General features: G+C 57.8%; 1 protein-coding gene across 1 annotated transcript; it reads right to left on the bottom strand.

The window, feature by feature from the left end:
- Window positions 1-12,693: 12,693 nt before the first annotated feature.
- LOC134522586 (centrosome-associated protein CEP250-like) lies at window positions 12,694-24,728 on the bottom strand. Its single transcript, XM_063350357.1, has 3 exons — window positions 24,502-24,728; window positions 24,088-24,266; window positions 12,694-12,721 (listed from the first exon to the last, which is right to left on the bottom strand). The coding sequence occupies exons 1-3, from the start codon at window positions 24,688-24,690 to the stop codon at window positions 12,694-12,696; spliced, it is 396 nt and encodes a 131-aa protein (XP_063206427.1). The 5' UTR covers window positions 24,691-24,728.
- Window positions 24,729-69,890: the final 45,162 nt, after the last annotated feature.

The raw sequence follows: 69,890 nt of genomic DNA on the forward strand, positions 1-69,890 counted from the left end.
GCCGAGCTCAGACAAGCCCACGCTGGTAGGACCAGCCCTAGCTCCACGGTACCGGCTCTCGGGGAAGACGCACCCTCTAACGCCAGCCCCGACAAACACTTGCTCTTCGGGGAATGGAAGTCACAGGCTCCCAGAGTCACCCTGGCCTCACCTCACACTATCAACACGTTGACTTTCTCTCTGGCTCACCATTCACACGTACAACCCCGAGACATCCCATGGATATGAGAGAGAGAGGTTCCTACAGGATTAAGTCACCCAACTCCCCTTTCCAAGGGAGAGACTGGGGCTACTGCCACCTTACTGCCACAGGCTTTTTCCTCAGCAGGAGAGTTACTGGTGACACAAGGCACTGAGGAACTCTTCTGCTCTCATCTGCCTTGAAAACGTGACAGCTAGCGCGTGAAAAGGGAAAATGGGAAAGCTCAACAAGACGAGCAAGACTCAAGGGGGACGTCCTTAGACTATTCTCTATTTCCCACCCATTCCGTTTTCTGAGTTTCCTCCAATCCCTCTCCCACCCTGCCTGACACACAGGCACCAGAGACCAGACCTCGGGGAACGATGCTGTCTGGCCATGGCCAAGGGACGCGTCTGACTGGGTATTCCCACCGCCTGCCGGCCTCCCTTCCTGATGGCCAAACAAAACTCAGGCCACAGCATCGTGCAGAGCTGTGCCCATCAGCACAGCCACAGCGGCTCTGGATGAGAGCTTTCCTGCTCCTCACCCGCTCTATACTGGGGGGCTGCTGCCATCGTTCCTCCATCTGGCCAGAGCCTCCTCCCACCAAGTAAGATCCTGGTCTCACCTGCTGAGACGCCGGCATCTTGTGCTGGTCAGACTCGGAGAGAGAAGATCCGCCTGCATCTGGCAGCGCCCGACCTCTGCAATATCTCCTCAGCCTCCTCCGTTCACGTTCCACCTGCACGTTGGATAGGAGAAAGGGTCACAGAAACCTGCCACCACGGAAGGAGCAAAAGGACCTCTGGACATCCTGGCAAGGAGATGGCTGCTCAGAGACTGCGAACTGCACCGGAGAACGCTGGGGCCAAAAAGCACTCCAAGCAGCCCACGGAAGAGAGCGAGCAGGAGGAAAGAGTTCCTGACACAAGAGTGTCCAGTGGGTGTGGATGGGGACACTGGGGCAAGAAGGCTGGTACCGCAGTGAACGTGCATTTGCGAAGGCAACGGGGTGCCAGAAGAGAGAGAAAAGACAAAAGCGTGTGGCCACAGGGGACAGTGGGAGAGGGAAGGAAACAAGCCGAGGACTCCACAGTGCTGCCTCTGGAAATGCGGTGCCTTCCAGAGGACCGTGATGCTGCGCAGAGGCAGCGAAAGCCTGGTCTACCTCCTCCAGAGTCCTCCTGAGCTCAGCACTGTATTGCTTCAGCTCCGTCTTCTCCCGGTCCAGCCTTGCAACTGCTCGCTGCAGACGTTCCAGCCGCTGCGACAGGAGTCTCTTCTCCGAGAGCCAGGACAGCCGCTGCCCTTCTGCAATCGCCTGCTGGGCATTCAGAGAGCAGATGATGGGAGTGGTGCCACAGAAAGGAGAGAAGGGCCAGAGTCAACACATCGCGGAGAGTGACCATGGAGGAGAGGACAGTGCTACGTCCCTTCTCCTCCTCCTCCCGGCCCACAGCCCAAAACAACACTCTCCCTTCCCAGGGGCCCTCCTCCACATCACCTCGGAGAAATCCCTGCGCCAAAAGAACACCCTGAAAGCGCAATGAAGCCTTCAACCTCACCAGCCAACGGTACCATTTCCATTCTCTCTAATACCCTGGGAAAGCTGGACCTCAGGAGTCTCCATCTCTGAAAGCCTCCTCTAAGCACCATCAGTGTCGCTGCTGTTCAGCCATCCTTACAACATTCTACTACGTCTAGTACATTCGCTTGGTCAACTGTGCCCTTTCCAGGCCAAATCCCAACCGCCACACATTGCTTCATCTTGCCTAGATAGGAGAGAACCAACCACCCACGCACAGCTCTTGGACTCGCATTCATTTTAACGGCAAGCTGCGTAGTTCTTTCATTAGTTCTGGGCTTGACGGAAAGCGTTTGAGCAGCTGAATGGTGAATTACTAGCAAACATTTTCTTCTCGGCCCAAGCACAAACACAAACAAGAAGTCTCAGCCAAGCTCCTGAGAACAGCGTAGGCTCACAGCCTCCATTGTCACAGCTCGGCTCCCTTTTCATCAAGGAAAAGGTGCAGACGGACTGCAGGGTCAGAAAGGGACCAGACCCTCGTGCCCTCCTCACAAGACAGGCCGCGAACGCCAGTACCAGGAACAAGGGGCCTGTTCCGTCTGCTCCAACACCTCTGTCAGCCGCCAAAGGACAGAAAGGAAGGAACAAAGTTCCCCCGCCTGCAGCTGGCAGCAGCGTTAGGAGTCTACTCCATGGCGGGCGGGAGGCTGGGAAGATCCCAGCCCTTTGCTGCCGTGCTTTGGCTGGGGACCACCCAACCTTCTGTTGAACTCCTCTTACGCCCACACGCAACCCGTGCCTGCATTTACTGTCCCACCAGAGTCCTGGGGGTCTCCACGCTCCTTCCAGGACGAGCCACTGGCTCTGCTGCCTGGCCCGGCACCGTGTCGCCCGGGACAGACCATTGCTGCCATTTCCCACGCTCAGGCTGTTCTTCTCCTCAAGCCAGCCCACAAAGCTGGCTTGAAGCATTCAGAAGCATAGTGTTTCCTACCACGTCTTGCAGCAGCTTGTTTATCTCCCCTTGGTGGTCGGCCTCCCGAACTTTGAGGGTGTCCGTATGCTGCTGTTCTTTCTGCAGGAGCTCTTGCGCCATGTTTTGCCGTTCCCGCTTCAGGAGAGACCTCTCCGCTTCCAGCTCCCACTGAAGGCACTTCACTTCCCCTGCAAACACGACAAATGGCAAGAGTCAGAGTCTGCACAAACAGCGGCTCTGACTTTACTGACCTTACGCCCTTTGAGTTTCCGTGGAGGAGGGGTCTGTCTCCAGCTCCTTCACTCCTCAGAAGCACTGCGGACAGAGAGCTGCTTTCATACCACCTTCCCCAGGCACGGGGTCACCAGAAACGGGAGGCTCTCACCTTGGATCACCTCCTTGGCCTGCGCCACCGCGTGGAGCTGGGTTTCGAGATGACTTCTGCTGATCTCCAGCTCAGACAAGTGCTGCTGAGCCTCCAACAGGCTGCATTCCAGGGTCTCCTTCCCTGACCTGCAAATCGTGAATACAGAGAGAAAGGAGCTGCTTGCTCCTGACACCCACGGGGAGTTGTTCCAGGAAGAAGCGGTGCAAGATCCCTACCCCTGCCTACGGAAAAAGGCTCGCGTGGAAACTCCTACACAGAGAGCCTATTGCTGCCCTTCCAAATAGCAATGCGGGCCCCTGCCAGGGGATGGCCAGGCTTCCCTTGTCACCTGGCAGCACACAGAAAGCCCAGCCGAATTGGACTGCAATAGCCAAATCTTCACTTGCTGGGGTCTGATCCACGACACACGGGTAGCTGCGCCCACCAAGCCTGTGCCAGCAAGCAAAACTTGGATGGACAACGGAGGACATATCTTCAAGAAGGAGAACAAGCACACAGTTCCGATTACACCAGTCTCTGGCAGGCCAAAGTAACTATGTCCATTTTAACAGACATCAGTGATGGGCAGGAACCCCTGAAGGCTGGCGAGAATTCAAGAGAGGGTTCCCTGCTGCTGGTGTCACCAGCTCTAGCTCCTGCACCACACTAACACCAGTTAGCTTAGAAACAGAAGGCCCTCCACATTTTCTGCAGGAGCCTCTGGCTTCTCCCGAAGGGCAGCGTCCTGCTCACAACCTCCATAAGCAATAGCCGTCAATTCTGAAGATCCCACCTCAAACTACGTGACAAGGAAAGACCGATGTTCAAATGCACAGAACAAGAATCCAAGACCCGAGAGAAACTTCACGTTCTGGGAAACGTCTGCGTGGTTTAATTATGGCTCCGTTCAGAGCCCACTCGGCTTGCTGTGGACGTCACAGAGGAACACGTAAGGGGGCAGAAACGTGAGCCCAACGCTCAGGAGAGCTTTGCCAGCTTTAGCTGTCAGAAAAATAACCTTCAAATCAAGGTAGACTTTTTTTTTTGCTTGAAATTCTTCCATTTTCTGTCCATGGAAGCGAAAACATGTGAAAAGCACGCAGGATGCAATCAATCCCCGTGGAACCACTGTCACCTTTACCATTACAGACATTAAAGAACGTCCTGCCCAGGGTCTCCTCCCTGCCCTTACCTGGCCTCTGCCAGCTGCTCCGAAAGGCCTTGTCTCTCCCGCTCCATGGCTGCCAGTCGCACCTCCAGGGCAGCCTTCTCCCGCACCAGCAACTCCTTCTCTGCGCACACCTCGGCCAGCGCGTGCCCTTGGCGAGAGGACTCCTGGCGCAACTGCTCCAGGCCACTGCGAGACGACTCTTGCTGGCGGGAAACCTGGAAGCGGGACAAAAGGCAGTGAGAGTCCTTGCGTGCAGCCCTGGCTTTTGCCCCAGACAAAGGCTCCAGAGCTACACAGTTTGCTGCTTTTGCCACACGGGAGAACAGTAGAGTCGTGGATGCAGTCCTCTCTCTGCAACTTACCAGAAGCCAAAAAGGAGGCCAACACGCACAGCTTCACCCAGCCAAGCAGCCACATGCCCACCCAGAAGCACCAGGTCTTTGGTCTCACCTCAAGGAGTTTCTCTTGGGCTTCTTCCTTCTCCTCTGCCAGGACCCCCAGCTCTACCCGCAGCTCCTCTTGTTGCTCCTCTGCTTTCTTCAGCAGCTGCTCCAGGTGGCCTTTCTCTGCACAGAGCTCGCTCTTTGTTCTTTCACACAAGCTCAGCTTCTCCTGGGCAGAGATCTTTGCTCTCTCCATCTCATCCACTTTACACAACAGAGCCTCATTCTCTTGCTCCAGCTGCAATCACAGAAGCACAGAGGAAATCAAATACAGCAAGACTTACTCTGAAGAAGAGGAGAGCAGCAACTCCACATCCCCTGCGTCTCGCTGACATACTCCCAGGTCAGCGCTCCCAATAAGCACGTGCCCACAAACTACCCCAAGGAGCCTGCGTGGTCTCATCACCATTTCCCAAGGAGGAGAACAGCACGTTCCCTGGCCTCTACTGACACGAAAAAAGCATCTGTGCTGGTCTTGCTATCACAAGGTGGCCATACCTTCTCCAGGGCCACTCTAAGCTCACGCTTCTCTTCCTTCAGCACATCCCTCTCAAGGTGCGATTCCTCCAGCGCCTCTCTCGCAACTACCAACTCATGCTGTAACACGCAGTGTTTGTCTTCGAGTGCCACTAAGTCCTTCAGTCTGTGAGAAGGGGAAAGACAAACAAGTTGTCAATGTAAAAACATTCTCCTTTCCAAAACCAGGAGCACATACTGTGTCCCAGATATGGCAGTTGGAATGATTTCCAACGGCTTTGGACCTACACCTAAACACCACCGGCATTTCCTGACTAGAGCTGCATCGCTCTTTGTCATGGATGAAACGTTCCTCATTGAGAAAGTAAATCAAGCTTCCAGACATCACAGAACGTTTCCAAAACGTTCAGGTACTGGCAACAGCTTCCTGCCTCTTAGTTCTCTCTCTCCTCTTTCATACGTTGGATACAAGCCTTGCACAAGTTCTTCTTGGGCTAAAACAGACTTTGAAAGTCCAGACTACGACTCCCACAATTACTTTTGCCTTCTGCAGTGAATGAATCCAAGGCCCTGCAAGCTGTCTGGGGAGACGGCTATGAATGTCCAATCCAATGACCATGGGATCACAGGAGGGGCCCGGTTAATACGCTGCATGTTGCAAAATGGCCCTTCTTGCCCCAAAGGCCTTCTGCACTCAGTCTCGCAAGGAACTGTCAGCACAGAGGTGCTACAGTGCTTAGGATGGTGCTGGGCAAATTCCTGCCAACTCCTCTAGCACCGCCCCGGGGAGCAAAAGGGCTGTAGCAGAGACAGAGCTCTCTTTAGGCTGCTCTCGCTTGCTCACCAAGAACCAGTTCACAGCAAAAGCACTGGAATACGCCACCTCTTTGCCAGTCTGCTCTTACCCAGAGGAGCTTCTGGCAGTCAGACGATTTTTGCCGTCCTTTCTGTTGAAGGCAACCGTTTGACTCGGGACAGAAACAAGGCCGTGCAGAACGGGTGTGTTTGCAATGTGAACACAGCCCATCTATGAATGCAAGAGGCAGCCCCAGAAGAGAACGGTGCTAACAGCAAAGTTTAAAACACCTTTACCTCTCCTGAAGCTCCTTCTTCTCCAGCTCCCCCTTGCCTTGGAAGGACATCACGCTGCAGTTTAGACGGGAGCAGTTTGCCATTACAGACCCAGAAAGCCTCGTTTGCTCTGCCTTCAGCTCTGACAAATCTCTGCAGAAGAACAAAGGAAGAGCCAACGTTCACACCACCAGCTCTCTCAGCTGACTCGCTTCTCACGCACGTAATGGCGCAAAGAGGAAAAGCTGCCAGGAAAGATGACATCTCGGCTGGGGACAAATCATTCCCCTGACACTCTGGGGTCAGGACACACCTTGGCGAGCGACTGCTCAGAGGCTCACGACAACAGCCACATAATAAACTTTTCAGGAAGGTGGAGGAAGAATAAGCCTAAAACGGCGTAACGAAAAAGCACAAAGAACTCAAGAACCAAGGCACGCTCGACGCATTAAGGAAGGTTCATCATCCAGGAAGATAAATGGCTGACAGTAACCCAGAGTCTGAAGTCGCCTGCTGACACCAGCAGCAGACACTCTCACGGCTACGCTGCTCTTGTTTGTGTAGAAGGCAACTGTGAGAAAGGAACCTCAGAGAGGTGTGAAGGGAAGGTACATCTTTTCTGCCAGAGATCGGGCCTCAACTTCTACTCACCGGTTCGTGGCAGTCTTCATTTCCAGGAAATGACGGCGGAAGGTGACCATCTGATGCCACAGCCCGAGCAGACGGTCACGGTCACCCCTGAAGTAGTTCGCATAGAGCTACAGATGCAAAGACAAAAAGAAATGCCAGTTCAGCCTCCGCCATCACTGTACGAGCAGTAAAACACCAAGTGGACCTTGCTATAGCACCCCCTTAAAACTGTCGCGTCTGCTATCGACTTGGTCAAATCATTGGTTTATATCAATAAATATATTGCTGCTTCTCTCTTAGGAGTGAAGTCTATCGCTCCATCCGCGACAACCCCTCTCTTCTGCTCGTCAACACCAACACATCCTCAACCGAGCCACAACCTTCTCACAGCAAGTTCTCTGGGCCAGAAACAAAACGCGTTCTCATGCCACGCTGGCACCACCTCTGACATTCCCGCAGCTGAGCCTCACCTCACGTTCCTGGCGCCATTCGCGCTCCTTCGCTTCCAGCTCCTCCCGCGCCCTCATCCAATCCACCGTCAGCTTTCCAACATCTTCTTTGAGGGCTGAATTCACCTCTTTCGCTTTCTCCAGGTGCTCCCGCAGCAGACTGTTCGCTTCGGCCAGATCCTCGCACCTTGCAAAGGGAGGAACAGCCATGAGGTCACTGAACAACCCCGATCCACAAGCAGCATCCCCGGGATTTCCCGGCTCCCCCAACACTGACTTTGTTCTCAAACTGAGAGGCAGGAAAAGCGCTTTCTAGGATGAACTAAGATCTCTCGCTGATGGCCAGCTCATGTGCTTCTCCTTGCTTTAAGCCTTCAGTTTCCACCTACAGGTTGGCTTTCCCCTTCCTCTGCAACTCGGACGATGCCCACAGTTGACGGCTGCCTCCCCTTCGTGCTGCCTCATCACTGGACGCATCACCTTTCTCTAGCGTTGCCCCCAGCCCCTCACCTACTGCACCAGGGCAGCGTTTAGGCTGGAAAGGGACCCTTGGAGCTCACCCGCAGGAACGCCCCGCTCCAAACAGAAGCGGTCAGCACACACCACTATTACTGCCCCACAGAACAGGTTGTGCACCTCTCTCCTTTCCAAAGGGCTTGCCCCAACACTTCCCTTGCGGAGACTGCCTACCACTGACAGGTTTTCCCTCCCTGCCGTGAGCATCCAGGATACCGAGTAGGAGGGAACGCTTCTTCCTTGTACCTTTGCTGCTCCTCTTTCACCTCAAGCAGGGCTTTCTCCAGGGCCTCCGTGCCTTCCCACCTGCCTGGGAGGCATCCCTGAAGAACAAAGCGAATGGTTAGGCCAATTCTTCCACCTGAAGCCCAGGAATGCTCTCCTACGCTCCCGCCCTTTCTTTCCTAGCTCTGCTTTAGCCGGCAAGCAGAACGAAAAGCACAGAGCCAGCTCTGCCCGACGCCAGCATTCTCGCCTTCCAAAACACTGTCTGTCCACCCATTCTATTTCAGAGACAGCCCCAGAACAGGCAGCAAAGCCCTCTCCCGAGACCCAGGACGAAACGCTCCCCGCCAATAAAGCACTCCCGCACACAACTCCAATCCTGCATTTCTGGGACCGCTGGCTGCTCTGAGAGCGGCAACTGGGCAGAACAGGGGCGGGCAAACTCGCAGCGCTTCTTGAAACCCTCCGGGAGCACAATCTTGCTTTCCCCTGCCATGGCTCGGGGAGCTTTTTCGCTCCCGAACGCTCCGGCCGCTCTCTTCAGTTCGCGCCCTGCGCACTCACCGCTCCTGCTTCCAGCTGCTGCTCCAGCTCTCGGCAGCGGGTCCGGTACTGCAGGACCTGGGCGCAGACACGGCATGAAGATGAGCGACTGCAGCCGGGGACGGACCCGGCTCCTCCGGCACCGGCTTTTCTCTCGCTCTCTGCAGCCCGAGCTCAGCCCGCGCCACGGCGCTGCCGCTCCGACACCGAGTCCCTTCGGGACCGGGAAGCTTCGCTTCCCCCGAGCCCGGCCAAGCCCCGGCGAGCGGCTCGGGGGTGACCGCCGACGGGACGGGACGGGACGGGACGGGACGGCTCCCGGGGCCTCCCTCCCTCCCTCCCCCGAGCTCCGGGCTCGGCGCCGTCCCGCCCGCGGCAGCGCAGGGCAGGGCCCGGGCAGGACCCCGCCGGGGCCGCGCCTTCGCCCCCCGAGGGCTCCGCCGCCGAGTCCCGTCCGCGGACGGCGCGGGCACCCCGGCCCGGCCTCGGGGAGCTCCCCCCGGGCAGGCGCCCCCGCTCCTCACCTTCGCCTGCAGCTTCCGCACCAGCACCGCTTGCCGGTGCCGCGCCTCCTGCGAGCTCTGCAGCCGGCGCTGCAGGGAGGCCGGGCCCGGCGCCGCCATGCCCCCGCTCGCCGGCCGGGCTCCGCCGCCTGACGCCTGACGGGCGCCGCCGGGAGCCGCGGGGCGGGAGGGACGGGCTCGCTCGGGGCCGCTCTGCGGCGGCGCTTTCCTGCGGGCTGCGGGGCTGCCGCGGGGGAAGAGGCCGCTCCGGCCGCGGTTCGCTCCGGCCGGCTCCGCTCGGAGACCGTTACCGGCCCCGGCCGACGCTGGGGGCGGGAGCGGGGGGAAACGGTCCCCGCGAGCCGCGTGTCGGGGGGGCCCCGAGACGGCGGGCGAGAGCCGGGGCCGCGGGGACGGGCCGTCGCCCGGGGAAGGCGGCGGCAGCGCCGGAGCCTCTGCCGGAGGCTGCGGCTTCGGCCCGGGCTGCCGCGGGAGCGGGGGGCCCGGCCCGGGGCGAAACGCCGACGTGCCCGGGGGGAGCTCCCGGACCTTGTCCTCCCCGACGGGCGGCGCGAAGGGCCCGGGCCGCCAGCAGGGAACGGGGAAGCCGGGGCGGGAGGGAAAGCTTCCGAGTTCCAGGGCAAGGGACCCCGGGAATACAGCGCTATTTCGTGGGCTCAGGGGGGAAACACGACAAACGGGGCTCAGTCCCCTTTGCCCCCCGGCCTCGTCTGTCCCGGGAGTAGAGAAAGGCTGCCAAGGGACACCGCAGCGAGAGCACTATCACCACACTCCCGCGACAACGGGAGAAATCCTCGTACCTCCCCATCATTCAGCTCTTGCCTTAGTTTAGCCTTTCAGCTTCAACACCAGAAAGTTACATCCAAGTGATGCAAACCAACAAATTCCCTTTATGCTGACACACAGAATGACGCTGTCTCCCAGAAAAGGTAGTCAGGAGATCACGTTTTGGAAAGGAGAAGTCAGGACAGTATTCCTGTTAGACTGCAACACTTTGCCAGAATCCTCTCTGGTTTGTGTCGAAGAACGAGGGTGAGTCAGAACAGGTAGAAAGGGCAGAGGAGAGGGTCACGTAGCCAAGGGCCACTTCCTACAACTTGTAACCGATAAGTCAACTACAATATATTTCTCAGGTCTGCATGAACACACACAAAGTGCCTGCACTAAGGGGCAAGGTTAGGCTTAAAGGCTTGAGTCGCCGGAGCCTTCCCTGGGGAGAGGCTCTTTCCTCTAACCAGGTCATCCCATTTGTCAGCCCACTGTGATTTAAAGATACAACCAAAGCCAAGCTTGGCCAGAACAGCTGCTTCCTTTCTAGTCGTCAAAGACCATTAACTTGGGAGCTTTATTCCTGAAATGCATCCATGAGCCCTTGTCATAATGTCAGAGGGACCAGGCAAAGATTTGCCCTGCAAAAGTAGCCAGTATAAAAGCAGTCGGACTGATCTGCACGTTTCATAGACTTGCATGCCTTAAACGTGTTTAAGGTTCAACCTTAAGGTGTTTCAGTTTTAAACACCTTAAAGGTGTTTAAATGCTCGTCAGCTGTCCCTTGTTCCCGTGAAAGCCAAACCAGGCACACAGTGATGGCAGGACGACCAGAGCATCCGCCCAAGACAGGCAGAAGAGCGCCTTACCCTGTCTCTCGGCCCCTGGAGTCACGCGATTGCCACCTTTATCCCACCGCTGCTTAAACAGGTTGTGCTCTACATCCAGCTGCTGCTCTCCTGCTCCCTCCATGGCTTCGATGCTCAAATCTGAAAGCAGTGAGCAAGGGAAGTGGTCTGTAAAGGCACAGTCATTATGGCCTGTGGTGGGCTGAGGAAGCATTCAACCCGTGAAAACACAGAATCTTTCAGCCAGGGGGACAAGAATGTGCCAAAGTGAAAGGCTGTGTATGCCTGGGGCCGAGTGTCACCCAGGGAAGAAAACGCACGTTGCAGCAGCCGAAATGCCCCTTCCAAATACGGGGTTGGGTTTGGTGTACAAGAAGGACTGTTTCCAGCTGCCACAGAAAGCGTTACCCTGAAGGGTAATACACTTAAGGCCAAACAAATCCACAAACCAAGCCCCTCCAAGCCCATAACCATCTTCACAAACACCGCTTCAGGAGCACAGCTTAAAACGGGTTGAAAGCTGCCTCCTACCTCAACCCCCCCACCTTCAGCTGTCTGACCCCTTCGCAGCTGTGGTCAGGGATCCCAAAGCTGCTGTTCTGGAGGCAGAGACCCAGAAGCTCGATCGGTCTCTGAACCTTTTCTTTTTCCAATACACTCATTTCTCCAAAACCCGGGACAGGCTCTGGGCAGAAATCTCCTTGCAGTGATGTCCTGTTGCTCCTCTGCTTTCTTCAGTGGCAGCTCCAGGGGGGCTATTGGTGGTCTTCCTCCCCCTCACTGTCGAAGGGCAGGTGCGCTGCTGGCTCAGACAGTGACCCAAGGTAGGGAAGGTGGCCTCCGAAAGGCCCCAGCCGGCTTCCGCAGCCTGGCGGCAACATCTCTTTTCTCCTGCCGAGCGTTTGAGACATGAACTCTTCTGGCTTCTCAGTCTCTTACACCACCCCGTGGCTCAAACAGGCGGGTGAATCTCACTCCTGTACGGCCCGTCTTCTTCTCGGGTGGTGATCCGTCCACAGCGAGCAGAGGGTGAAAGGAGAGAGGAAGCCGAAGAGGATAAACGATTAATCATACATCGCACAAGCCAATAATCAGAAATTTAAAATCCACATAACATCGTTCGCCTGATACTCAGTAGCCACTTTCCCCACCCGGTGAGTCCCAACCCCCTCAGAATTGGCACTCCATCCGTCAAAGCAGTCCTTGAGCTGCACACTGTAGAATAGTTCCCCAGCCCGGGCAGCGATTTGCTTTGTCTTAGCGCGAGCTTCTTCCGTCGGGGGAGTGGCCTTGTGAACTGTAACACAGCCTTCTTCTTCAGTGTGATACCGCAAACTCCATGGTCTTTTAAGAACAGCAAATCCAAGGCCAGCCTAGTTTGTAATGTCCTTCTAGATACCTGTTGCAATTGAGTGTTCATTTTCCCAAAGGCGTACCGGGCCCAGGTACTTAAAATAGGCATTTTACATTTTTGTACATACATTTTTGTTCCTTGTGCTTGATTTTCTCTAATTGACTTTATGGACCAGGCCCACTGGAGTTGTGTCCTGTCCGTAAAGAGGGTCCATTCGTAGGGATTTGGAAGTTGGATGCACCACCCCGAGTCCCACTTGAAATGAGAGTCAAACACAAATTTGTGACTGGCTGTAGTGGGAGCGGGGTGTCTCTGAGGGTGCCAGGGATAATTTAGACATTTCCCAACAGCGGTTCCCGAAGATTTCCGAAGGGCAAACTTTGGCCTGCTTAGGAGCATGGTTGAGAGTGTCCCTTGGGGGACAGTCCTGAAGGGCAAAGGTGCCCAGGAAGGCTGGTCTTACTTCAAGGAGGAACTCTTAAAAGCTCAGGAGAAGGCCATCCCCAAGTCCCAGAAAACAAGCAGACAGGGAAGAAGACCAGCCTGGCTAAATAGAGAGCTTAGGCTGGCCATCAGGAGAAAAAAAGAAAGTTTATGATCCTTGAAAAAGGGGGTTGGCTACTTATGAAGAATAGCAAGGTGTAGTGAAGCTGTGCAGGGCGAAAATCAGAAGGGCCAAAGCTCAAGCAGAACTCGTCTTGGCCACCACGGTTAAAGAGAACAAGAGGTTCTTTCAGTATATCAATAGCAAAAGGAAGAGTAGGGAAAATGTAGGCCCACTAACGAATGAGATGGGCGCCCTAGTGGTGGAAGACACAGAGAAGGCAGAGCTACCGAATGCCTTCCTGGCTTCGGCCTTCACTGCTAAAGCCGACCCGCATGAATCCCAGGCCCTGGAGGCAAGGGGGAAGGTCTGGAGAGAGGAAGAGTTTTCCCCAGTAGAGGAAGATCAGGTTAGAGACCACTCGGCCAAACTGGACATCCATAAGTCCGTGGGCCCTGACCAGATGCACCCGCGAGTGCCGAGAGAGCTGGCAGATGTTATTGCTTGGCCACTCTCCATCATCTTTGAAAGGTCATGGAGAAGAGGAGAGGTGCCTGAGGACTGGAGGAAGGCCAATATCACTCCAGTCTTCAAAAAGGGCAGGAAGGAGCACCCAGGGAACTACAGACCAGTTAGTCTCACCTCCGGCCCCGGGAAGGTAATGGAGCGACTCGTTCTGGATGTCATATCCACGCGCGTTCAGGAGCAGGAAGTGATTGGAAGTGGTCAACATGGATTTCCCAAGGGTAAATCATGCTTGACCAATCTCAGAGCCCTCTATGATGTTATAACTGGTTGGCTGGATGACGGCAGAGCGGCAGATGTCACCTACCTTGGCTTCAGCAAGGCTTTTGACACTGTCTCTCATAACATCCTCCTTAGGAAACTGAGGAAGTATGGACTAGACGAGGGGACAGTGAGGTGGATTGAGAGCTGGCTGTGTGACAGGACTCAGAGGGTCGTCGTTAATGGAGCAGGGTCGAGTTGGAGGCCTGTAACCAGTGGTGTCCCCCAGGGGTCAATCCTTGGACCAGTATTGTTTAACGTATTCATCAAGGGCCTGGACGAGGGGACAGAGCGTATGCTCAGCAAGTTCGCGGTGATACCAAAGCGGGTGGGGTGGCTGACACCCCAGAGGGCCGTGCTGCCATCCAGCGTGACCCGGACAGGCTGGAGAGCTGGGCAGAGAAAAAACTAATGAGGTTCAACAAGGACAAGTGTAGGGTCCTGCACCTGGGGAGGAAGAGTGTCAGGCACCAGTAGAGGTGAGGGGTGGACCTGCTGGAAAGCAGCTCTGGAGAAAAGGATCTGGGGGTCTTGGTAGACAGTAAATTATCCATGAGCAAGGAATGTGCCCTTGTCGCCAAGGCGGACAATGGAATTCTGGGCTGCATAGGGAAGAGTGTGGCCAGCAGGTCCAGGGAGGTCATTCTCCCCCTCTACTCTGCACTGGTGAGGCCACAACTGGAATACTGTGTCCAGTTCTGGGCTCCCCAGTTCAAGAGAGACAGGGAACTGCCGGAGAGAGTCCAGCGGAGGGCAAGAAAGACGATGGAGGCATTGGAGCATCTCCCTTATGAGGGAAGGCTGAGAGAGCTGGGACTCTTTAGCCTGGAGAAGAGAAGGCTGAGGGGGCAATAAAGAGCAGGTCACAGACAACCTCCCATCGGCACGTTTGCTGGCAGAAGAAACAGTTTGCTGCCCCCCGCCCGCCTCAGCCCTGACACATGCCAGCCAGCGGGGCTGGCACCAAGGAGCGCGTCCCACAGCCTCCACCCCACCGCTGAGGGCGATGCCTTCCCCTCCCAGCCCACGGGGGGCTCGGCAGCAGCTTGGGAAGCCTGACCCACCGGGCACTCGGCCCCCGCCTTGCCCTGGCACCTTTCCTCCGAGCCAAGGCACCGGGGCTTTCCCTTCATCGCTCCCTGCAGTTCCTTGAAACTCCTTTGCGCTCCCCACAACTCACTGCCGGGCACAAAAAGATGCCCCCAGTCATCCCCGCAAACATTTCATTGCTGACTTCCCACTTGCCCCCCACCTTGCCCCTTCTGCTCGATTGCTCTTTAAGCAGACCTTTCCCCAAACCCGCCCAACACCCCCCTCCTTACCCAGCTCATCTGGGATTGTTACAGCTCTGCTGAAGTTAATGCCCTCCCAACACCATCATCTTGGGGCACTCGCTACAAACTCACCAACACCAGGGGGGAGCTCAACTCAAGCCACAAGGAGGAAAGCTCTCGCAGGAAGGGTCTCAGCATGCGGGGGGGGAGGGAGAAGGACGGCTTTGGGCAGCAGGATCCGAGTGGAGACCGGGTGCAGGCTGCTCCCTGCAGCGCCTGACCCTGGGACAGCCCGGACACCTGCGAGTCCCTGGCTGAAGCCCCTGTGTCCAGGGGAGCCTCGACAGCCGGGGGGGCACGGACAGCTCGGCTCCGCCAGCCGACACCCCCCGGACACACACACACAGCCCCGACCCAGCCACACGGAGAGAGGGGACCCCGCATCGCCCCCCGACTCCGCACCCCAGGCAGCGGCCCCTCCGCAGCCCGGCCCCCGCAGCCCGACCCCCGCCCGGGCAGCCTCCCCCAGGGACAGGAGCAGCACGGCGGGGCGCCGCCGCCCGCAACCCCCATGGCCGGCAGCGCTCCCCGACCGCCTCCGCGGGGAGGGCACCACGCCCCGGCCGCCGCTAATGAGGCGCTAATGAGGCGCGGGTAATGAGGGGGCGGGCGGGGCCGCGGCTCCCGAGCGGCCGGGGGCAGCCCCGTGCCCGCAGCCCCGGCCCCCCGCGGCTCCCCGCATCCCGCACCCCCGGCCCGCACGGCATCGCCCCCCCTCGCCACTCTGCCGGCACCCACGGCTCCCCGCACCCCGACACCCTGCGCCCACCGCACCCCTGCACCAGCTCCCTCTCCCCAAAGCCCCCCGCAGCCTGCGCTGCCCCCTCCACGGCTCGCCCCGAGTGGGGACCAGGGCCCGGGGCCGCTGCCGGCAGCAGGAATGCCGGAGGGCAAGGAGGGCTTTGCTCCGGGCTTCGGCTCTGGGCACGGCCCCGGGTAAAGCACGGCAGGACCAGAAGCAAAGACGCGAGCGTGGGGAGGTTCACACCATTAAACATCAGCCCCTGCAGCTCCAAAACCTTCTCCCCTCATCCTTGTACCAGCCATTCCCAAGGATGTCATGGCCCTCGGCTGATCAGTTTGCATTTTGCAGCTCTGCAGCCCCATCCTGGCTTGTGCCCCGTCCCTCCCTTTCCTTTCCCTCCAGCAGCAAGGCAGCAGCAGGTTTCCTGCCTGCTTTGATGGCATCATGGCAGGGGTCGGTCATGGCAGAGTCCGTGCTTGGCTGGGGACCCCTTTGCTGTTGGGGACCCCACTCCCCAGCAGCCCATGAACCCCGCTGGTGCCCAGGGACGTCCCTTTCATCAGCCACATCCCATCTGTGCACAGGGACCCCCGGGGTGGCCGTGCCACCACCCCCAGCCGCTTCCAGCGCCGCCATCCCCGAGACACTGGAACCACAACTCTGCAAAGGCCGCGGCTCCCAAGAAATGCACACAGAGCTTGGGTGTGAAAAACAGGAACACAACTCTTTATTAACAACAACACAACTACCTACAACTCTTAACAACCAGTAACAACTCTTACAACTCTTAACAACTCTGAACAACTAACAAAAATATTAACAACTAACAAAACTATTAACAAACACCAAAACTATTAACAAACTGTAGACAGCTATTTACAACACTTCCTCTTCCTTGGTCTGCTCTTGGTCTGGCCTCCGCACGCCTGCTGCCCCTGGAAGAAAAGCCAGCGGCACGGCCGTTTGGCTAACGAGCAGCGCCTCACCCAGCAGAGCTGGGGCTTCCCGAGCCGGCTCAGCGGCAGCAGCTGCTTCGGGTCGGGCTTCGCCCCGACGGGCGTTCCATGGCCACAGCCCTGGGACACGCTGGGGACAGCGGGACTCTGCCACCAGCGCTGAGCCCCGCCTGGGCTCGGGCTTACACTTGCCTGTCCCGGCCCTAAGGAATCGCTCCCGGCCCAAACCGGACGAGGGCTCAGGGCAGCGCGGTGGGGGCCGTTGTGCCGCCAGCACGAGGGCAGCGGGCGCCGTGTCCCTGCAGCGGGGACCACCCAGCCCAGCCCCAGCCCCAGCCCCATCCCGGTGGCAGGAGACCCTCCCTCCCTGCGGGCAGCGCATGGCGAGCACGTGCCTGTCCTCCTGATGGCGGGTCCACATCCATCGCCTCCTCCTCCTCCACATCCACCTCCATCTCCTCCTCCTCAGCCACATCCACCTCCATCGCCATCTCTTCCTCCGTCCCCACACTCCTGGCAGCCGCCTCTGCAGCCTCCAGCGCAGTCTGGCACATCCTAAGCCGAAAGGCAAGCAGAAAAGGGCATTGGTCCTGCCCTGGCCAGCCCAGCGGACCTGTGGGACGGGGGTCTCCGCACCCCTGCCCCTCTTGCTGCCCGGGGAGAGCCGTGGGCACATCCCCAGCAGGAACTGGCTGGACCTGAGTGGCTCCTTGGCCACCAGCACCCACCAACACTGACGCCCCAGCGCCTGCAGCTGGAGGCTCCTCTTCTTCCTCTCCTTCAGCAGCTTGGAGTGCGGCACGGTCCTGTGGATCTGGCGGAGCAGAGAGGGCAGGGGTGAGCAGCCCTGCTCCCTGCCCCACGGGGCTCTGGGCACAGTCCCCGGCCCCCCCCGCGTAGACCCCGGCCCCGCGCCTGCCCTGGCGCCCAGAAGCTCCTTACTCGGTGCAGGCGGCCTTTGGGCTCGGCGCTGCTCCGCTGGCAGGGCTCAGCTCCCACGGCTCCAGCCTGGAAAGGGGCAGCGCAGGCACCGGCTCAGGCTCCGGCCAGCACCCGCCTGCTCCCGCCGAGCATCCCTGCGGCACCAGCCCGGGGCAGCCTGGGCTGTGTGTGGGGACGTGTCCCCCCGGCGCAGGGATGCTGCATCCCAGCAGGGCATGAGCAGCCCAGAAGGGCTTCTGCCAGCCCCTGGCCTTGCAGGGGTGGGGGGAGAGGGCGAGACAAGGTCTCAGCCCCCCAGCCACTGCGGGGTGCCCACCTCCAGGGAACAGGGATGTACCTCTGCCAGCACACATGGATTCTTCTTCATCGCCTTCATTATCACTACGCTCGGGGAAAGAAATTGGGATCAGGCGGGATGGGAGGAGATGGGCTGGGTGGAGGGTAGGAGCTGTGAGGAGCAGGAGAGCAGGGCTGTGTGGGGAGCAGGAGAGAAGGGCTGTCGGGCACAGGGCAGAGGGGATGCGTTGTGCCCGTCGCCAGGGACTGGCAGTTACAGATGGAACACGGGCCATGGCAACGGGAGCGCAGTGGGGATGGGGACGAGCCCCCTTAAAGAGGGGGGCAGCTGAATACATACCTACCCCCCAAAGTTAAGAATCCCAACACATTACACTTCAGTCCTGTCTTCAGCGGCTCTTCCTGACCATCCCCTCATGCCTGACCATCCCCTCATGCCAAGCTGCTCCTCAGGTTAGTCTCAGAAGCGTGCCGGAGAAGACGTGCCCAACAGCATCCAGCCTACGCTGCTGCGGGCTACGCTGGCCGAAGAGCAGGAGCTTAAAGAGGAGGCTGAGACCGTGGTCGGGGAAGTGCTGGATGGGGGAAGGCGCTGGATCAGCCCCTCCACGTCTTCAGGAGGGCTCCCCATGGGGTCGGCGGGAGGTTGTTTGCCAGTGCCAGAGAGGCAGAGCCTTTGGACACTTCTCCTGCGGAGCGATGGGAGGAATTTGGACTGGAGGCTCGAGAGATTGTGGCGAGCGTGTTGGGGAGCTTTGGGCAGCGTTTGGTCCTGAGGAGGTGTGCGGCTCCTGGGGCACAGAGCCCCCGCGCAGCTCCACCAGGCGGACAATAAAACCTTTGCTCCCAGGGGGTGCCTTGTGCCTTCCTTCCTTCAGGCCAGGCCATACTGTGTCTGTCTGGGCATCTTCCCTGCAATGATTTCCCTCTTCTTCCTCCCTCCCACAGCCTGGGTCAGGCGAAGACCCAGCTTTTGTCTCCTTTGGGAAGCTTTGTGGCCGGGCTATCGGAGGGGCTGCTCCAGCTCTGCGGAGCCGGGGTTCTGGCGGTCCTTGTGTCGAGATCCTTTCTCCAGGGCTCTTTCTCCTCAGAGCAAGCAGCCCTGCACAAAACCCTTGTTCCCGCCGCTCTGGGGACGGACGCTGGCGTCTCCCCCTGGGGACCGCTCTGCCACCTGTCCTTTGGGTCTCCTCGCTGCGCAGGGGGGAGGCAGGTCTATTGTGGAGGCCCAGAACGGTGCAGCGGAGCAGGTTCGAGCAGCCGGTGCCAGGGCTCACCCAAAGGGAGCTGCAAGCAGGGAATGGGAAAAACCAGGGCCGGAGGAGATGGCCCTAAATCAGGGTTCTTCACCCGCTGGGCAAAAACCAATCAACACACTGAGTCGAGATATTTGGCTTTATTTCAGTTCTGCAGAATCGGGTGCCGGGCCTTTAACAACAGCCAGCACACCACGCGTTTCCGACAGTCCCAGGTTCACAGTGATGAGATACAGCCCATGGGTGAGCTACAGTTCCCTTACCAGCCCTCATCAGACACATGCATTCAAATCCAAGTTTGGAACGGTTTGGGAGATCCCCCTAATTAGGCCAATTAAGGATTAATTTCAGGAGTTCAGCTCAAGTTCCATCAAAGTTCTACTACAATTCTATACAAAGCGCTCCTGGAACTTTTTAACCATATTCTTTTGACGTCCCTACTCTAACATTTTTCTAGCCCATGAATGTACCAAGCACTCTCTTTTTCCTTCAGAAACAGTACAAAATGGCTTTTATTACAAAAAAGGTAAAAACCCCACTCCCCCTTTCCTTCAGAAACAGTACAAAATGATTTTTAGTACAAAAACATAAACCCCCACTATCACTAGCACATGCTGCAAAATCTACACAGAACAAATGCACCCCCCCTGCCCGCAGGAAAACAAACACAGTCCAGGGAAGGGCCCAAGACGGGAACCCCGCGATGCTGCAGCTGCTCCGCGGCAGGACAAGGTTCAGCGCAGCTCCCGAGTCTCTGCCACCGGAGCAGCAGCTTTGGCCTTCAAGGTCTTCAAGTTCCTGGCCGGTCTTTGCACAGCACTCAATCCAGTCCCGCTTCTATTTTCCGTCTTGCGCCAGCTGCGTCTGCGGAAGGGACACCTGAAAGAGGCCAAAGGCCGAGCTCAGACAAGCCCACGCTGGTAGGACCAGCCCTAGCTCCACGGTACCGGCTCTCGGGGAAGACGCACCCTCTAACGCCAGCCCCGACAAACACTTGCTCTTCGGGGAATGGAAGTCACAGGCTCCCAGAGTCACCCTGGCCTCACCTCACACTATCAACACGTTGACTTTCTCTCTGGCTCACCATTCACACGTACAACCCCGAGACATCCCATGGATATGAGAGAGAGAGGTTCCTACAGGATTAAGTCACCCAACTCCCCTTTCCAAGGGAGAGACTGGGGCTGCTGCCACCTTACTGCCACAGGCTTTTTCCTCAGCAGGAGAGTTACTGGTGACACAAGGCACTGAGGAACTCTTCTGCTCTCATCTGCCTTGAAAACGTGACAGCTAGCGCGTGAAAAGGGAAAATGGGAAAGCTCAACAAGACGAGCAAGACTCAAGGGGAACGTCCTTAGACTATTCTCTATTTCCCATCCATTCCGTTTTCTGAGTTTCCTCCAATCCCTCTCCCACCCTGCCTGACCCACAGGCACCACAGAGACCAGACCTCGGGGAACGATGCTGTCTGGCCATGGCCAAGGGACGCGTCTGACTGGGTATTCCCACCGCCTGCCGGCCTCCCTTCCTGATGGCCAAACAAAACTCGGGCCACAGCATCGTGCAGAGCTGTGCCCATCAGCACAGCCACAGCGGCTCTGGATGAGAGCTTTCCTGCTCCTCACCCGCTCTATACTGGGGGGCTGCTGCCATCGTTCCTCCATCTGGCCAGAGCCTCCTCCCACCAAGTAAGATCCTGGTCTCACCTGCTGAGACGCCGGCATCTTGTGCTGGTCAGACTCGGAGAGAGAAGATCCGCCTGCATCTGGCAGCGCCCGACCTCTGCAATATCTCCTCAGCCTCCTCCGTTCACGTTCCACCTGCACGTTGGATAGGAGAAAGGGTCACAGAAAGCTGCCACCACACAAGGAGCAAAAGGACCTCTGGACATCCTGGCAAGGAGATGGCTGCTCCGAGACTGTGAATTGCACCACAGAACGCTGGGGCCAAAAAGCACTCCAAGCAGCCCACGGAAGAGAGCGAGCAGGAGGAAAGAGTTCCTGACACAAGAGTGTCCAGTGGGTGTGGATGGGGACACTGGGGCAAGAAGGCTGGTACCGCAGTGAACGCGCATTTGCGAAGGCAACGGGGTGCCAGAAGAGAGAGAAAAGACAAAAGCGTGTGGCCACAGGGGACAGTGGGAGAGGGAAGGAAACAAGCCGAGGACTCCACAGTGCTGCCTCTGGAAATGCGGTGCCTTCCAGAGGACCGTGATGCTGCGCAGAGGCAGCGAAAGCCTGGTCTACCTCCTCCAGAGTCCTCCTGAGCTCAGCACTGTATTGCTTCAGCTCCATCTTCTCCCGGTCCAGCCTTGCAACTGCTCGCTGCAGACGTTCCAGCCGCTGCGACAGGAGTCTCTTCTCCGAGAGCCAGGACAGCCGCTGCCCTTCTGCAATCGCCTGCTGGGCATTCAGAGAGCAGATGATGGGAGTGGTGCCACAGAAAGGAGAGAAGGGCCAGAGTCAACACATCGCGGAGAGTGACCATGGAGGAGAGGACAGTGCTACGTCCCTTCTCCTCCTCCTCCCGGCCCACAGCCCAAAACAACACTCTCCCTTCCCAGGGGCCCTCCTCCACATCACCTCGGAGAAATCCCTGCGCCAAAAGAACACCCTGAAAGCGCAACGAAGCCTTCAACCTCACCAGCCAACGGTACCATTTCCATTCTCTCTAATACCCTGGGAAAGCTGGACCTCAGGAGTCTCCATCTCTGAAAGCCTCCTCTAAGCACCATCAGTGTCGCTGCTGTTCAGCCATCCTTACACCATTCTACTACGTTTAGTACATTCGCTTGGTCAACTGTGCCCTTTCCAGGCCAAATCCCAACCGCCACACATTGCTTCATCTTGCCTAGATAGGAGAGAACCAACCACCCACGCACAGCTCTTGGGCTCGCATTCATTTTAACGGCAAGCTGCGTAGTTCTTTCATTAGTTCTGGGCTTGACGGAAAGCGTTTGAGCAGCTGAATGGTGAATTACTAGCAAACATTTTCTTCTCGGCCCAAGCCCAAACACAAACAAGAAGTCTCAGCCAAGCTCCTCAGAACAGCGTAGGCTCACAGCCTCCATTGTCACAGCTCGGCTCCCTTTTCATCAAGGAAAAGGTGCAGACGGACTGCAGGGTCAGAAAGGGACCAGACCCTCGTGCCCTCCTCACAAGACAGGCCGCGAACGCCAGTACCAGCAACAAGGGGCCTGTTCCGTCTGCTCCAACACCTCTGTCAGCCGCCAAAGGACAGAAAGGAAGGAACAAAGTTCCCCCGCCTGCAGCTGGCAGCAGCGTTAGGAGTCTACTCCATGGCGGGCGGGAGGCTGGGAAGATCCCAGCCCTTTGCTGCCGTGCTTTGGCTGGGGACCACCCAACCTTCTGTTGAACTCCTCTTACGCCCACACGCAACCCGTGCCTGCATTTACTGTCCCACCAGAGTCCTGGGGGTCTCCACGCTCCTTCCAGGACGAGCCACTGGCTCTGCTGCCTGGCCCGGCACCGTGTCGCCCGGGACAGACCATTGCTGCCATTTCCCACGCTCAGGCTGTTCTTCTCCTCAAGCCAGCCCACAAAGCTGGCTTGAAGCATTCAGAAGCATAGTGTTTCCTACCACGTCTTGCAGCAGCTTGTTTATCTCCCCTTGGTGGTCGGCCTCCCGAACTTTGAGGGTGTCCGTATGCTGCTCTTCTTTCTGCAGGAGCTCTTGCGCCATGTTTTGCCGTTCCCGCTTCAGGAGAGACCTCTCCGCTTCCAGCTCCCACTGAAGGCACTTCACTTCCCCTGCAAACACGACAAATGGCAAGAGTCAGAGTCTGCACAAACAGCGGCTCTGACTTTACTGACCTTACGCCCTTTGAGTTTCCGTGGAGGAGGGGTCTGTCTCCAGCTCCTTCACTCCTCAGAAGCACTGCGGACAGAGAGCTGCTTTCATGCCACCTTCCCCAGGCACGGGATCACCAGAAACGGGAGGCTCTCACCTTGGATCACCTCCTTGGCCTGCGCCACCGCGTGGAGCTGGGTTTCGAGATGACTCCTGCTGATCTCCAGCTCAGACAAGTGCTGCTGAGCCTCCAACAGGCTGCATTCCAGGGTCTCCTTCCCTGACCTGCAAATCGTGAATACAGAGAGAAAGGAGCTGCTTGCTCCTGACACCCACGGGGAGTTGTTCCAGGAAGAAGCGGTGCAAGATCCCTACCCCTGCCTACGGAAAAAGGCTCGCGTGGAAACTCCTACACAGAGAGCCTATTGCTGCCCTTCCAAATAGCAATGCGGGCCCCTGCCAGGGGATGGCCAGGCTTCCCTTGTCACCTGGCAGCACACAGAAAGCCCAGCCGAATTGGACTGCAATAGCCAAATCTTCACTTGCTGGGGTCTGATCCACGACACACGGGTAGCTGCGCCCACCAAGCCTGTGCCAGCAAGCAAAACTTGGATGGACAACGGAGGACGTATCTTCAAGAAGGAGAACAAGCACACAGTTCCGATTACACCAGTCTCTGGCAGGCCAAAGTAACTATGTCCATTTTAACAGACATCAGTGATGGGCAGGAACCCCTGAAGGCTGGCGAGAATTCAAGAGAGGGTTCCCTGCTGCTGGTGTCACCAGCTCTAGCTCCTGCACCACACTAACACCAGTTAGCTTAGAAACAGAAGGCCCTCCACATTTTCTGCAGGAGCCTCTGGCTTCTCCCGAAGGGCAGCGTCCTGCTCACAACCTCCATAAGCAACAGCCGTCAATTCTGAAGATCCCACCTTAAACTACGTGACAAGGAAAGATCGATGTTCAAATGCACAGAACAAGAATCCAAGACCCGAGAGAAACTTCACGTTCTGGGAAACGTCTGCGTGGTTTAATTATGGCTCCGTTCAGAGCCCACTCGGCTTGCTGTGGACGTCACAGAGGAACACGTAAGGGGGCATAAACATGAGCCCAACGCTCAGGAGAGCTTTGCCAGCTTCAGCTGTCAGAAAAATAACCTTCAAATCAAGGTTGACTTTTTTTTTTCCTTGCAATTCTTCCATTTTCTGTCCATGGAAGCGAAAACATGTGAAAAGCACACAGGATGCAATCAATCCCCGTGGAACCACTGTCACCTTTACCATTACAGACATTAAAGAACGTCCTGCCCAGGGTCTCCTCCCTGCCCTTACCTGGCCTCTGCCAGCTGCTCCGAAAGGCCTTGTCTCTCCCGCTCCAGGGCTGCCAGTCGCACCTCCAGGGCAGCCTTCTCCCGCACCAGCAACTCCTTCTCTGCGCACACCTCGGCCAGCGCGTGCCCTTGGCGAGAGGACTCCTGGCGCAACTGCTCCAGGCCACTGCGAGACGACTCTTGCTGGCGGGAAACCTGGAAGCGGGACAAAAGGCAGTGAGAGTCCTTGCGTGCAGCCCTGGCTTTTGCCCCAGACAAAGGCTCCAGAGCTACACAGTTTGCTGCTTTTGCCACACGGGAGAACAGTAGAGTCGTGGATGCAGTCCTCTCTCTGCAACTTACCAGAAGCCAAAAAGGAGGCCAACACGCACAGCTTCACCCAGCCAAGCAGCCACATGCCCACCCAGAAGCACCAGGTCTTTGGTCTCACCTCAAGGAGTTTCTCTTGGGCTTCTTCCTTCTCCTCTGCCAGGACGCCCAGCTCTACCCGCAGCTCCTCTTGTTGCTCCTCTGCTTTCTTCAGCAGCTGCTCCAGGTGGCCTTTCTCTGCACAGAGCTCGCTCTTTGTTCTTTCACACAAGCTCAGCTTCTCCTGGGCAGAGATCTTTGCTCTCTCCATCTCATCCACTTTACACAACAGAGCCTCATTCTCTTGCTCCAGCTGCAATCACAGAAGCACAGAGGAAATCAAATACAGCAAGACTTACTCTGAAGAAGAGGAGAGCAGCAACTCCACATCCCCTGCGTCTCGCTGACATACTCCCAGGTCAGCGCTCCCAAGAAGCACGTGCCCACAAACTACCCCAAGGAGCCTGCGTGGTCTCATCACCATTTCCCAAGGAGGAGAACAGCACGTTCCCTGGCCTCTACTGACACCAAAAAAGCATCTGTGCTGGTCTTGCTATCACAAGGTGGCCATACCTTCTCCAGGGCCACTCTAAGCTCATGCTTCTCTTCCTTCAGCACATCCCTCTCAAGGTGCGATTCCTCCAGCGCCTCTCTCGCAACTACCAACTCATGCTGTAACACGCAGTGTTTGTCTTCAAGTGCCACTAAGTCCTTCAGTCTGTGAGAAGGGGAAAGACAAACGAGTTGTCAATGTAAAAACATTCTTGTTTCCAAAACCAGGAGCACATACTGTGTCCCAGATATGGCAGTTGGAATGATTTCCAACGGCTTTGGACCTACACCTAAACACCACCGGCATTTCCTTGACTAGAGCTGCATCGCTCTTTGTCATGGATGAAACGTTCCTCGTTGAGAAAGTAAATCAAGCTTCCAGACATCACAGAACGTTTCCAAAACGTTCAGGTACTGGCAACAGCTTCCTGCCTCTTAGTTCTCTCTCTCCTCTTTCATACGTTGGATACAAGCCTTGCACAAGTTCTTCTTGGGCTAAAACAGACTTTGAAAGTCCAGACTACGACTCCCACAATTACTTTTGCCTTCTGCAGTGAATGAATCCCAGGCCCTGCAAGCTGTCTGGGGAGACGGCTATGAATGTCCAATCCAATAACCATGGGATCACAGGAGGGGCCCGGTTAATACGCTGCATGTTGCAAAATGGCCCTTCTTGCCCCAAAGGCCTTCTGCACTCAGTCTCGCAAGGAACTGTCAGCACAGAGGTGCTACAGTGCTTAGGATGGTGCTGGGCAAATTCCTGCCAACTCCTCTAGCACCGCCCCGGGGAGCAAAAGGGCTGTAGCAGAGACAGAGCTCTCTTTAGGCTGCTCTCGCTTGCTCACCAAGAACCAGTTCACAGCAAAAGCACTGGAATACGCCACCTCTTTGCCAGTCTGGTCTTACCCAGAGGAGCTTCTGGCAGTCAGACGATTTTTGCCGTCCTTTCTGTTGAAGGCAACCGTTTGACTCGGGACAGAAACAAGGCCGTGCAGAACGGGTGTGTTTGCAATGTGAACACAGCCCATCTATGAATGCAAGAGGCAGCCCCAGAAGAGAACGGTGCTAACAGCAAAGTTTAAAACACCTTTACCTCTCCTGAAGCTCCTTCTTCTCCAGCTCCCCCTTGCCTTGGAAGGACATCACGCTGCAGTTTAGACGGGAGCAGTTTGCCATTACAGACCCAGAAAGCCTCGTTTGCTCTGCCTTCAGCTCTGACAAATCTCTGCAGAAGAACAAAGGAAGAGCCAACGTTCACACCACCAGCTCTCTCAGCTGACTCGCTTCTCACGCACGTAATGGCGCCAAGAGGAAAAGCTGCCAGGAAAGATGACATCTCGGCTGGGGACAAATCATTCCCCTGACACTCTGGGGTCAGGACACACCTTGGCGAGCGACTGCTCAGAGGCTCACGACAACAGCCACATAATAAACTTTTCAGGAAGGTGGAGGAAGAATAAGCCTAAAACGGCGTAACGAAAAAGCACAAAGAACACAAGAACCAAGGCACGCTCGACGCATTAAGGAAGGTTCATCATCCAGGAAGAGAAATGGCTGACAGTAACCCAGAGTCTGAAGTCGCCTGCTGACACCAGCAGCAGACACTCTCACGGCTACGCTGCTCTTGTTTGTGTAGAAGGCAACTGTGAGAAAGGAACCTCAGAGAGGTGTGAAGGGAAGGTACATCTTTTCTGCCAGAGATCGGGCCTCAACTTCTACTCACCGGTTCGTGGCAGTGTTCATTTCCAGGAAATGACGGCGGAAGGTGACCATCTGATGCCACAGCCCGAGCAGACGGTCACGGTCACCCCTGAAGTAGTTCTCATAGAGCTACAGATGCAAAGACAAAAAGAAATGCCACTTCAGCCTCCGCCATCACTGTACGAGCAGTAAAAAACCAAGTGGACCTTGCTATAGCACCCCCTTAAAATGTCGCGTCTGCTACCGACTTGGTCAAATCATTGGTTTATATCAATAAATATATTGCTGCTTCTCTCTTAGGAGTGAAGTCTATCGCTCCATCCGCGACAACCCCTCTCTTCTGCTCGTCAACACCAACACATCCTCAACCGAGCCACAACCTTCTCACAGCAAGTTCTCTGGGCCAGAAACAAAACGCGTTCTCACGCCACGCTGGCACCACCTCTGACATTCCCGCAGCTGAGCCTCACCTCACGTTCCTGGCGCCATTCGCGCTCCTTCGCTTCCAGCTCCTCCCGCGCCCTCATCCAATCCACCGTCAGCTTTCCAACATCTTCTTTGAGGGCTGAATTCACCTCTTTCGCTTTCTCCAGGTGCTCCCGCAGCAGACTGTTCGCTTCGGCCAGATCCTCGCACCTTGCAAAGGGAGGAACAGCCATGAGGTCACTGAACAACCCCGATCCACAAGCAGCATCCCCGGGATTTCCCGGCTCCCCCAACACTGACTTTGTTCTCAAACTGAGAGGCAGGAAAAGCACTTTCTAGGATGAACTAAGATCTCTCGCTGATGGCCAGCTCATGTGCTTCTCCTTGCTTTAAGCCTTCCGTTTCCACCTACAGGTTGGCTTTCCCCTTCCTCTGCAACTCGGACGATGCCCACAGTTGACGGCTGCCTCCCCTTCGTGCTGCCTCATCACTGGACGCATCACCTTTCTCTAGCGTTGCCCCCAGCCCCTCACCTACTGCACCAGGGCAGCGTTTAGGCTGGAAAGGGACCCTTGGAGCTCACCCGCAGGAACGCCCCGCTCCAAACAGAAGCGGTCAGCACACACCACTATTACTGCCCCACAGAACAGGTTGTGCACCTCTCTCCTTTCCAAAGGGCTTGCCCCAACACTTCCCTTGCGGAGACTGCCTACCACGGACAGGTTTTCCCTCCCTGCCGTGAGCATCCAGGATACCGAGTAGGAGGGAACGCTTCTTCCTTGTACCTTTGCTGCTCCTCTTTCACCTCAAGCAGGGCTTTCTCCAGGGCCTCCGTGCCTTCCCACCTGCCTGGGAGGCATCCCTGAAGAACAAAGCGAATGGTTGGTCCAATTCTTCCACCTGAAGCCCAGGAATGCTCTCCTACGCTCCCGCCCTTTCTTTCCTAGCTCTGCTTTAGCCGGCAAGCAGAACGAAAAGCACAGAGCCAGCTCTCTCTGCCCGACGCCAGCATTCTCGCCTTCCAAAACACTGTCTGTCCACCCATTCTATTTCAGAGACAGCCCCAGAACAGGCAGCAAAGCCCTCTCCCGAGACCCAGGACGAAACGCTCCCCGCCAATAAAGCACTCCCGCACACAACTCCAATCCTGCATTTCTGGGACCGCTGGCTGCTCTGAGAGCGGCAGCTGGGCAGAACAGGGGCGGGCAAACTCGCAGCGCTTCTTGAAACCCTCCGGGAGCACAATCTTGCTTTCCCCTGCCATGGCTCGGGGAGCTTTTTCGCTCCCGAACGCTCCGGCCGCTCTCTTCAGTTCGCGCCCTGCGCACTCACCGCTCCTGCTTCCAGCTGCTGCTCCAGCTCTCGGCAGCGGGTCCGGTACTGCAGGACCTGGGCGCAGACACGGCATGAAGATGAGCGACTGCAGCCGGGGACGGACCCGGCTCCTCCGGCACCGGCTTTTCTCTCGCTCTCTGCAGCCCGAGCTCAGCCCGCGCCACGGCGCTGCCGCTCCGACACCGAGTCCCTTCGGGACCGGGAAGCTTCGCTTCCCCCGAGCCCGGCCAAGCCCCGGCGAGCGGCTCGGGGGTGACCGCCGACGGGACGGGACGGGACGGGACGGGACGGCTCCCGGGGCCTCCCTCCCTCCCTCCCTCCCCCGAGCTCCGGGCTCGGCGCCGTCCCGCCCGCGGCAGCGCAGGGCAGGGCCCGGGCAGGACCCCGCCGGGGCCGCGCCTTCGCCCCCCGAGGGCTCCGCCGCCGAGTCCCGTCCGCGGACGGCGCGGGCACCCCGGCCCGGCCTCGGGGAGCTCCCCCCGGGCAGGCGCCCCCGCTCCTCACCTTCGCCTGCAGCTTCCGCACCAGCACCGCTTGCCGGTGCCGCGCCTCCTGCGAGCTCTGCAGCCGGCGCTGCAGGGAGGCCGGGCCCGGCGCCGCCATGCCCCCGCTCGCCGGCCGGGCTCCGCCGCCTGACGGGCGCCGCCGGGAGCCGCGGGGCGGGAGGGACGGGCTCGCTCGGGGCCGCTCTGCGGCGGCGCTTTCCTGCGGGCTGCGGGGCTGCCGCGGGGGAAGAGGCCGCTCCGGCCGCGGTTCGCTCCGGCCGGCTCCGCTCGGAGACCGTTACCGGCCCCGGCCGACGCTGGGGGCGGGAGCGGGGGGAAACGGTCCCCGCGAGCCGCGTGTCGGGGGGGCCCCGAGACGGCGGGCGAGAGCCGGGGCCGCGGGGACGGGCCGTCGCCCGGGGAAGGCGGCGGCAGCGCCGGAGCCTCTGCCGGAGGCTGCGGCTTCGGCCCGGGCTGCCGCGGGAGCGGGGGGCCCGGCCCGGGGCGAAACGCCGACGTGCCCGGGGGGAGCTCCCGGACCTTGTCCTCCCCGACGGGCGGCGCGAAGGGCCCGGGCCGCCAGCAGAGAACGGGGAAGCCGGGGCGGGAGGGAAAGCTTCCGAGTTCCAGGGCAAGGGACCCCGGGAATAAAGCGCTATTTCGTGGGCTCAGGGGGGAAACACGACAAACGGGGCTCAGTCCCCTTTGCCCCCCGGCCTCGTCTGTCCCGGGAGTAGAGAAAGGCTGCCAAGGGACACCGCAGCGAGAGCACTATCACCACACTCCCGCGACAACGGGAGAAATCCTCGTACCTCCCCATCATTCAGCTCTTGCCTTAGTTTAGCCTTTCAGCTTCAACACCAGAAAGTTACATCCAAGTGATGCAAACCAACAAATTCCCTTTATGCTGACACACAGAATGACGCTGTCTCCCAGAAAAGGTAGTCAGGAGATCACGTTTTGGAAAGGAGAAGTCAGGACAGTATTCCTGTTAGACTGCAACACTGTGCCAGAATCCTCTCTGGTTTGTGTCGAAGAACGAGGGTGAGTCAGAACAGGTAGAAAGGGCAGAGGAGAGGGTCACGTAGCCAAGGGCCACTTCCTACAACTTGTAACCGATAAGTCAACTACAATATATTTCTCAGGTCTGCATGAACACACACAAAGTGCCTGCAGTAAGGGGCAAGTTTAGGCTTAAAGGCTTGAGTCGCCGGAACCTTCCCTGGGGAGAGGCTCTTTCCTCTAACCAGGTCATCCCATTTGTCAGCCCACTGTGATTTAAAGATACAACCAAAGCCAAGCTTGGCCAGAACAGCTGCTTCCTTTCTAGTCGTCAAAGACCATTAACTTGGGAGCTTTATTCCTGAAATGCATCCATGAGCCCTTGTCATAATGTCAGAGGGACCAGGCAAAGATTTGCCCCGCAAAAGTAGCCAGTATCAAAGCAGTCGGACTGATCTGCACGTTTCATAGACTTGCATGCCTTGAACGTGTTTAAGGTTTAACCTTGAGGTGTTTCAGTTTCAAACACCTTAAAGGTGTTTAAATGCTCGTCAGCTGTCCCTTGTTCCCGTGAAAGCCAAACCAGGCACACAGTGATGGCAGGACGACCAGAGCATCCGCCCAAGAAAGGCAGAAGAGCGCCTTACCGTGTCTCTCGGCCCCTGGAGTCACGCGATTGCCACCTTTATCCCACCGCTGCTTAAACAGGTCGTGCTCTACCTCCAGCTGCTGCTCTCCTGCTCCCTCCATGGCTTCGATGCTCAAATCTGAAAGCAGTGAGCAAGGGAAGTGGTCTGTAAAGGCACAGTCATTATGGCCTGTGGTGGGCTGAGGAAGCATTCAACCCGTGAAAACACAGAATCTTTCAGCCAGGGGGACAAGAATGTGCCAAAGTGAAAGGCTGTGTATGCTTGGGGCCGAGTGTCACCCAGGGAAGAAAACGCACATTGCAGCAGCCGAAATGCCCCTTCCAAATACGGGGTTGGGTTTGGTGTACAAGAAGGACTGTTTCCAGCTGCCACAGAAAGCGTTACCCTGAAGGGTAATACACTTAAGGCCAAACAAATCCACAAACCAAGCCCCTCCAAGCCCATAACCATCTTCACAAACACCGCTTCAGGAGCACAGCTTAAAACGGGTTGAAAGCTGCCTCCTACCTCAACCCCCCCACCTTCAGCTGTCTGACTCCTTGTCTGACTCCTTGGGGGAGTGGGGTGTCTCTGAGGGTGCCAGGGATAATTCAGACGTTTCCCTAGAGCGGTTCCCGAAGATTTCCGAAGGGCAAACTTTGGCCTGCTTAGGAGCATGGTTGAGAGTGTCCCTTGGGGGACAGTCCTGAAGGGCAAAGGTGCCCAGGAAGGCTGGTCTCACTTCAAGGAGGAACTCCTAAAAGCTCAGGAGAAGGCCACATCCCCAAGTCCCAGAAAACGAGCAGACAGGGAAGAAGACCAGTAAATTATCCACGAGCAAGCAATGTGCCCTTGTCGCCAAGGCGGCCAGCGGAATTCTGGGCTGCATAGGGAAGAGTGTGGCCAGCAGGTCCAGGGAGGTCATTCTCCCCCTCTACTCTGCACTGGTGAGGCCACAACTGGAATACTGTGTCCAGTTCTGGGCTCCCCAGTTCAAGAGAGACAGGGAACTGCCGGAGAGAGTCCAGCGGAGGGCAAGAAAGACGATGGAGGCATTGGAGCATCTCCCTTATGAGGAAAGGCTGAGAGAGCTGGGACTCTTTAGCCTGGAGAAGAGAAGGCTGAGGGGGCAATAAAGAGCAGGTCACAGACAACCTCCCATCGGCATTTTGCTGGCAGAAGAAACAGTTTGCTGCCCCCTGCCCGCCTCAGCCCTGACACATGCCAGCCAGCGGGGCTGGCACCAAGGAGCGCGTCCCACAGCCTCCACCCCACCGCTGAGGGCGATGCCTTCCCCTCCCAGCCCACGGGGGGCTCGGCAGCAGCTTGGGAAGCCTGACCCACCGGGCACTCGGCCCCCGCCTTGCCCTGGCACCTTTCCTCCGAGCCAAGGCACCGGGGCTTTCCCTTCATCGCTCCCTGCAGTTCCTTGAAACTCCTTTGCGCTCCCCACAACTCACTGCCGGGCACAAAAAGATGCCCCCAGTCATCCCCGCAAACATTTCATTGCTGACTTCCCACTTGCCCCCCACCTTGCCCCTTCTGCTCCATTGCTCTTTAAGCAGACCTTTCCCCAAACCCGCCCAACACCACCCTCCTTACCCAGCTCATCTGGGATTGTTACAGCTCTGCTGAAGTTAATGCCCTCCCAACACCATCATCTTGGGGCACTCGCTACAAACTCACCAACACCAGGGGGGAGCTCAACTCAAGCCACAAGGAGGAAAGCTCTCGCAGGAAGGGTCTCAGCATGCGGGGGGGGAGGGAGAAGGACGGCTTTGGGCAGCAGGATCCGACTGGAGACCGGGTGCAGGCTGCTCCCTGCAGCGCCTGACCCTGGGACAGCCCGGACACCTGCGAGTCCCTGGCTGAAGCCCCTGTGTCCAGGGGAGCCTCGACAGCCGGGGGGGCACGGACAGCTCGGCTCCGCCAGCCGACACCCCCCGGACACACACACACAGCCCCGACCCAGCCACACGGAGAGAGGGGACCCCGCATCGCCCCCCGACTCCGCACCCCAGGCAGCGGCCCCTCCGCAGCCCGGCCCCCGCAGCCCGACCCCCGCCCGGGCAGCCTCCCCCAGGGACAGGAGCAGCACGGCGGGGCGCCGCCGCCCGCAACCCCCATGGCCGGCAGCGCTCCCCGACCGCCTCCGCGGGGAGGGCACCACGCCCCGGCCGCCGCTAATGAGGCGCTAATGAGGCGCGGGTAATGAGGGGGCGGGCGGGGCCGCGGCTCCCGAGCGGCCGGGGGCAGCCCCGTGCCCGCAGCCCCGGCCCCCCGCGGCTCCCCGCATCCCGCACCCCCGGCCCGCACGGCATCGCCCCCCCTCGCCACTCTGCCGGCACCCACGGCTCCCCGCACCCCGACACCCTGCGCCCACCGCACCCCTGCACCAGCTCCCTCTGCCCAAAGCCCCCCGCAGCCTGCGCTGCCCCCTCCACGGCTCGCCCCGAGTGGGGACCAGGGCCCGGGGCCGCTGCCGGCAGCAGGAATGCCGGAGGGCAAGGAGGGCTTTGCTCCGGGCTTCGGCTCTGGGCACGGCCCCGGGTAAAGCACGGCAGGACCAGAAGCAAAGACCCGAGCGTGGGGAGGTTCACACCATTAAACATCAGCCCCTGCAGCTCCAAAACCTTCTCCCCTCATCCTTGTACCAGCCATTCCCAAGGATGTCATGGCCCTCGGCTGATCAGTTTGCATTTTGCAGCTCTGCAGCCCCATCCTGGCTTGTGCCCCGTCCCTCCCTTTCCTTTCCCTCCAGCAGCAAGGCAGCAGCAGGTTTCCTGCCTGCTTTGATGGCATCACGGCAGGGGTCGGTCATGGCAGAGTCCGTGCTTGGCTGGGGACCCCTTTGCTGTTGGGGACCCCACTGCCCAGCAGCCCATGAACCCCGCTGGTGCCCAGGGACGTCCCTTTCATCAGCCGCATCCCATCTGTGCACAGGGACCCCCGGGGTGGCCGTGCCACCACCCCCAGCCGCCTCCAGTGCCGCCATCCCCGAGAGACTGGAACCACAACTCTGCAAAGGCCGCGGCTCCCAAGAAATGCACACAGAGCTTGGGTGTGAAAAACAGGAACACAACTCTTTATTAACAACAACACAACTACCTACAACTCTTAACAACCAGTAACAACTCTTACAACTCTTAACAACTCTGAACAACTAACAAAAATATTAACAACTAACAAAACTATTAACAAACACCAAAACTATTAACAAACTGTAGACAGCTATTTACAACACTTCCTCTTCCTTGGTCTGCTCTTGGTCTGGCCTCCGCACGCCTGCTGCCCCTGGAAGAAAAGCCAGCGGCACGGCCGTTTGGCTAACGAGCAGCGCCTCACCCAGCAGAGCTGGGGCTTCCCGAGCCGGCTCAGCGGCAGCAGCTGCTTCGGGTCGGGCTTTGCCCCGACGGGCGTTCCATGGCCACAGCCCTGGGACACGCTGGGGACAGGGGGACTCTGCCACCAGCGCTGAGCCCCGCCTGGGCTCGGGCTTACACTTGCCTGTCCCGGCCCTAAGGAATCGCTCCCGGCCCAAACCGGACGAGGGCTCAGGGCAGCGCGGTGGGGGCCGTTGTGCCGCCAGCACGAGGGCAGCGGGCGCCGTGTCCCTGCAGCGGGGACCACCCAGCCCAGCCCCAGCCCCATCCCGGTGGCAGGAGACCCTCCCTCCCTGCGGGCAGTGCATGGCGAGCACGTGCCTGTCCTCCTGATGGCGGGTCCACATCCATCGCCTCCTCCTCCTCCACATCCACCTCCATCTCCTCCTCCTCAGCCACATCCACCTCCATCGCCATCTCTTCCTCCGTCCCCACACTCCTGGCGGCCACCTCTGCAGCCTCCAGCGCAGTCTGGCACATCCTAAGCCGAAAGGCAAGCAGAAAAGGGCATTGGTCCTGCCCGGGCCAGCCCAGCGGACCTGTGGGACGGGGGTCTCCGCACCCCTGCCCCTCTTGCTGCCCGGGGAGAGCCGTGGGGCCATGGGGCTCCAGCAGGAACTGGCTGGACCTGAGTGGCTCCTTGGCCACCAGCACCCACCAACACTGACGCCCCAGTGCCTGCAGCTGGAGGCTCCTCTTCTTCCTCTCCTTCAGCAGCTTGGAGTGCGGCACGGTCCTGTGGATCTGGCGGAGCAGAGAGGGCAGGGGTGAGCAGCCCTGCTCCCTGCCCCACGGGGCTCTGGGCACAGTCCCCGGCGCCCCCCGCGTAGACCCCGGCCCCGCGCCTGCCCTGGCGCCCAGAAGCTCCTTACTCGGTGCAGGCAACCTTTGGGCTCGGCGCTGCTCCGCTGGCAGGGCTCAGCTCCCACGGCTCCAGCCTGGAAAGGGGCAGCGCAGGCACCGGCTCAGGCTCCGGCCAGCACCCGCCTGCTCCCGCCGAGCATCCCTGCGGCACCAGCCCGGGGCAGCCTGGGCTGTGTGTGGGGACGTGTCCCCCCGGCGCAGGGATGCTGCATCCCAGCAGGGCATGAGCAGCCCAGAAGGGCTTCTGCCAGCCCCTGGCCTTGCAGGGGTGGGGGGAGAGGGCGAGCCAAGGTCTCGGCCCCCCAGCCACTGTGGACTGCCCACCTCCAGGGAACAGGGATGTACCTCTGCCAGCACACATGGATTCTTCTTCATCGCCTTCATTACCACAACGCTAGGGGAAAGAAATTGGGATCAGGCGGGATGGGAAGGGAAGGGCTGGGTGGAGGGTAGGAGCTGTGAGGAGCAGGAGAGCAGGGCTGTGTGGGGAGCAGGAGAGAAGGGCTGTCGGGCACAGGGCAGAGGGGATGCGTTGTGCCCGTCGCCAGGGACTGGCAGTTACAGATGGAACACGGGCCATGGCAACGGGAGCGCAGTGGGGATGGGGACGAGCCCCCTTAAAGGTGGGGCAGCTGAATACATACCTACCCCCCAAAGTTAAGAATCCCAACACATTACACTTCATCCCTGTCTTCAGCGGCTCTTCCTGACCATCCCCTCATGCCTGACCATCCCCTCATGCCAAGCTGCTCCTCAGGTTAGTCTCAGAAGCGTGCCGGAGAAGACGTGCCCAACAGCATCCAGCCTACGCTGCTGCGGGCTACGCTGGCCGAAGAGCAGGAGCTTAAAGAGGAGGCTGAGACCGTGGTCGGGGAAGTGCTGGATGGGGGAAGGCGCTGGATCAGCCCCTCCATGTCTTCAGGAGGGCTCCCCATGGGGTCGGCGGGAGGTTGTTTGCCAGTGCCAGAGAGGCAGAGCCTTTGGACACTTCTCCTGCGGAGCGATGGGAGGAATTTGGACTGGAGGCTCGAGAGATTGTGGCGAGCGTGTTGGGGAGCTTTGGGCAGCGTTTGGTCCTGAGGAGGTGTGCGGCTCCTGGGGCACAGAGCCCCCGCGCAGCTCCACCAGGCGGACAATAAAACCTTTGCTCCCAGGGGGTGCCTTGTGCCTTCCTTCCTTCAGGCCAGGCCATACTGTGTCTGTCTGGGCATCTTCCCTGCAATGATTTCCCTCTTCTTCCTCCCTCCCACAGCCTGGGTCAGGCGAAGACCCAGCTTTTGTCTCCTTCGGGAAGCTTTGTGGCCGGGCTATCGGAGGGGCTGCTCCAGCTCTGCTGAGCCGGGGTTCTGGCGGTCCTTGTGTCGAGATCCTTTCTCCAGGGCTCTTTCTCCTCAGAGCAAGCAGCCCTGCACAAAACCCTTGTTCCCGCCGCTCCGGGGACGGACGCTGGCGTCTCCCCCTGGGGACCGCTCTGCCACCTGTCCTTTGGGTCTCCTCGCTGCGCAGCGGGGAGGCAGGTCTATTGTGGAGGCCCAGAACGGTGCAGCGGAGCAGGTTCGAGCAGCCGGTGCCAGGGCTCACCCAAAGGGAGCTGCAAGCAGGGAATGGGAAAAACCAGGGCCGGAGGAGATGGCCCTAAATCAGGGTTCTTCACCCGCTGGGCAAAAACCAATCAACACACTGAGTCGAGATATTTGGCTTTATTTCAGTTCTGCAGAATCGGGTGCCGGGCGTTTAACAACAGCCAGCACACCACGCGTTTCCGACAGTCCCAGGTTCACAGTGATGAGATACAGCCCATGAGTGAGCTACAGTTCCCTTACCAGCCCTCATCAGACACATGCATTCAAGTCCAAGTTTGGAACGGTTTGGGAGATGCCCCTAATTAGGCCAATTAAGGTTTAATTTCAGGAGTTCAGCTCAAGTTCCATCAAAGGTCTACTACAATTCTATACAAAGCGCTCCTGTAACTTTTTAACCACATTCTTTTGACATCCCTACTCTAACATTTTTCTAACCCATGAATGTACCAAGCACTCTCCTTTTCCTTCAGAAACAGTACAAAATGGCTTTTATTACAAAAAAGGTAAAAACCCCACTCCCCCTTTCCTTCAGAAACAGTACAAAATGGCTTTTATTACAAAAACGGTAAAAACCCCTCTCCCTTTTCCCTTCAGAAATAGTACAAAATGGCTTTTAGTACAAAAACATAAACCCCCACTATCACTAGCACATGCTGCAAAATCTAAACAGAACAAATGCACCCCCCCTGCCCGCAGGAAAACAAACACAGTCCAGGGAAGGGCCCAAGACGGGAACCCCGCGATGCTGCAGCTGCTCCGCGGCAGGACAAGGTTCAGCGCAGCTCCCGAGTCTCTGCCACCGGAGCAGCAGCTTTGGCCTTCAAGGTCTTCAAGTTCCTGGCCGGTCTTTGCACAGCACTCAATCCAGTCCCGCTTCTATTTTCCGTCTTGCGCCAGCTGCGTCTGCGGAAGGGACACCTGAAAGAGGCCAAAGGCCGAGCTCAGACAAGCCCACGCTGGTAGGACCAGCCCTAGCTCCACGGTACCGGCTCTCGGGGAAGACGCACCCTCTAACGCCAGCCCCGACAAACACTTGCTCTTCGGGGAATGGAAGTCACAGGCTCCCAGAGTCACCCTGGCCTCACCTCACACTATCAACACGTTGACTTTCTCTCTGGCTCACCATTCACACGTACAACCCCGAGACATCCCATGGATATGAGAGAGAGAGGTTCCTACAGGATTAAGTCACCCAACTCCCCTTTCCAAGGGAGAGACGGGGGCTACTGCCACCTTACTGCCACAGGCTTTTTCCTCAGCAGGAGAGTTACTGGTGACACAAGGCACTGAGGAACTCTTCTGCTCTCATCTGCCTTGAAAACGTGACAGCTAGCGCGTGAAAAGGGAAAATGGGAAAGCTCAACAAGACGAGCAAGACTCAAGGGGAACGTCCTTAGACTATTCTCTATTTCCCATCCATTCCGTTTTCTGAGTTTCCTCCAATCCCTCTCCCACCCTGCCTGACCCGCAGGCACCACAGAGACCAGACCTCGGGGAACGATGCTGTCTGGCCATGGCCAAGGGACGCGTCTGACTGGGTATTCCCACCGCCTGCCGGCCTCCCTTCCTGATGGCCAAACAAAACTCGGGCCACAGCATCGTGCAGAGCTGTGCCCACCAGCACAGCCACAGCGGCTCTGGATGAGAGCTTTCCTGCTCCTCACCCGGTCTATACTGGGGGGCTGCTGCCATCGTTCCTCCATCTGGCCAGAGCCTCCTCCCACCAAGGAAGATCCTGGTCTCACCTGCTGAGACGCCGGCATCTTGTGCTGGTGAGACTCGGAGAGAGAAGATCCGCCTGCATCTGGCAGCGCCCGACCTCTGCAATATCTCCTCAGCCTCCTCCGTTCACGTTCCACCTGCACGTTGGATAGGAGAAAGGGTCACAGAAACCTGCCACCACACAAGGAGCAAAAGGACCTCTGGACATCCTGGCAAGGAGATGGCTGCTCAGAGACTGTGAATTGCACCGGAGAACGCTGGGGCCAAAAAGCACTCCAAGCAGCCCACGGAAGAGAGCGAGCAGGAGGAAAGAGTTCCTGACACAAGAGTGTCCAGTGGGTGTGGATGGGGACACTGGGGCAAGAAGGCTGGTACCGCAGTGAACGTGCATTTGCGAAGGCAACGGGGTGCCAGAAGAGAGAGAAAAGACAAAAGCGTGTGGCCACAGGGGACAGTGGGAGAGGGAAGGAAACAAGCCGAGGACTCCACAGTGCTGCCTCTGGAAATGCGGTGCCTTCCAGAGGACCGTGATGCTGCGCAGAGGCAGCGAAAGCCTGGTCTACCTCCTCCAGAGTCCTCCTGAGCTCAGCACTGTATTGCTTCAGCTCCGTCTTCTCCCGGTCCAGCCTTGCAACTGCTCGCTGCAGACGTTCCAGCCGCTGCGACAGGAGTCTCTTCTCCGAGAGCCAGGACAGCCGCTGCCCTTCTGCAATCGCCTGCTGGGCATTCAGAGAGCAGATGATGGGAGTGGTGCCACAGAAAGGAGAGAAGGGCCAGAGTCAACACATCGCGGAGAGTGACCATGGAGGAGAGGACAGTGCTACGTCCCTTCTCCTCCTCCTCCCGGCCCACAGCCCAAAACAACACTCTCCCTTCCCAGGGGCCCTCCTCCACATCACCTCGGAGAAATCCCTGCGCCAAAAGAACACCCTGAAAGCGCAATGAAGCCTTCAACCTCACCAGCCAACGGTACCATTTCCATTCTCTCTAATACCCTGGGAAAGCTGGACCTCAGGAGTCTCCATCTCTGAAAGCCTCCTCTAAGCACCATCAGTGTCGCTGCTGTTCAGCCATCCTTACAACATTCTACTACGTTTAGTACATTCGCTTGGTCAACTGTGCCCTTTCCAGGCCAAATCCCAACCGCCACACAATGCTTCATCTTGCCTAGATAGGAGAGAACCAACCACCCACGCACAGCTCTTGGACTCGCATTCATTTTAACGGCAAGCTGCGTAGTTCTTTCATTAGTTCTGGGCTTGACGGAAAGCGTTTGAGCAGCTGAATGGTGAATTACTAGCAAACATTTTCTTCTCGGCCCAAGCACAAACACAAACAAGAAGTCTCAGCCAAGCTCCTCAGAACAGCGTAGGCTCACAGCCTCCATTGTCACAGCTCGGCTCCCTTTTCATCAAGGAAAAGGTGCAGACGGACTGCAGGGTCAGAAAGGGACCAGACCCTCGTGCCCTCCTCACAAGACAGGCCGCGAACGCCAGTCCCAGGAACAAGGGGCCTGTTCCGTCTGCTCCAACACCTCTGTCAGCCGCCAAAGGACAGAAAGGAAGGAACAAAGTTCCCCCGCCTGCAGCTGGCAGCAGCGTTAGGAGTCTACTCCATGGCGGGCGGGAGGCTGGGAAGATCCCAGCCCTTTGCTGCCGTGCTTTGGCTGGGGACCACCCAACCTTCTGTTGAACTCCTCTTACGCCCACACGCAACCCGTGCCTGCATTTACTGTCCCACCAGAGTCCTGGGGGTCTCCACGCTCCTTCCAGGACGAGCCACTGGCTCTGCTGCCTGGCCCGGCACCGTGTCGCCCGGGACAGACCATTGCTGCCATTGCCCACGCTCAGGCTGTTCTTCTCCTCAAGCCAGCCCACAAAGCTGGCTTGAAGCATTCAGAAGCATAGTGTTTCCTACCACGTCTTGCAGCAGCTTGTTTATCTCCCCTTGGTGGTCGGCCTCCCGAACTTTGAGGGTGTCGGTATGCTGCTGTTCTTTCTGCAGGAGCTCTTGCGCCATGTTTTGCCGTTCCCGCTTCAGGAGAGACCTCTCCGCTTCCAGCTCCCACTGAAGGCACTTCACTTCCCCTGCAAACACGACAAATGGCAAGAGTCAGAGTCTGCACAAACAGCGGCTCTGACTTTACTGACCTTACGCCCTTTGAGTTTCCGTGGAGGAGGGGTCTGTCTCCAGCTCCTTCACTCCTCAGAAGCACTGCGGACACAGAGCTGCTTTCATACCACCTTCCCCAGGCACGGGATCACCAGAAACGGGAGGCTCTCACCTTGGATCACCTCCTTGGCCTGCGCCACCGCGTGGAGCTGGGTTTCGAGATGACTCCTGCTGATCTCCAGCTCAGACAAGTGCTGCTGAGCCTCCAACAGGCTGCATTCCAGGGTCTCCTTCCCTGACCTGCAAATCGTGAATACAGAGAGAAAGGAGCTGCTTGCTCCTGACACCCACAGGGAGTTGTTCCAGGAAGAAGCGGTGCAAGATCCCTACCCCTGCCTACGGAAAAAGGCTCGCGTGGAAGCTCCTACACAGAGAGCCTATTGCTGCCCTTCCAAATAGCAATGCGGGCCCCTGCCAGGGGATGGCCAGGCTTCCCTTGTCACCCGGCAGCACACAGAAAGCCCAGCCGAATTGGACTGCAATAGCCAAATCTTCACTTGCTGGGGTCTGATCCACGACACACGGGTAGCTGCGCCCACCAAGCCTGTGCCAGCAAGCAAAACTTGGATGGACAACGGAGGACGTATCTTCAAGAAGGAGAACAAGCACACAGTTCCGATTACACCAGTCTCTGGCAGGCCAAAGTAACTATGTCCATTTTAACAGACATCAGTGATGGGCAGGAACCCCTGAAGGCTGGCGAGAATTCAAGAGAGGGTTCCCTGCTGCTGGTGTCACCAGCTCTAGCTCCTGCACCACACTAACACCAGTTAGCTTAGAAACAGAAGGCCCTCCACATTTTCTGCAGGAGCCTCTGGCTTCTCCCGAAGGGCAGCGTCCTGCTCACAACCTCCATAAGCAATAGCCGTCAATTCTGAAGATCCCACCTCAAACTACGTGACAAGGAAAGATCGATGTTCAAATGCACAGAACAAGAATCCAAGACCCGAGAGAAACTTCACGTTCTGGGAAACGTCTGCGTGGTTTAATTATGGCTCCGTTCAGAGCCCACTCGGCTTGCTGTGGACGTCACAGAGGAACACGTAAGGGGGCAGAAACATGAGCCCAACGCTCAGGAGAGCTTTGCCAGCTTTAGCTGTCAGAAAAATAACCTTCAAATCAAGGTAGACTTTTTTTTTTTGCTTGAAATTCTTCCATTTTCTGTCCATGGAAGCGAAAACACGTGAAAAGCACACAGGATGCAATCAATCCCCGTGGAACCACTGTCACCTTTACCATTACAGACATTAAAGAACGTCCTGCCCAGGGTCTCCTCCCTGCCCTTACCTGGCCTCTGCCAGCTGCTCCGAAAGGCCTTGTCTCTCCCGCTCCAGGGCTGCCAGTCGCACCTCCAGGGCAGCCTTCTCCCGCACCAGCAACTCCTTCTCTGCGCACACCTCGGCCAGCGCGTGCCCTTGGCGAGAGGACTCCTGGCGCAACTGCTCCAGGCCACTGCGAGACGACTCTTGCTGGCGGGAAACCTGGAAGCGGGACAAAAGGCAGTGAGAGTCCTTGCGTGCAGCCCTGGCTTTTGCCCCAGACAAAGGCTCCAGAGCTACACAGTTTGCTGCTTTTGCCACATGGGAGAACAGTAGAGTCGTGGATGCAGTCCTCTCTCTGCAACTTACCAGAAGCCAAAAAGGAGGCCAACACGCACAGCTTCACCCAGCCAAGCAGCCACATGCCCACCCAGAAGCACCAGGTCTTTGGTCTCACCTCAAGGAGTTTCTCTTGGGCTTCTTCCTTCTCCTCTGCCAGGACCCCCAGCTCTACCCGCAGCTCCTCTTGTTGCTCCTCTGCTTTCTTCAGCAGCTGCTCCAGGTGGCCTTTCTCTGCACAGAGCTCGCTCTTTGTTCTTTCACACAAGCTCAGCTTCTCCTGGGCAGAGATCTTTGCTCTCTCCATCTCATCCCCTTTACACAACAGAGCCTCATTCTCTTGCTCCAGCTGCAATCACAGAAGCACAGAGGAAATCAAATACAGCAAGACTTACTCTGAAGAAGAGGAGAGCAGCAACTCCACATCCCCTGCGTCTCGCTGACATACTCCCAGGTCAGCGCTCCCAATAAGCACGTGCCCACAAACTACCCCAAGGAGCCTGCGTGGTCTCATCACCATTTCCCAAGGAGGAGAACAGCACGTTCCCTGGCCTCTACTGACACCAAAAAAGCATCTGTGCTGGTCTTGCTATCACAAGGTGGCCATACCTTCTCCAGGGCCACTCTAAGCTCATGCTTCTCTTCCTTCAGCACATCCCTCTCAAGGTGCGATTCCTCCAGCGCCTCTCTCGCAACTACCAACTCATGCTGTAACACGCAGTGTTTGTCTTCGAGTGCCACTAAGTCCTTCAGTCTGTGAGAAGGGGAAAGACAAACAAGTTGTCAATGTAAAAACATTCTCCTTTCCAAAACCAGGAGCACATACTGTGTCCCAGATACGGCAGTTGGAATGATTTCCAGCGGCTTTGGACCTACACCTAAACGCCACCGGCATTTCCTGACTAGAGCTGCATCGCTCTTTGTCATGGATGAAACGTTCGTCATTGAGAAAGTAAATCAAGCTTCCAGACATCACAGAACGTTTCCAAAACGTTCAGGTACTGGCAACAGCTTCCTGCCTCTTAGTTCTCTCTCTCCTCTTTCATACGTTGGATACAAGCCTTGCACAAGTTCTTCTTGGGCTAAAACAGACTTTGAAAGTCCAGACTACGACTCCCACAATTACTTTTGCCTTCTGCAGTGAATGAATCCAAGGCCCTGCAAGCTGTCTGGGGAGACGGCTATGAATGTCCAATCCAATAACCATGGGATCACAGGAGGGGCCCGGTTAATACGCTGCATGTTGCAAAATGGCCCTTCTTGCCCCAAAGGCCTTCTGCACTCAGTCTCGCAAGGAACTGTCAGCACAGAGGTGCTACAGTGCTTAGGATGGTGCCGGGCAAATTCCTGCCAACTCCTCTAGCACCGCCCCGGGGAGCAAAAGGGCTGTAGCAGAGACAGAGCTCTCTTTAGGCTGCTCTCGCTTGCTCACCAAGAACCAGTTCACAGCAAAAGCACTGGAATACGCCACCTCTTTGCCAGTCTGGTCTTACCCAGAGGAGCTTCTGGCAGTCAGACGATTTTTGCCGTCCTTTCTGTTGAAGGCAACCGTTTGACTCGGGACAGAAACAAGGCCGTGCAGAACGGGTGTGTTTGCAATGTGAACACAGCCCATCTATGAATGCAAGAGGCAGCCCCAGAAGAGAACGGTGCTAACAGCAAAGTTTAAAACACCTTTACCTCTCCTGAAGCTCCTTCTTCTCCAGCTCCCCCTTGCCTTGGAAGGACATCACGCTGCAGTTTAGACGGGAGCAGTTTGCCATTACAGACCCAGAAAGCCTCGTTTGCTCTGCCTTCAGCTCTGACAAATCTCTGCAGAAGAACAAAGGAAGAGCCAACGTTCACACCACCAGCTCTCTCAGCTGACTCGCTTCTCACGCACGTAATGGCGCAAAGAGGAAAAGCTGCCAGGAAAGACGACATCTCGGCTGGGGACAAATCATTCCCCTGACACTCTGGGGTCAGGACACACCTTGGCGAGCGACTGCTCAGAGGCTCACGACAACAGCCACATAATAAACTTTTCAGGAAGGTGGAGGAAGAATAAGCCTAAAACGGCGTAACGAAAAAGCACAAAGAACTCCAGAACCAAGGCACGCTCGACGCATTAAGGAAGGTTCATCATCCAGGAAGAGAAATGGCTGACAGTAACCCAGAGTCTGAAGTCGCCTGCTGACACCAGCAGCAGACACTCTCACGGCTACGCTGCTCTTGTTTGTGTAGAAGGCAACTGTGAGAAAGGAACCTCAGAGAGGTGTGAAGGGAAGGTACATCTTTTCTGCCAGAGATCGGGCCTCAACTTCTACTCACCGGTTCGTGGCAGCCTTCATTTCCAGGAAATGACGGCGGAAGGTGACCATCTGATGCCACAGCCCGAGCAGACGGTCACGGTCACCCCTGAAGTAGTTCTCATAGAGCTACAGATGCAAAGACAAAAAGAAATGCCAGTTCAGCCTCCGCCATCACTGTACGAGTCTTTCCGCTGGCAGAGAGCACAACCACCATCGCCAGCTCTCCTTGAACAACTATTCCGACAGGGCACCAAGGACTGAAGAGGCACCACAGAAGCAGCCCCAGCAGACCTGCCACCTGCCTTCAAAGAAGGCAACATCCACCCTTCTCCTGCGGGAGGGGACATCAGCAAAGCAAGCTGACCCCGAGTCAGCACCTCGCCTTGCAGAGCTGTCTCACACTCTTGGTGGAGGAAGACAAAGACAAGCCCCTCCAAGACCACCGTCCCATTTGCTAGCGGTGACGGAGGCCTGTCTTCTTCTTCCCTTGGCTGCTCTGAATCTCAAAACACACAGACCTCTCTGCTCTCACGGCTCTAGACGGAGATTTAAGAACCATCAAAAAGACGAGCGCTCCTGTGTCGCTGCCCTACAGCGTCCAGCAGCAGCAAGCATTTGCCTTCAGGACCCAGCAGCACGGCCACAGCAGGTGGGCCTCTTCCGTCACCACGATTTGCTGACACTCCCCCAGCACCCTCTTAAAACTGTCGCGTCTGCTATCGACTTGGTCAAATCATTGGTTTATATCAATAAATATATTGCTGCTTCTCTCTTAGGAGTGAAGTCTATCGCTCCATCCGCGACAACCCCTCTCTTCTGCTCGTCAACACCAACACATCCTCAACCGAGCCACAAACTCCTCACAGCAAGTTCTCTGGGCCAGAAACAAAACGCGTTCTCATGCCACGCTGGCACCACCTCTGACATTCCCACAGCTGAGCCTCACCTCACGTTCCTGGCGCCATTCGCGCTCCTTCGCTTCCAGCTCCTCCCGCGCCCTCATCCAATCCACCGTCAGCTTTCCAACATCTTCTTTGAGGGCTGAATTCACCTCTTTCGCTTTCTCCAGGTGCTCCCGCAGCAGACTGTTCGCTTCGGCCAGATCCTCGCACCTTGCAAAGGGAGGAACAGCCATGAGGTCACTGAACAACCCCGATCCACAAGCAGCATCCCCGGGATTTCCCGGCTCCCCCAACACTGACTTTGTTCTCAAACTGAGAGGCAGGAAAAGCGCTTTCTAGGATGAACTAAGATCTCTCGCTGATGGCCAACTCATGTGCTTCTCCTTGCTTTAAGCCTTCAGTTTCCACCTACAGGTTGGCTTTCCCCTTCCTCTGCAACTCGGACGATGCCCACAGTTGACGGCTGCCTCCCCTTCGTGCTGCCTCATCACTGGACGCATCACCTTTCTCTAGCGTTGCCCCCAGCCCCTCACCTACTGCACCAGGGCAGCGTTTAGGCTGGAAAGGGACCCTTGGAGCTCACCCGCAGGAACGCCCCGCTCCAAACAGAAGCGGTCAGCACACACCACTATTACTGCCCCACAGAACAGGTTGTGCACCTCTCTCCTTTCCAAAGGGCTTGCCCCAACACTCCCCTTGCGGAGACTGCCTACCACGGACAGGTTTTCCCTCCCTGCCGTGAGCATCCAGGATACCGAGTAGGAGGGAACGCTTCTTCCTTGTACCTTTGCTGCTCCTCTTTCACCTCAAGCAGGGCTTTCTCCAGGGCCTCCCTGCCTTCCCACCTGCCTGGGAGGCATCCCTGAAGAACAAAGCGAATGGTTGGTCCAATTCTTCCACCTGAAGCCCAGGAATGCTCTCCTACGCTCCCGCCCTTTCTTTCCTAGATCTGCTTTAGCCGGCAAGCAGAACGAAAAGCACAGAGCCAGCTCTCTCTGCCCGACGCCAGCATTCTCGCCTTCCAAAACACTGTCTGTCCACCCATTCTATTTCAGAGACAGCCCCAGAACAGGCAGCAAAGCCCTCTCCCGAGACCCAGGACGAAACGCTCCCCGCCAATAAAGCACTCCCGCACACAACTCCAATCCTGCATTTCTGGGACCGCTGGCTGCTCTGAGAGCGGCAACTGGGCAGAACAGGGGCGGGCAAACTCGCAGCGCTTCTTGAAACCCTCCGGGAGCACAATCTTGCTTTCCCCTGCCATGGCTCGGGGAGCTTTTTCGCTCCCGAACGCTCCGGCCGCTCTCTTCAGTTCGCGCCCTGCGCACTCACCGCTCCTGCTTCCAGCTGCTGCTCCAGCTCTCGGCAGCGGGTCCGGTACTGCAGGACCTGGGCGCAGACACGGCATGAAGATGAGCGACTGCAGCCGGGGACGGACCCGGCTCCTCCGGCACCGGCTTTTCTCTCGCTCTCTGCAGCCCGAGCTCAGCCCGCGCCACGGCGCTGCCGCTCCGACACCGAGTCCCTTCGGGACCGGGAAGCTTCGCTTCCCCCGAGCCCGGCCAAGCCCCGGCGAGCGGCTCGGGGGTGACCGCCGACGGGACGGGACGGGACGGGACGGGACGGGACGGGACGGGACGGGACGGGACGGCTCCCGGGGCCTCCCTCCCTCCCCCGAGCTCCGGGCTCGGCGCCGTCCCGCCCGCGGCAGCGCAGGGCAGGGCCCGGGCAGGACCCCGCCGGGGCCGCGCCTTCGCCCCCCGAGGGCTCCGCCGCCGAGTCCCGTCCGCGGACGGCGCGGGCACCCCGGCCCGGCCTCGGGGAGCTCCCCCCGGGCAGGCGCCCCCGCTCCTCACCTTCGCCTGCAGCTTCCGCACCAGCACCGCTTGCCGGTGCCGCGCCTCCTGCGAGCTCTGCAGCCGGCGCTGCAGGGAGGCCGGGCCCGGCGCCGCCATGCCCCCGCTCGCCGGCCGGGCTCCGCCGCCTGACGGGCGCCGCCGGGAGCCGCGGGGCGGGAGGGACGGGCTCGCTCGGGGCCGCTCTGCGGCGGCGCTTTCCTGCGGGCTGCGGGGCTGCCGCGGGGGAAGAGGCCGCTCCGGCCGCGGTTCGCTCCGGCCGGCTCCGCTCGGAGACCGTTACCGGCCCCGGCCGACGCTGGGGGCGGGAGCGGGGGGAAACGGTCCCCGCGAGCCGCGTGTCGGGGGGGCCCCGAGACGGCGGGCGAGAGCCGGGGCCGCGGGGACGGGCCGTCGCCCGGGGAAGGCGGCGGCAGCGCCGGAGCCTCTGCCGGAGGCTGCGGCTTCGGCCCGGGCTGCCGCGGGAGCGGGGGGCCCGGCCCGGGGCGAAACGCCGACGTGCCCGGGGGGAGCTCCCGGACCTTGTCCTCCCCGACGGGCGGCGCGAAGGGCCCGGGCCGCCAGCAGGGAACGGGGAAGCCGGGGCGGGAGGGAAAGCTTCCGAGTTCCAGGGCAAGGGACCCCGGGAATAAAGCGCTATTTCATGGGCTCAGGGGGGAAACACGACAAACGGGGCTCAGTCCCCTTTGCCCCCCGGCCTCGTCTGTCCCGGGAGTAGAGAAAGGCTGCCAAGGGACACCGCAGCGAGAGCACTATCACCACACTCCCGCGACAACGGGAGAAATCCTCGTACCTCCCCATCATTCAGCTCTTGCCTCAGTTTAGCCTTTCAGCTTCAACACCAGAAAGTTACAGCCAAGTGATGCAAACCAACAAATTCCCTTTATGCTGACACACAGAATGACACTGTCTCCCAGAAAAGGTAGTCAGGAGATCACGTTTTGGAAAGGAGAAGTCAGGACAGTATTCCTGTTAGACTGCAACACTTTGCCAGAATCCTCTCTGGTTTGTATCGAAGAACGAGGGTGAGTCAGAACAGGTAGAAAGGGTAGAGGAAAGGGTCACGTAGCCAAGGGCCACTTCCTACAACTTGTAACCGATAAGTCAACTACAATATATTTCTCAGGTCTGCGTGAACACACACAAAGTACCTGCAGTAAGGGGCAAGTTTAGGCTTCAAGGCTTGAGTCGCCGGAACCTTCCCTGGGGAGAGGCTCTTTCCTCTAACCAGGTCATCCCATTTGTCAGCCCACTGTGATTTAAAGATACAACCAAAGCCAAGCTTGGCCAGAACAGCTGCTTCCTTTCTAGTCGTCAAAGACCATTAACTTGGGAGCTTTATTCCTGAAATGCATCCATGAGCCCTTGTCATAATGTCAGAGGGACCAGGCAAAGATTTGCCCCGCAAAAGTAGCCAGTATCAAAGCAGTCGGACTGATCTGCACGTTTCATAGACTTGCGTGCCTTAAACGTGTTTAAGGTTCAACCTTAAGGTGTTTCAGTTTTAAACACCTTAAAGGTGTTTAAATGCTCGTCAGCTGTCCCTTGTTCCCGCGAAAGCCAAACCAGGCACACAGTGATGGCAGGACGACCAGAGCATCCGCCCAAGAAAGGCAGAAGAGCGCCTTACCGTGTCTCTCGGCCCCTGGAGTCACACGATTGCCACCTTTATCCCACCGCTGCTTAAACAGGTTGTGCTCTACCTCCAGCTGCTGCTCTCCTGCTCCCTCCATGGCTTCGATGCTCAAATCTGAAAGCAGTGAGCAAGGGAAGTGGTCTGTAAAGGCACAGTCATTATGGCCTGTGGTGGGCTGAGGAAGCATTCAACCCGTGAAAATACAGAATCTTTCAGCCAGGGGGACAAGAATGTGCCAAAGTGAAAGGCTGTGTATGCTTGGGGCCGAGTGTCACCCAGGGAAGAAAACGCACGTTGCAGCAGCCGAAATGCCCCTTCCAAATACGGGGTTGGGTTTGGTGTACAAGAAGGACTGTTTCCAGCTGCCACAGAAAGCGTTACCCTGAAGGGTAATACACTTAAGGCCAAACAAATCCACAAACCAAGCCCCTCCAAGCCCATAACCATCTTCACAAACACCGCTTCAGGAGCACAGCTTAAAACGGGTTGAAAGCTGCCTCCTACCTCAACCCCCCCACCTTCAGCTGTCTGACTCCTTCGCAGCTGTGGTCAGGGATCCCAAAGCTGCTGTTCTGGAGGCAGAGACCCAGAAGCTCGATTGGTCTCTGAACCTTGTGTTTTTCCAATACACTCATTTCTCCAAAACCCGGGACAGGCTCTGGGCAGAAATCTCCTTGCAGTGATGTCCTGTTGCTCCTCTGCTTTCTTCAGCGGCAGCTCCAGGGGGGCTATTGGTGGTCTTCCTCCCCCTCACTGTCGAAGGGCAGGTGCGCTGCTGGCTCAGACAGTGACCCAAGGTAGGGAAGGTGGCCTCCGAAAGGCCCCAGCCGGCTTCCGCAGCCTGGCGGCAACATCTCTTTTCTCCTGCCGAGCGTTTGAGACATGGACTCTTCTGGCTTCTCAGTCTCTTACACCACCCCGTGGCTCAAACAGGCGGGTGAATCTCACTCCTGTACGGCCCGTCTTCTTCTCGGGTGGTGATCCGTCCACAGCGAGCAGAGGGTGAAAGGAGAGAGGAAGCCGAAGAGAATCAACGATTAATCATACATCGCACAAGCCAATAATCAGAAATTTAAAATCCACATAACAGCGTTCGCCTGATACTCAGTAGCCACTTTCCCCACCCGGTGAGTCCCAACCCCCTCAGAATTGGCACTCCATCCGTCAAAGCAGTCCTTGAGCTGCACACTGTAGAATAGTTCCCCAGCCCGGGCAGCGATTTGCTTTGTCTTAGCGCGAGCTTCTTCCGTCGGGGGAGTGGCCTTGTGAACTGTAACACAGCCTTCTTCTTCAGTATGATACCGCAAACTCCATGGTCTTTTAAGAACAGCAAATCCAAGGCCAACCTAGTTTGTCATGTCCTTCTAGATACCTGTTGCAATTGAGTGTTCATTTTCCCAAAGGCGTACCGGGCCCAGGTACTTAAAATAGACATTTTACATTTTTGTACATACATTTTTGTTCCTTGTGCTTGATTTTCTCTAATTGACTTTATGGACCAGGCCCACTGGAGTTGTGTCCTGTCCGTAAAGAGGGTCCATTCGTAGGGATTTGGAAGTTGGATGCACCACCCCGAGTCCCACTTGAAATGAAAGTCAAACACAAATTTGTGACTGGCTGTAGTGGGAGCGGGGTGTCTCTGAGGGTGCCAGGGATAATTTAGACATTTCCCAACAGCGGTTCCCGAAGATTTCCGAAGGGCAAACTTTGGCCTGCTTAGGAGCATGGTTGAGAGTGTCCCTTGGGGGACAGTCCTGAAGGGCAAAGGTGCCCAGGAAGGCTGGTCTTACTTCAAGGAGGAACTCTTAAAAGCTCAGGAGAAGGCCATCCCCAAGTCCCAGAAAACAAGCAGACAGGGAAGACGACCAGCCTGGCTAAATAGAGAGCTTAGGCTGGCCATCAGGAGAAAAAAAGAAAGTTTATGATCCTTGAAAAAGGGGGTTGGCTACTTATGAAGAATAGCAAGGTGTAGTGAAGCTGTGCAGGGCGAAAATCAGAAGGGCCAAAGCTCAAGCAGAACTCGTCTTGGCCACCACGGTTAAAGAGAACAAGAGGTTCTTTCAGTATATCAATAGCAAAAGGAAGAGTAGGGAAAATGTAGGCCCACTAACGAATGAGATGGGCGCCCTAGTGGTGGAAGACACAGAGAAGGCAGAGCTACCGAATGCCTTCCTGGCTTCGGCCTTCACTGCTAAAGCCGACCCGCATGAATCCCAGGCCCTGGAGGCAAGGGGGAAGGTCTGGAGAGAGGAAGAGTTTTCCCCAGTAGAGGAAGATCAGGTTAGAGACCACTCGGCCAAACTGGACATCCATAAGTCCGTGGGCCCTGACCAGATGCACCCGCGAGTGCCGAGAGAGCTGGCAGATGTTATTGCTTGGCCACTCTCCATCATCTTTGAAAGGTCATGGAGAAGAGGAGAGGTGCCTGAGGACTGGAGGAAGGCCAATATCACTCCAGTCTTCAAAAAGGGCAGGAAGGAGCACCCAGGGAACTACAGACCAGTTAGTCTCACCTCCGGCCCCGGGAAGGTAATGGAGCGACTCGTTCTGGATGTCATATCCACGCGCGTTCAGGAGCAGGAAGTGATTGGAAGTGGTCAACATGGATTTCCCAAGGGTAAATCATGCTTGACCAATCTCAGAGCCCTCTATGATGTTACAACTGGTTGGCTGGATGACGGCAGAGCGGCAGATGTCACCTACCTTGGCTTCAGCAAGGCTTTTGACACTGTCTCTCATAACATCCTCCTTAGGAAACTGAGGAAGTATGGACTAGACGAGGGGACAGTGAGGTGGACTGAGAGCTGGCTGTGTGACAGGACTCAGAGGGTCGTCGTTAATGGAGCAGGGTCGAGTTGGAGGCCTGTAACCAGTGGTGTCCCCCAGGGGTCAATCCTTGGACCAGTATTGTTTAACGTATTCATCAAGGGCCTGGACGAGGGGACAGAGCGTATGCTCAGCAAGTTCGCGATGACACCAAAGCGGGTGGGGTGGCTGACACCCCAGAGGGCCGTGCTGCCATCCAGCGTGACCCGGACAGGCTGGAGAGCTGGGCAGAGAAAAAACTAATGAGGTTCAACAAGGACAAGTGTAGGGTCCTGCACCTGGGGAGGAAGAGTGTCAGGCACCAGTAGAGGTGAGGGGTGGACCTGCTGGAAAGCAGCTCTGGAGAAAAGGATCTGGGGGTCTTGGTAGACAGTAAATTATCCATGAGCAAGGAATGTGCCCTTGTCGCCAAGGCGGACAATGGAATTCTGGGCTGCATAGGGAAGAGTGTGGCCAGCAGGTCCAGGGAGGTCATTCTCCCCCTCTACTCTGCACTGGTGAGGCCACAACTGGAATACTGTGTCCAGTTCTGGGCTCCCCAGTTCAAGAGAGACAGGGAACTGCCGGAGAGAGTCCAGCGTAGGGCAACAAAGACGATGGAGGCATTGGAGCATCTCCCTTATGAGGGAAGGCTGAGAGAGCTGGGACTCTTTAGCCTGGAGAAGAGAAGGCTGAGGGGGCAATAAAGAGCAGGTCACAGACAAACTCCCATCGGCATGTTTGCTGGCAGAAGAAACAGTTTGCTGCCCCCCGCCCGCCTCAGCCCTGACACATGCCAGCCAGCGGGGCTGGCACCAAGGAGCGCGTCCCACAGCCTCCACCCCACCGCTGAGGGCGATGCCTTCCCCTCCCAGCCCACGGGGGGCTCGGCAGCACCTTGGGAAGCCTGACCCACCGGGCACTCGGCCCCCGCCTTGCCCTGGCACCTTTCCTCCGAGCCAAGGCACCAGGGCTTTCCCTTCATCGCTCCCTGCAGTTCCTTGAAACTCCTTTGCGCTCCCCACAACTCACTGCCGGGCACAAAAAGATGCCCCCAGTCATCCCCGCAAACATTTCATTGCTGACTTCCCACTTGCCCCCCACCTTGCCCCTTCTGCTCCATTGCTCTTTAAGCAGACCTTTCCCCAAACCCGCCCAACACCACCCTCCTTACCCAGCTCATCTGGGATTGTTACAGCTCTGCTGAAGTTAATGCCCTCCCAACACCATCATCTTGGGGCACTCGCTACAAACTCACCAACACCAGGGGGGAGCTCAACTCAAGCCACAAGGAGGAAAGCTCTCGCAGGAAGGGTCTCAGCATGCGGGGGGGGAGGGAGAAGGACGGCTTTGGGCAGCAGGATCCGAGTGGAGACCGGGTGCAGGCTGCTCCCTGCAGCGCCTGACCCTGGGACAGCCCGGACACCTGCGAGTCCCTGGCTGAAGCCCCTGTGTCCAGGGGAGCCTTGACAGCCGGGGGGGCACGGACAGCTCGGCTCCGCCAGCCGACACCCACCGGACACACACACACAGCCCCGACCCAGCCACACGGAGAGAGGGGACCCCGCATCGCCCCCCGACTCCGCACCCCAGGCAGCGGCCCCTCCGCAGCCCGGCCCCCGCAGCCCGACCCCCGCCCGGGCAGCCTCCCCCAGGGACAGGAGCAGCACGGCGGGGCGCCGCCGCCCGCAACCCCCATGGCCGGCAGCGCTCCCCGACCGCCTCCGCGGGGAGGGCACCACGCCCCGGCCGCCGCTAATGAGGCGCTAATGAGGCGCGGGTAATGAGGGGGCGGGCGGGGCCGCGGCTCCCGAGCGGCCGGGGACAGCCCCGTGCCCGCAGCCCCGGCCCCCCGCGGCTCCCCGCATCCCGCACCCCCGGCCCGCACGGCATCGCCCCCTCTCGCCACTCTGCCGGCACCCACGGCTCCCCGCACCCCGACACCCTGCGCCCACCGCACCCCTGCACCAGCTCCCTCTCCCCAAAGCCCCCCGCAGCCTGCGCTGCCCCCTCCACGGCTCGCCCCGAGTGGGGACCAGGGCCCGGGGCCGCTGCCGGCAGCAGGAATGCCGGAGGGCAAGGAGGGCTTTGCTCCGGGCTTCGGCTCTGGGCACGGCCCCGGGTAAAGCACGGCAGGACCAGAAGCAAAGACCCGAGCGTGGGGAGGTTCACACCATTAAACATCAGCCCCTGCAGCTCCAAAACCTTCTCCCCTCATCCTTGTACCAGCCATTCCCAAGGATGTCATGGCCCTCGGCTGATCAGTTTGCAGCCCCATCCTGGCTTGTGCCCCGTCCCTCCCTTTCCTTTCCCTCCAGCAGCAAGGGCAGCAGCAGGTTTCCTGCCTGCTTTGATGGCATCATGGCAGGGGTCGGTCATGGCAGAGTCCATGCTTGGCTGGGGACCCCTTTGCTCTTGGGGACCCCACTCCCCAGCAGCCCATGAACCCCGCTGGTGCCCAGGGACGTCCCTTCCATCAGCCACATCCCATCTGTGCACAGGGACCCCCGGCGTGGCCGTGCCACCACCCCCAGCCGCTTCCAGCGCCGCCATCCACGAGACACTGGAACCACAACTTTGCAAAGGCCGCGGCTCCCAAGAAATGCACACAGAGCTTGGGTGTGAAAAACAGGAACACAACTCTTTATTAACAACAACACAACTACCTACAACTACTGACAACCAGTAACAACTCTTACAACTCTTTACAACTCTGAACAACTAACAAAAATATTAACAACTAACAAAACTATTAACAAACACCAAAACTATTAACAAGCTGTAGACAACTATTTACAACACTTCCTCTTCCTTGGTCTGGTCTTGGTCTGGCCTCCGCACGCCTGCTGCCCCTGGAAGAAAAGCCAGCGGCACGGCCGTTTGGCTAACGAGCAGCGCCTCACCCAGCAGAGCTGGGGCTTCCCGAGCCGGCTCAGCGGCAGCAGCTGCTTCGGGTCGGGCTTCGCCCCGACGAGCGTTCCATGGCCACAGCCCTGGGACACGCTGGGGACAGCGGGACTCTGCCACCAGCGCTGAGCCCCGCCTGGGCTCGGGCTTACACTTGCCTGTCCCGGCCCTAAGGAATCGCTCCCGGCCCAAAGCGGACGGGGGCTCAGGGCAGCGCGGTGGGGGCCGTTGTGCCGCCAGCACGAGGGCAGCGGGCGCCGTGTCCCTGCAGCGGGGACCACCCAGCCCAGCCCCAGCCCCAGCCCCAGCCCCATCCCGGTGGCAGGAGACCCTCCCTCCCTGCGGGCAGCGCATGGCGAGCACGTGCCTGTCCTGATGGCGGGTCCACATCCATCGCCTCCTCCTCCTCCACATCCACCTCCATCTCCTCCTCCTCAGCCACATCCACCTCCATCGCCATCTCTTCCTCCGTCCCCACACTCCTGGCGGCCGCCTCTGCAGCCTCCAGCGCAGTCTGGCACATCCTAAGCCGAAAGGCAAGCAGAAAAGGGCATTGGTCCTGCCCTGGCCAGCCCAGCGGACCTGTGGGACGGGGGTCTCCGCACCCCTGCCCCTCTTGCTGCCCGGGGAGAGCCGTGGGGCCATGGGGCTCCAGCAGGAACTGGCTGGACCTGAGTGGCTCCTTGGCCACCAGCACCCACCAACACTGACGCCCCAGTGCCTGCAGCTGGAGGCTCCTCTTCTTCCTCTCCTTCAGCAGCTTGGAGTGCGGCACGGTCCTGTGGATCTGGCGGAGCAGAGAGGGCAGGGGTGAGCAGCCCTGCTCCCTGCCCCACGGGGCTCTGGGCACAGTCCCCGGCGCCCCCCGCTTAGACCCCGGCCCCGCGCCTGCCCTGGCGCCCAGAAGCTCCTTACTCGGTGCAGGCGGCCTTTGGGCTCGGCGCTGCTCCGCTGGCAGGGCTCAGCTCCCACGGCTCCAGCCTGGAAAGGGGCAGCGCAGGCACCGGCTCAGGCTCCGGCCAGCACCCGCCTGCTCCCGGCGAGCATCCCTGCGGCACCAGCCCGGGGCAGCCTGGGCTGTGTGTGGGGACGTGTCCCCCCGGCGCAGGGATGCTGCACCCCAGCAGGGCATGAGCAGCCCAGAAGGGCTTCTGCCAGCCCCTGGCCTTGCAGGGGTGGGGGGAGAGGGCGAGACAAGGTCTCGGCCCCCCAGCCACTGCGGGCTGCCCACCTCCAGGGAACAGGGATGTACCTCTGCCAGCACACATGGATTCTTCTTCATCGCCTTCATTATCACAACGCTCGGGGAAAGAAATTGGGATCAGGCGGGATGGGAAGGGAAGGGCTGGGTGGAGGGTAGGAGCTGTGAGGAGCAGGAGAGCAGGGCTGTGTGGGGAGCAGGAGAGAAGGGCTGTCGGGCACAGGGCAGAGGGGATGCGTTGTGCCCGTCGCCAGGGACTGGCAGTTACAGATGGAACACGGGCCATGGCAACGGGAGCGCAGTGGGGACGGGGACGAGCCCCCTTAAAGGTGGGGCAGCTGAATACATACCTACCCCCCAAAGTTAAGAATCCCAACACATTACACTTCAGTCCTGTCTTCAGCGGCTCTTCCTGACCATCCCCTCATGCCTGACCATCCCCTCATGCCAAGCTGCTCCTCAGGTTAGTCTCAGAAGCGTGCCGGAGAAGACGTGCCCAACAGCATCCAGCCTACGCTGCTGCGGGCTACGCTGGCCGAAGAGCAGGAGCTTAAAGAGGAGGCTGAGACCGTGGTCGGGGAAGTGCTGGATGGGGGAAGGCGCTGGATCAGCCCCTCCATGTCTTCAGGAGGGCTCCCCATGGGGTCGGCGGGAGGTTGTTTGCCAGTGCCAGAGAGGCAGAGCCTTTGGACACTTCTCCTGCGGAGCGATGGGAGGAATTTGGACTGGAGGCTCGAGAGATTGTGGCGAGCGTGTTGGGGAGCTTTGGGCAGCGTTTGGTCCTGAGGAGGTGTGCGGCTCCTGGGGCACAGAGCCCCCGCGCAGCTCCACCAGGCGGACAATAAAACCTTTGCTCCCAGGGGGTGCCTTGTGCCTTCCTTCCTTCAGGCCAGGCCATACTGTGTCTGTCTGGGGATCTTCCCCGCAATGATTTCCCTCTTCTTCCTCCCTCCCACAGCCTGGGTCAGGCGAAGACCCAGCTTTTGTCTCCTTTGGGAAGCTTTGTGGCCGGGCTATCGGAGGGGCTGCTCCAGCTCTGCTGAGCCGGGGTTCTGGCGGTCCTTGTGTCGAGATCCTTTCTCCAGGGCTCTTTCTCCTCAGAGCAAGCAGCCCTGCACAAAACCCTTGTTCCCGCCGCTCCGGGGACGGACGCTGGCGTCTCCCCCTGGGGACCGCTCTGCCACCTGTCCTTTGGGTCTCCTCGCTGCGCAGCGGGGAGGCAGGTCTATTGTGGAGGCCCAGAACGGTGCAGCGGAGCAGGTTCGAGCAGCCGGTGCCAGGGCTCACCCAAAGGGAGCTGCAAGCAGGGAATGGGAAAAACCAGGGCCGGAGGAGATGGCCCTAAATCAGGGTTCTGCACCCGCTGGGCAAAAACCAATCAACACACTGAGTCGAGATATTTGGCTTTATTTCAGTTCTGCAGAATCGGGTGCCGGGCCTTTAACAACAGCCAGCACACCACGCGTTTCCGACAGTCCCAGGTTCACAGTGATGAGATACAGCCCATGAGTGAGCTACAGTTCCCTTACCAGCCCTCATCAGACACATGCATTCAAGTCCAAGTTTGCAACGGTTTGGGAGATCCCCCTAATTAGGCCAATTAAGGTTTAATTTCAGGAGTTCAGCTCAAGCTCCATCAAAGTTCTACTACAATTCTATACAAAGCGCTCCTGGAACTTTTTAACCATATTCTTTTGACGTCCCTACTCTAACATTGTTCTAACCCATGAACGTACCAAGCACTCTCCTTTAACTTCAAGAAACAGTACAAAATGGCTTTTATTACAAAAAGGTAAAAACCCCACTCCCCCTTTCCTTCAGAAACAGTACAAAATGGCTTTTATTACAAAAAAAGTAAAAACTCCACTCCCCCTTTCCTTCAGAAACAGTACAAAATGGCTTTTATTACAAAAAAGGTAAAAACCCCACTCCCCCTTTCCTTCAGAAACAGCACAAAATGGCTTTTATTACAAAAAAGGTAAAAACCCCACTCCCCCTTTCCTTCAGAAACAGTACAAAATGGTTTTTATTACAAAAACAGAAAAACCCCTCTCCCTTTTCCCTTCAGAAATAGTACAAAACGGCTTTTAGTACAAAACCATAAACCCCCACTATCACTAGCACATGCTGCAAAATCTAAACAGAACAAATGCACCCCCCCTGCCCGCAGGAAAACAAACACAGTCCAGGGAAGGGCCCAAGACGGGAACCCCGCGACGCTGCAGCTGCTCCGCGGCAGGACAAGGTTCAGCGCAGCTCCCGAGTCTCTGCCACCGGAGCAGCAGCTTTGGCCTTCAAGGTCTTCAAGTTCCTGGCCGGTCTTTGCACAGCACTCAATCCAGTCCCGCTTCTATTTTCCGTCTTGCGCCAGCTGCGTCTGCGGAAGGGACACCTGAAAGAGGCCAAAGGCCGAGCTCAGACAAGCCCACGCTGGTAGGACCAGCCCTAGCTCCACGGTACCGGCTCTCGGGGAAGACGCACCCTCTAACGCCAGCCCCGACAAACACTTGCTCTTCGGGGAATGGAAGTCACAGGCTCCCAGAGTCACCCTGGCCTCACCTCACACTATCAACACGTTGACTTTCTCTCTGGCTCACCATTCACACGTACAACCCCGAGACATCCCATGGATATGAGAGAGAGAGGTTCCTACAGGATTAAGTCACCCAACTCCCCTTTCCGAGGGAGAGACTGGGGCTACTGCCACCTTACTGCCACAGGCTTTTTCCTCAGCAGGAGAGTTACTGGTGACACAAGGCACTGAGGAACTCTTCTGCTCTCATCTGCCTTGAAAACGTGACAGCTAGCGCGTGAAAAGGGAAAATGGGAAAGCTCAACAAGACGAGCAAGACTCAAGGGGGACGTCCTTAGACTATTCTCTGTTTCCCACCCATTCCGTTTTCTGAGTTTCCTCCAATCCCTCTCCCACCCTGCCTGACCCACAGGCACCACAGAGACCAGACCTCGGGGAACGATGCTGTCTGGCCATGGCCAAGGGACGCGTCTGACTGGGTATTCCCACCGCCTGCCGGCCTCCCTTCCTGATGGCCAAACAAAACTCGGGCCACAGCATCGTGCAGAGCTGTGCCCATCAGCACAGCCACAGCGGCTCTGGATGAGAGCTTTCCTGCTCCTCACCCGCTCTATACTGGGGGGCTGCTGCCATCGTTCCTCCATCTGGCCAGAGCCTCCTCCCACCAAGTAAGATCCTGGTCTCACCTGCTGAGACGCCGGCATCTTGTGCTGGTCAGACTCGGAGAGAGAAGATCCGCCTGCATCTGGCAGCGCCCGACCTCTGCAATATCTCCTCAGCCTCCTCCGTTCACGTTCCACCTGCACGTTGGATAGGAGAAAGGGTCACAGAAAGCTGCCACCACACAAGGAGCAAAAGGACCTCTGGACATCCTGGCAAGGAGATGGCTGCTCAGAGACTGTGAATCGCACCGGAGAACGCTGGGGCCAAAAAGCACTCCAAGCAGCCCACGGAAGAGAGCGAGCAGGAGGAAAGAGTTCCTGACACAAGAGTGTCCAGTGGGTGTGGATGGGGACACTGGGGCAAGAAGGCTGGTACCGCAGTGAACGTGCATTTGCGAAGGCAACGGGGTGCCAGAAGAGAGAGAAAAGACAAAAGCGTGTGGCCACGGGGGACAGTGGGAGAGGGAAGGAAACAAGCCGAGGACTCCACAGTGCTGCCTCTGGAAATGCGGTGCCTTCCAGAGGACCGTGATGCTGCGCAGAGGCAGCGAAAGCCTGGTCTACCTCCTCCAGAGTCCTCCTGAGCTCAGCATTGTATTGCTTCAGCTCCGTCTTCTCCCGGTCCAGCCTTGCAACTGCTCGCTGCAGACGTTCCAGCCGCTGCGACAGGAGTCTCTTCTCCGAGAGCCAGGACAGCCGCTGCCCTTCTGCAATCGCCTGCTGGGCATTCAGAGAGCAGACGATGGGAGTGGTGCCACAGAAAGGAGAGAAGGGCCAGAGTCAACACATCGCGGAGAGTGACCATGGAGGAAAGGACAGTGCTACGTCCCTTCTCCTCCTCCTCCCGGCCCACAGCCCAAAACAACACTCTCCCTTCCCAGGGGCCCTCCTCCACATCACCTCGGAGAAATCCCTGCGCCAAAAGAACACCCTGAAAGCGCAATGAAGCCTTCAACCTCACCAGCCAACGGTACCATTTCCATTCTCTCTAATACCCTGGGAAAGCTGGACCTCAGGAGTCCCCATCTCTGAAAGCCTCCTCTAAGCACCATCAGTGTCGCTGCTGTTCAGCCATCCTTACAACATTCTACTACGTTTAGTACATTCGCTTGGTCAACTGTGCCCTTTCCAGGCCAAATCCCAACCGCCACACATTGCTTCATCTTGCCTAGATAGGAGAGAACCAATCACCCACGCACAGCTCTTGGACTCGCATTCATTTTAACGGCAAGCTGCGTAGTTCTTTCATTAGTTCTGGGCTTGACGGAAAGCGTTTGAGCAGCTGAATGGTGAATTACTAGCAAACATTTTCTTCTCGGCCCAAGCACAAACACAAACAAGAAGTCTCGGCCAAGCTCCTCAGAACAGCGTAGGCTCACAGCCTCCATTGTCACAGCTCGGCTCCCTTTTCATCAAGGAAAAGGTGCAGACGGACTGCAGGGTCAGAAAGGGACCAGACCCTCGTGCCCTCCTCACAAGACAGGCCGCGAACGCCAGTACCAGGAACAAGGGGCCTGTTCCGTCTGCTCCAACACCTCTGTCAGCCGCCAAAGGACAGAAAGGAAGGAACAAAGTTCCCCCGCCTGCAGCTGGCAGCAGCGTTAGGAGTCTACTCCATGGCGGGCGGGAGGCTGGGAAGATCCCAGCCCTTTGCTGCCGTGCTTTGGCTGGGGACCACCCAACCTTCTGTTGAACTCCTCTTACGCCCACACGCAACCCGTGCCTGCATTTACTGTCCCACTAGAGTCCTGGGGGTCTCCACGCTCCTTCCAGGACGAGCCACTGGCTCTGCTGCCTGGCCCGGCACCGTGTCACCCGGGACAGACCATTGCTGCCATTTCCCACGCTCAGGCTGTTCTTCTCCTCAAGCCAGCCCACAAAGCTGGCTTGAAGCATTCAGAAGCATAGTGTTTCCTACCACGTCTTGCAGCAGCTTGTTTATCTCCCCTTGGTGGTCGGCCTCCCGAACTTTGAGGGTGTCCGTATGCTGCTGTTCTTTCTGCAGGAGCTCTTGCGCCATGTTTTGCCGTTCCCGCTTCAGGAGAGACCTCTCTGCTTCCAGCTCCCACTGAAGGCACTTCACTTCCCCTGCAAACACGACAAATGGCAAGAGTCAGAGTCTGCACAAACAGCGGCTCTGACTTTACTGACCTTACGCCCTTTGAGTTTCCGTGGAGGAGGGGTCTGTCTCCAGCTCCTTCACTCCTCAGAAGCACTGCGGACAGAGAGCTGCTTTCATACCACCTTCCCCAGGCACGGGATCACCAGAAACGGGAGGCTCTCACCTTGGATCACCTCCTTGGCCTGCGCCACCGCGTGGAGCTGGGTTTCGAGATGACTCCTGCTGATCTCCAGCTCAGACAAGTGCTGCTGAGCCTCCAACAGGCTGCATTCCAGGGTCTCCTTCCCTGACCTGCAAATCGTGAATACAGAGAGAAAGGAGCTGCTTGCTCCTGACACCCACAGGGAGTTGTTCCAGGAAGAAGCGGTGCAAGATCCCTACCCCTGCCTACGGAAAAAGGCTCGCGTGGAAACTCCTACACAGAGAGCCTATTGCTGCCCTTCCAAATAGCAATGCGGGCCCCTGCCAGGGGATGGCCAGGCTTCCCTTGTCACCTGGCAGCACACAGAAAGCCCAGCCGAATTGGACTGCAATAGCCAAATCTTCACTTGCTGGGGTCTGATCCACGACACACGGGTAGCTGCGCCCACCAAGCCTGTGCCAGCAAGCAAAACTTGGATGGACAACGGAGGACGTATCTTCAAGAAGGAGAACAAGCACACAGTTCCGATTACACCAGCCTCTGGCAGGCCAAAGTAACTATGTCCATTTTAACAGACATCAGTGATGGGCAGGAACCCCTGAAGGCTGGTGAGAATTCAAGAGAGGGTTCCCTGCTGCTGGTGTCACCAGCTCTAGCTCCTGCTCCACACTAACACCAGTTAGCTTAGAAACAGAAGGCCCTCCACATTTTCTGCAGGAGCCTCTGGCTTCTCCCGAAGGGCAGCGTCCTGCTCACAACCTCCATAAGCAACAGCCGTGAATTCTGAAGATCCCACCTCAAACTACGTGACAAGGAAAGATCGATGTTCAAATGCACAGAACAAGAATCCAAGACCAGAGAGAAACTTCACGTTCTGGGAAACGTCTGCGTGGTTTAATTATGGCTCCGTTCAGAGCCCACTCGGCTTGCTGTGGACGTCACAGAGGAACACGTAAGGGGGCAGAAACATGAGCCCCACGCTCAGGAGAGCTTTGCCAGCTTTAGCTGTCAGAAAAATAACCTTCAAACCTTGCTTGAAATTCTTCCATTTTCTGTCCATGGAAGCGAAAACATGTGAAAAGCACACAGGATGCAATCAATCCCCGTGGAACCACTGTCACCTTTACCATTACAGACATTAAAGAACGTCCTGCCCAGGGTCTCCTCCCTGCCCTTACCTGGCCTCTGCCAGCTGCTCCGAAAGGCCTTGTCTCTCCCGCTCCAGGGCTGCCAGTCGCACCTCCAGGGCAGCCTTCTCCCGCACCAGCAACTCCTTCTCTGCGCACACCTCGGCCAGCGCGTGCCCTTGGCGAGAGGACTCCTGGCGCAACTGCTCCAGGCCACTGCGAGACGACTCTTGCTGGCGGGAAACCTGGAAGCGGGACAAAAGGCAGTGAGAGTCCTTGCGTGCAGCCCTGGCTTTTGCCCCAGACAAAGGCTCCAGAGCTACACAGTTTGCTGCTTTTGCCACACGGGAGAACAGTAGAGTCGTGGATGCAGTCCTCTCTCTGCAACTCACCAGAAGCCAAAAAGGAGGCCAACACGCACAGCTTCACCCAGCCAAGCAGCCACATGCCCACCCAGAAGCACCAGGTCTTTGGTCTCACCTCAAGGAGTTTCTCTTGGGCTTCTTCCTTCTCCTCTGCCAGGACGCCCAGCTCTACCCGCAGCTCCTCTTGTTGCTCCTCTGCTTTCTTCAGCAGCTGCTCCAGGTGGCCTTTCTCTGCACAGAGCTCGCTCTTTGTTCTTTCACACAAGCTCAGCTTCTCCTGGGCAGAGATCTTTGCTCTCTCCGTCTCATCCACTTTACACAACAGAGCCTCATTCTCTTGCTCCAGCTGCAATCACAGAAGCACAGAGGAAATCAAATACAGCAAGACTTACTCTGAAGAAGAGGAGAGCAGCAACTCCACATCCCCTGCGTCTCGCTGACATCCTCCCAGGTCAGCGCTCCCAATAAGCACGTGCCCACAAACTACCCCAAGGAGCCTGCGTGGTCTCATCACCATTTCCCAAGGAGGAGAACAGCACGTTCCCTGGCCTCTACTGACACAAGAAAAGCATCTGTGCTGGTCTTGCTATCACAAGGTGGCCATACCTTCTCCAGGGCCACTCTAAGCTCATGCTTCTCTTCCTTCAGCACATCCCTCTCAAGGTGCGATTCCTCCAGCGCCTCTCTCGCAACTACCAACTCATGCTCTAACACGCAGTGTTTGTCTTCGAGTGCCACTAAGTCCTTCAGTCTGTGAGAAGGGGAAAGACAAACAAGTTGTCAATGTAAAGACATTCTCCTTTCCAAAACCAGGAGCACATACTGTGTCCCAGATATGGCAGTTGGAATGATTTCCAACGGCTTTGGACCTACACCTAAACACCACCGGCATTTCCTGACTAGAGCTGCATCGCTCTTTGTCACGGATGAAACGTTCGTCATTGAGAAAGTAAATCAAGCTTCCAGACATCACAGAACGTTTCCAAAACGTTCAGGTACTGGCAACAGCTTCCTGCCTCTTAGTTCTCTCTCTCCTCTTTCATACGTTGGATACAAGCCTTGCACAAGTTCTTCTTGGGCTAAAACAGACTTTGAAAGTCCAGACTACGACTCCCACAACTACTTTTGCCTTCTGCAGTGAATGAATCCAAGGCCCTGCAAGCTGTCTGGGGAGACGGCTATGAATGTCCAATCCAATAACCATGGGATCACAGGAGGGGCCCGGTTAATACGCTGCATGTTGCAAAATGGCCCTTCTTGCCCCAAAGGCCTTCTGCACTCAGTCTCACAAGGAACTGTCAGCACAGAGGTGCTACAGTGCTTAGGATGGTGCTGGGCAAATTCCTGCCGACTCCTCTAGCACCGCCCCGGGGAGCAAAAGGGCTGTACCAGAGACAGAGCTCTCTTTAGGCTGCTCTCGCTTGCTCACCAAGAACCAGTTCACAGCAAAAGCACTGGAATACGCCACCTCTTTGCCAGTCTGGTCTTACCCAGAGGAGCTTCTGGCAGTCAGACGATTTTTGCCGTCCTTTCTGTTGAAGGCAACCGTTTGACTCGGGACAGAAACAAGGCCGTGCAGAACGGGTGTGTTTGCAATGTGAACACAGCCCATCTATGAATGCAAGAGGCAGCCCCAGAAGAGAACGGTGCTAACAGCAAAGTTTAAAACACCTTTACCTCTCCTGAAGCTCCTTCTTCTCCAGCTCCCCCTTGCCTTGGAAGGACATCACGCTGCAGTTTAGACGGGAGCAGTTTGCCATTACAGACCCAGAAAGCCTCGTTTGCTCTGCCTTCAGCTCTGACAAATCTCTGCAGAAGAACAAAGGAAGAGCCAACGTTCACACCACCAGCTCTCTCAGCTGACTCGCTTCTCACGCACGTAATGGCGCAAAGAGGAAAAGCTGCCAGGAAAGATGACATCTCGGCTGGGGACAAATCATTCCCCTGACACTCTGGGGTCAGGACACACCTTGGCGAGCGACTGCTCAGAGGCTCACGACAACAGCCACATAATAAACTTTTCAGGAAGGTGGAGGAAGAATAAGCCTAAAACGGCGTAACGAAAAAGCACAAAGAACACAAGAACCAAGGCACGCTCGACGCATTAAGGAAGGTTCATCATCCAGGAAGATAAATGGCTGACAGTAACCCAGAGTCTGAAGTCGCCTGCTGACACCAGCAGCAGACACTCTCACGGCTACGCTGCTCTTGTTTGTGTAGAAGGCAACTGTGAGAAAGGAACCTCAGAGAGGTGTGAAGGGAAGGTACATCTTTTCTGCCAGAGATCGGGCCTCAACTTCTACTCACCGGTTCGTGGCAGTCTTCATTTCCAGGAAATGACGGCGGAAGGTGACCATCTGATGCCACAGCCCGAGCAGACGGTCACGGTCACCCCTGAAGTAGTTCTCATAGAGCTACAGATGCAAAGACAAAAAGAAATGCCAGTTCAGCCTCCGCCATCACTGTACGAGTCTTTCAGCTGGCAGAGAGCACAACCACCATCGCCAGCTCTCCTTGAACAACTATTCCGACAGGGCACCAAGGACTGAAGAGGCACCGCAGAAGCAGCCCCAGCAGACCTGCCACCTGCCTTCAAAGAAGGCAACATCCACCCTTCTCCTGCGGGAGGGGACATCACCAAAGCAAGCTGACCCCGAGTCAGCACCTCGCCTTGCAGAGCTGTCTCACACTCTTGGTGGAGGAAGACAAAGACAAGCCCCTCCAAGACCACCGTCCCATTTGCTAGCGGTGACGGAGGCCTGTCTTCTTCTTCCCTTGGCTGCTCAGAATCTCAAAACACACAGACCACTCTGCTCTCACGGCTCTAGACGCAGATTTAAGAACCATCAAAAAGACGAGCGCTCCTGTGTCGCTGCCCTACAGCGTCCAGCAGCAGCAAGCATTTGCCTTCAGGACCCAGCAGCACGGCCACAGCAGGTGGGCCTCTTCCGTCACCACGATTTGCTGACACTCCCCCAGCACCCTCTTAGAACTGTCGCGTCTGCTATCGACTTGGTCAAATCATTGGTTTATATCAATAAATATATTGCTGCTTCTCTCTTAGGAGTGAAGTCTATCGCTCCATCCGCGACAACCCCTCTCTTCTGCTCGTCAACACCAACACATCCTCAACCGAGCCACAACCTTCTCACAGCAAGTTCTCTGGGCCAGAAACAAAACGCGTTCTCACGCCACGCTGGCACCACCTCTGACATTCCCGCAGCTGAGCCTCACCTCACGTTCCTGGCGCCATTCGCGCTCCTTCGCTTCCAGCTCCTCCTGCGCCCTCATCCAATCCGCCGTCAGCTTTCCAACATCTTCTTTGAGGGCTGAATTCACCTCTTTCGCTTTCTCCAGGTGCTCCCGCAGCAGACTGTTCGCTTCGGCCAGATCCTCGCACCTTGCAAAGGGAGGAACAGCCATGAGGTCACTGAACAACCCCGATCCACAAGCAGCATCCCCGGGATTTCCTGGCTCCCCCAACACTGACTTTGTTCTCAAACTGAGAGGCAGGAAAAGCGCTTTCTAGGATGAACTAAGATCTCTCGCTGATGGCCAACTCATGTGCTTCTCCTTGCTTTAAGCCTTCAGTTTCCACCTACAAGTTGGGTTTCCCCTTCCTCTGCAACTCGGACGATGCCCACAGTTGACGGCTGCCTCCCCTTCGTGCTGCCTCATCACTGGACGCATCACCTTTCTCTAGCGTTGCCCCCAGCCCCTCACCTACTGCACCAGGGCAGCGTTTAGGCTGGAAAGGGACCCTTGGAGCTCACCCGCAGGAACGCCCCGCTCCAAACAGAAGCGGTCAGCACACACCACTATTACTGCCCCACAGAACAGGTTGTGCACCTCTCTCCTTTCCAAAGGGCTTGCCCCAACACTTCCCTTGCGGAGACTGCCTACCACTGACAGGTTTTCCCTCCCTGCCGTGAGCATCCAGGATACCGAGTAGGAGGGAACGCTTCTTCCTTGTACCTTTGCTGCTCCTCTTTCACCTCAAGCAGGGCTTTCTCCAGGGCCTCCGTGCCTTCCCACCTGCCTGGGAGGCATCCCTGAAGAAGAAAGCGAATGGTTAGGCCAATTCTTCCACCTGAAGCCCAGGAATGCTCTCCTACGCTCCCGCCCTTTCTTTCCTAGATCTGCTTTAGCCGGCAAGCAGAACAAAAAGCACGGAGCCAGCATTCTTGCCTTCCAAAACGCTGTGTAATTCTACTTCACAGACAGCCCTAAAACAGAACAGGGCGCAAAGCCCTCTCCCGAGACCCGGGACGAAACGCTCCCCGCCAATAAAGCACTCCCGCACACAACTCCAATCCTGCATTTCTGGGACCGCTGGCTGCTCTGAGAGCGGCAACTGGGCAGAACAGGGGCGGGCAAACTCGCAGCGCTTCTTGAAACCCTCCGGGAGCACAATCTTGCTTTCCCCTGCCATGGCTCGGGGAGCTTTTTCGCTCCCGAACGCTCCGGCCGCTCTCTTCAGTTCGCGCCCTGCGCACTCACCGCTCCTGCTTCCAGCTGCTGCTCCAGCTCTCGGCAGCGGGTCCGGTACTGCAGGACCTGGGCGCAGACACGGCATGAAGATGAGCGACTGCAGCCGGGGACGGACCCGGCTCCTCCGGCACCGGCTTTTCTCTCGCTCTCTGCAGCCCGAGCTCAGCCCGCGCCACGGCGCTGCCGCTCCGACACCGAGTCCCTTCGGGACCGGGAAGCTTCGCTTCCCCCGAGCCCGGCCAAGCCCCGGCGAGCGGCTCGGGGGTGACCGCCGACGGGACGGGACGGGACGGGACGGGACGGCTCCCGGGGCCTCCCTCCCTCCCTCCCCCGAGCTCCGGGCTCGGCGCCGTCCCGCCCGCGGCAGCGCAGGGCAGGGCCCGGGCAGGACCCCGCCGGGGCCGCGCCTTCGCCCCCCGAGGGCTCCGCCGCCGAGTCCCGTCCGCGGACGGCGCGGGCACCCCGGCCCGGCCTCGGGGAGCTCCCCCCGGGCAGGCGCCCCCGCTCCTCACCTTCGCCTGCAGCTTCCGCACCAGCACCGCTTGCCGGTGCCGCGCCTCCTGCGAGCTCTGCAGCCGGCGCTGCAGGGAGGCCGGGCCCGGCGCCGCCATGCCCCCGCTCGCCGGCCGGGCTCCGCCGCCTGACGGGCGCCGCCGGGAGCCGCGGGGCGGGAGGGACGGGCTCGCTCGGGGCCGCTCTGCGGCGGCGCTTTCCTGCGGGCTGCGGGGCTGCCGCGGGGGAAGAGGCCGCTCCGGCCGCGGTTCGCTCCGGCCGGCTCCGCTCGGAGACCGTTACCGGCCCCGGCCGACGCTGGGGGCGGGAGCGGGGGGAAACGGTCCCCGCGAGCCGCGTGTCGGGGGGGCCCCGAGACGGCGGGCGAGAGCCGGGGCCGCGGGGACGGGCCGTCGCCCGGGGAAGGCGGCGGCAGCGCCGGAGCCTCTGCCGGAGGCTGCGGCTTCGGCCCGGGCTGCCGCGGGAGCGGGGGGCCCGGCCCGGGGCGAAACGCCGACGTGCCCGGGGGGAGCTCCCGGACCTTGTCCTCCCCGACGGGCGGCGCGAAGGGCCCGGGCCGCCAGCAGGGAACGGGGAAGCCGGGGCGGGAGGGAAAGCTTCCGAGTTCCAGGGCAAGGGACCCCGGGAATAAAGCGCTATTTCGTGGGCTCAGGAGGAAACACGACAAACGGGGCTCAGTCCCCTTTGCCCCCCGGCCTCGTCTGTCCCGGGAGTAGAGAAAGGCTGCCAAGGGACACCGCAGCGAGAGCACTATCACCACACTCCCGCGACAACGGGAGAAATCCTCGTACCTCCCCATCATTCAGCTCTTGCCTTAGTTTAGCCTTTCAGCTTCAACACCAGAAAGTTACATCCAAGTGATGCAAACCAACAAACTCCCTTTATGCTGACACACAGAATGACGCTGTCTCCCAGAAAAGGTAGTCAGGAGATCACGTTTTGGAAAGGAGAAGTCAGGACAGTATTCCTGTTAGACTGCAACACTGTGCCAGAATCCTCTCTGGTTTGTGTCGAAGAACGAGGGTGAGTCAGAACAGGTAGAAAGGGCAGAGGAGAGGGTCACATAGCCAAGGGCCACTTCCTACAACTTGTAACCGATAAGTCAACTACAATATATTTCTCAGGTCTGCATGAACACACACAAAGTGCCTGCACTAAGGGGCAAGGTTAGGCTTCAAGGCTTGAGTCGCCGGAACCTTCCCTGGGGAGAGGCTCTTTCCTCTAACCAGGTCATCCCATTTGTCAGCCCGCTGTGATTTAAAGATACAACCAAAGCCAAGCTTGGCCAGAACAGCTGCTTCCTTTCTAGTCATCAAAGACCATTAACTTGGGAGCTTTATTCCTGAAATGCATCCATGAGCCCTTGTCATAATGTCAGAGGGACCAGGCAAAGATTTGCCCCGCAAAAGTAGCCAGTATCAAAGCAGTCGGACTGATCTGCACGTTTCATAGACTTGCGTGCCTTAAACGTGTTTAAGGTTCAACCTTAAGGTGTTTCAAACACCTTAAAGGTGTTTAAATGCTCGTCAGCTGTCCCTTGTTCCCATGAAAGCCAAACCAGGCACACAGTGATGGCAGGACGACCAGAGCATCCGCCCAAGAAAGGCAGAAGAGCGCCTTACCGTGTCTCTCGGCCCCTGGAGTCACGCGATTGCCACCTTTATCCCACCGCTGCTTAAACAGGTTGTGCTCTACCTCCAGCTGCTGCTCTCCTGCTCCCTCCATGGCTTCGATGCTCAAATCTGAAAGCAGTGAGCAAGGGAAGTGGTCTGTAAAGGCACAGTCATTATGGCCTGTGGTGGGCTGAGGAAGCATTCAACCCGTGAAAACACAGAATCTTTCAGCCAGGGGGACAAGAATGTGCCAAAGTGAAAGGCTGTGTATGCTTGGGGCCAAGTGTCACCCAGGGAAGAAAACGCACGTTGCAGCAGCCGAAATGCCCCTTCCAAATACGGGGTTGGGTTTGGTGCACAAGAAGGACTGTTTCCAGCTGCCACAGAAAGCGTTACCCTGAAGGGTAATACACTTAAGGCCAAACAAATCCACAAACCAAGCCCCTCCAAGCCCATAACCATCTTCACAAACACCGCTTCAGGAGCACAGCTTAAAACGGGTTGAAAGCTGCCTCCTACCTCAACCCCCCCACCTTCAGCTGTCTGACTCCTTGTCTGACTCCTTGGGGGAGTGGGGTGTCTCTGAGGGTGCCAGGGATAATTTAGACGTTTCCCGAGAGCGGTTCCCGAAGGTTTCCGAAGGGCAAACTTTGGCCTGCTTAGGAGCATGGTTGAGAGTGTCCCTTGGGGGACAGTCCTGAAGGGCAAAGGTGCCCAGGAAGGCTGGTCTCACTTCAAGGAGGAACTCTTAAAAGCTCAGGAGAAGGCCATCCCCAAGTCCCAGAAAACGAGCAGACAGGGAAGAAGACCAGTAAATTATCCATGAGCAGGCAATGTGCCCTTGCCGCCAAGG

The sequence above is a fragment of the Chroicocephalus ridibundus genome, chromosome 12, assembly GCF_963924245.1.
Source record: "Chroicocephalus ridibundus chromosome 12, bChrRid1.1, whole genome shotgun sequence".
Classification (NCBI taxonomy): domain Eukaryota; kingdom Metazoa; phylum Chordata; class Aves; order Charadriiformes; family Laridae; genus Chroicocephalus; species Chroicocephalus ridibundus.

What these genes read in the sequence shown, in the direction of transcription:
- LOC134522586 (XM_063350357.1), bottom strand. Translation starts at nt 24,690, where the DNA reads ATGGAGAGAGCAAAGATCTCTGCCCAGGAGAAGCTGAGCTTGTGTGAA. An exon ending in CCCAAGAGAAACTCCTTGAG is followed by an intron (nt 24,267 to 24,501) that starts GTGAGACCAAAG and finishes TCCCGCTTCCAG; the next exon opens with GTTTCCCGCCAGCAAGAGTC. An exon ending in AGACAAGGCCTTTCGGAGCA is followed by an intron (nt 12,722 to 24,087) that starts GCTGGCAGAGGC and finishes CGCCCTGCACAG; the next exon opens with CTTCACTACACCTTGCTATT.